The following is a 72,089-nucleotide window of genomic DNA, read 5'->3' on the forward strand; positions in this document are numbered from 1 at the left end:
GAAAGTGAGGCACTTCATTCAGCGATGTTGTTAGCGAGACCACCGCGTTAAGCACGAATTAAAAAGAGGACGACGAGAGTAAACTTAATGAAGATTTTATACGAAGCAGGCTGTAAATGTGTCATGCTTATCGGAATGTTATTGAGCTATTCAATTAAGTCGCGTTTAAAGCACAAGGTATACCTGAAGAGGTTTGAACGAATAATGAATGTGGAGAAGAATGAATGATATTACCAATAAATAAATTGATATCATAATAAAGTGTGTAATTTGCATCATTATACAATTTAAATTTTATAACTTAAAGTAATTCTTTGTTATTTTATAAAATTTTGATATCATTTGAACTCAAAATATTTACTTAGCACTTAACATTAATTTACAGAAAATTTACACAAACATAGTATTCTAGCTTTTATTTTATTTTTATATTATTGTTACACTATAATATTTATTTTTATACTAAAATTATTATATATACCTATTAAATTTCTATTTTTATATTATTTTATCTTTTACGCTAAATAAATGCTTCTCTTATTGCTATAACTAAAATAATGTCAGCACGATGCATCTATAGTTAAATGCAAAAAAAAGAGAAAGGTAATGTCAACGTAGGTTGAATATACGACGGATTTCGATGGGCGCAGATAGGAGAAATGGCGGTAAAGTCGGATTTAATAGAGAGTCCTCGTGCGAGCTTATACCGTGTCGGTGCTGCGTGTAACCCCGAGACCTGACGTCGGCATATTGCATTATCGCCCGACTTATGGGATTCCATATTCAATATGGATAGTAAGACCGGGAGGTCGGAGGGAGGGTCGAACGATCCCGGAACGATCCTCCGAAGGAGGAGCGTATTTCAAACTCGACGGTTCCTTACGACTCGGAAAGGACCAGGCGGCGGGTCTACTTGCGAGAAGTATACTATACTATATTACATCGAGCGATATGACCCATACGTCAGTTCAGGGACCCGGTGAACTTTCAAAGTGAGAGCTTATGCTACCGTCGACGCACCCTACGAGCGCCTTTTCTATTTTATAATGTCGAACAGACTGCTATGTGATTTGAAAACCAACAGCAGAGGTGGCTGTTAACAATAAATAACGTATTTCATATTTTAATTTATATTTTACATACGCGGAATATTACACACCGTGATTTATTTTTTTGTCATTGAACATCATTAAGCATTGTAATCTAATTATAAATCAAGAATCAAGATGCTTAAAAATGAAGTGCATGAAACTATATGAAAATGTAGGAACTCTATTTATATTTCTATAAAACACCCATTATTTTTTTATGTTAATACGAAATTTATTGCTAACATAAACGATAAATCAAGTTAGAAAAGACACAGCTGCAAAAAAATACTCTAAATGAATAGTATATAATGAATAATGTTCGCGATGTCAAAAAATAAAACAAATTGGATCGATGTAGAACGATATATTATAAAGGGAAAGAAAAATGACGTAAATCTCGTGAGGCTTGAAGGGACAGAAATGCTCTCCGACTTATAGCCGACGCCTGTAGCAAACCACTTCGACAGCTTCATGCACTGCGGTTTGCCTGCACGTAGGAGCATCCTTTCAGTATATAGGGTGTCTTAACAAAACTACAAATAAACAGTATCGCGTTGTATATTTTCAATGAAATCCGCAATGAATTTTTGCCTTTGTCAAAATTTCTTGCCATTTTTATCCTATTTCTATTTCCTTTTCATCTATTATTACAAGCACATTTATTAAAATTTTTTGTTACAAAAAATTATATCAGTGAAATAAAGGTCCGCATTATTTTATTTGAATATTAACAATTTGTCAAAAATTATTTCATGTTTGGAGGAATATAATTCTATATCCTTTATGATAACTTTATTAAATAATAAGACCTAAATAAACTACGAAATATGGAACATGTTCTATTATAGCAATAACCCATTATGTGAATTTATTATCCGACCCACGAATACAACCATTTCGTCATCTTTTAAATAATTCACCTGTAAGGGGCCTATTTTGCCACTCGTAATCGGACGCTTATCGCGGCCTATGCGTTTACTCTAATGCCACCGTCTGCCGGCACAGATAAATAATACCGACGACGGGAAGAAACAGATGCAAGTTAGGGAGGAAACAGAGTCGGCGGATAGTTTGCAGTATCGAACCGGCTTACTTTCGTACCCTTAGTACATAACTTTCGATTTCTCCACGTTTTTCGGTATCACGTGTACCTATGTAGAATCTTACAATCAATATAGGTATGTCAAAATTACTTATGTATTTAAATTAATATCCAATTGATTTTATGTGCAGGTAAAATCTTCAAGAATCATCTTGTCTGACGAGATCTATAAAAGAAGTGTAAATTTGTCACACAGTATAACAAGTAATTTTATATTTGATCACTAAATTCTTTTTGATTTTACTTATTTCTAATCTTTATAGACTCGCTTTTCGTTCTTAAAAAAATTCTTAGAGATTATTTAAAGACATTTAAATCATCACGTCAGTTGAATACTCGCCGGAATTATATGAGAAACGTGCGTACGGTTCTGAAAGGACGTCGATGAAGGCATGCGGTGCGGAGAAGGTGGACGAGGGTGGGGCATCGTGGGGTTCCCACCGTGCGTTATGGTCAACGCGCTCGCTATAATAAAACTATTCCTGTCGTAGCTTACGCAACGGGGGTGGCGGCGGGCAGAGAGGGTCCGAATCCCGTAGGATATAAATGCCGCTCGGGGTGTTTTCTTCACTGGACGGACCGTGGTCCGGTTCAGTCCGCCACCTCCTACACCTCCGCGTAGATTCAATCACGACCCCTCCGACTATACCGACGAAACTCGCGTCTCGAATACCAAGCGGACCTTCTCTTCTCAGAGTAGTCCCCTCCTGCTGCCCGCCCCTGGCATTAGAGCGTCCCGTCTTTTTTGATCGTGACGAGAATCGTGCTTCCCGCCCGGGAATTCACCTTGCGCTCGTTCGCCAGCCCACGATCTTGACAACGACGACGATGACGACGGCGATGGACGAATTTTCTCGCTCGTTTTTGTCGGATCCGGTTAAACGTCGGAAAGAGACCGCTTTAGAAATTGTGTGCCTCGAAGGTCGAGCGTTGAAAGAGCTTTCTTACGTCGAGTATAATGGATACGTGAAACGTAGTGTATAATTTAAAAGATCACGCTGTCAAAGAAGCAATCGATCAATTTGAATGAAATCAAATTAAATTAGCTTTCTAATCTTAGTTTTTTTTTTACTAAACTTTCCGTTGAGAGTCTAGACACTTAATCAAAATCAAGTTTTTTTTTGTAATTAGGAAAAACATCTCGAAATATCTTTAGAACAGTCACTCTTTGAGTGACGAATGTGTTGGGAATTAACACTTACTTAGTACTTAAATTTAAATATTCCGTGATAATTTTAAAATACGAGGTGTGATGTATAATCTTTACTGCACTTTTCTATCTTATTAATTCGTGCACTATATCTTCGCGAGATATGTTTTATCAGGACAATTAACATAAATTATACTTGAGACACAGTCTACCTGGGATTATTAAACTAAAGTCCAAGCAGGCTCATGCGGGAGAAAAGCGGCGTTGAAAACCATCGTGGCGCTTCTACTTATCTAGGGGGAACAAAACCACTCGTTTGCACGCACACGCGTTCATGCTCGCACACAAATGCACGCGCGCACCCACGCACAAAGAAAGAGCAGTGCCGATCGATTTTGCGCTTCGCTTTATCTTCTCTCTACCTCGGTCGGTCCTCATATTGTTCCTGCGGCTTCTTCGCCACGACTTAGCGGAGCCGTAGATCCAATAAGACGTTTTTCCCGCGAAGTTTTGGCTCGCGGCCGCTCAAGTTTCGATGGGAGTCTATCGTCTGAATACCAAGTACCTGGTCTCTCATGCTCGAGGGAAGCGAGACAAGGGGATCAGAGCGATATCAGCGAGTCCCCGGAGACGCCCGTTAGAAGAGAAAGCGATCGTCCGCACACGCAATTTTGACAGCTTCGGAAATTTTTATTGATAGCAAACTTTGGCATTCGGTTTGTGAGTCCAATGATAACGTATCTACAAACATACGTTAGGTACATACTACTTTGCGAAATGTACAGTCAAATTTTCACAATGTGCCACAAATTCTTAAATTCTCAAATTCTCATTGAAATTCTCAAGAACAGTATATGAAAATGTTGAATTAAGTAATTAAAATGCCAAACTAAACCATTTATACTGATAGAAAAAAATGGTTGCAATAACCATAATTTAACTATAATCTATAGTTATTTTTGGCCAACTATACAAAGTAATTGTATCCAACTTAAAGTTATCATTACTACCATTATAGTAATAATAGCTATAGAAATAAGAGTTCCTAATCATAATTATTTTACCATCAATTATAGTCACAAATACCGAATACTTTTTCTCGTGTACGATGCACATTCTTGAATTTTATTTTACACATTTACTGATAATTATGGAACTTCAAAAGCTAAACATATGACAAGATAAAATGATTTGATATGATATTCCTTGAACTACTGTATCACAATTTGCAATCGAAAATGACAAGAAATTCTTGGGATAAGTCGCGAGTTCTACATCTTGCGAAGCGATCGAGAGGATTAAACGCGAAGCGGCGTGAGATAATAGCTCGTTTTGACTTCATCTAAAGTTAAATTAAGATGGATTATCGAAATAATGGCGAGGACCGAGAGCCGAACGAAGCGGCAGGGTACGCGGTAACGAAGGGTCTGTGTGCAAACGAGTTAATACGCATTATTCTCAACCGTGAGAGAACGCAAAATCTACGAACGCGCGCGAACGGGACATTAGTTTGCCGCGCGGAGGATTACCGGTAGCTGTGTCGTGTCCTTAATCCTGATTTAGGGATTCCGAAGCGCATCTCCTCAGGCAAGAAGCCTGTAAACGTATCGGTACAGTCGCACCAGTAGGAGACGTCTTAAATTATCACCGAGGACGTTCCAAAGGAGAATTTCACATCTTTGTTTGATTTGCGAGATAATTAAGGAGATTCATAAGCAGCTGCACGCTCCGTACGTGCGTGTAATGCTACTTAACTTGTATATTTAAAGATTTAACAAACGATTTGGATATGTAGGTATACCGATATGTAAATGTTTCCATTTGAGAACGCATTGATTTGTGTATGCGTACGCAAATGTGAGCGGCGAGCGGCGACGTGCACGAACTTGTAGATACGAATGTATCTTGTATCCTTGGATACACAGGCAGTTTGAGCACACGGATTTGCTTATCTGTGAACATCTAGATTTCCAAGAGCGTGCTTATCTCGAATTTATAGACGTAGAACTTTGTAGGGTGCCGAGCGTCTTTAAGGATACGTAAGCGATGAGCGTGAGTGCGTGCGTCACGTATATATCTCTGCGTATCGCCGCATAAATGCAAGGAAGCAGATTTATGAACCTGTATTTACGCTATACATCCTTTTTGCGATAATGTAGATAAATAATTATTAGCGGAATTAAAGAGAGAGAGAGAGAGAGAGGGGTAGAGAGCTTGTGGAGAAGTACAAGTTTCAAGTGGCTCCGACTTGGCAGTTGCAAGGGCCAATTAAGATGGATCGGGTACTCCGCGTTACCTTTGAGGGCACGATAACCGGTGTCAGAATCGATGTTGGTAAGGATCGCGTAGCACAGGAGAAGAACGGGATCGATGTCACCTTTATGGATGTCACCTTTATGGAATTTCGAAGTCGCGTTAATATCTGATGCTTTAGTTAGAACTTTCACGCAATTCACGATTTATGAAAGATGTATCACATGTGCCCTGCAATAATGCCTGAAATTCCGAACTACGCGCGAGTTTAGGGTCGTTTGACGTATAAACGATTGACGTATAAACGAGCGTCTACTGACGAAAACGCTTTGGGACGACAAACAGTGCAAGGGCGTAACTATTGCAGGGATAAGTGTTCGAATTTAATGTCGAATTCGGGGATGTGCTAGTCCATATTCAGCAAAAAAAAAATACATATCAATATAAAAAGTATACAAAATACAACTTACAATTAGCTACGATTCTATTAAATATCTGTATAATAATTTTATTTGATTTATGTAATTTGTTCTCAATATTCATATTAATCGATATATTTATCTTAAAGAATCTTACATAGGAATTCAAATACAAATCGAACTGAATTGAAATAAGTAAGATTCGAAAAGGTTTGCTTACTTTTGAGAATTTGTTTTAAAGAATACTGCAGCACATATATTCTTCTGCGCTTTAACACATCTACTTACATGTATTATATAAACATATCTATAAATTTTGGTATGACTAAATATTTATTAGTTTATATTAATTTAAAAGCAAATACATTTTTCATGTTGGCTGATAAGATTTCTCAGAAATTATTGATGTTACGAATTTTAATTTTTGTCTGTTGTATGTTTGTTTATGTCTTTAACTATCACATCAGCCAACTCGAATTATATATTTTTAAATTTATGTAGCATAAGAATTAATAAACATTTAGCCATACTAAAATTTATAAAATATATTTGCTAAATATGTATAGATGTGTAAAATATGTGCAGCAGTTTTATTTTAAAAAATTCTCCAAAATAATTAAATCTTTTTGAAACTCTAAATTAGATTATATTTCCTTAACCCTCGTATCTTGTTATTGTCATTAAAAAAATGTTTTTGAATGATTTTACTAAATATATCTTACAAGTGAAGAAACTGTTAATATATTTTTGATATATATATTTTTTATTTTGATTTTTTCAATGCCTACCTTTTTGATATATATTAGTAATTAATACTACGTACACTTCCATTTTCAGTTTTTAAGTGTAATTAAATTGCATAGATCCCGAATATTCTAATACATTTTTATATGCATAGAAAGTGAATGTCGCAAATGTGTAACACTGGCCGCTAGAGGGTTAATGGGAGGGTTTCGGTATTGATCATCAGGATGAATCAACATCTACGAGCGTTCTACCGTAAGCTGAGGGAACATAAAAAAGTCACGAGCGCGTCGTCGTAGAATTCAAGTCGAAAGTATACGTTACAACGGCGATACGTATTCATAGGAGGTTTATTCGTCGCGGGGACAGAAATTCAAAGTCGTATCCAGCATCGATAGAAGAGAAGAGAGACGTTGTTTCGCATGAGTTAGACGGCATTGATTTCGCGGGAGATTTACCTCACGTTCGCGAATCCGATGCGAGAGCGCTGCACGTTCGTCATCCGCCATCGCAGTTGCTCGCCGACGGTGTAGTAGGGTCTTTGTGAGAAGCGACGCATCCTTTTCGCGCACCGGGTCCTCTTCCTTCCGATACCTCGTAGCGTCCGATCGAAGCCTCAGAGTAACCAACGTGAGCGACGACGCAAGGGTGACGCGCGCCATGATCCAAGGGCTGCAACCCCCGCGGCGGCGCCCACCCTCCGACTGCGCGTCCGCGTCACGGCGACACTTCCACGCGAACCAATATTATTGTTGTCGGGTGATATAGGTGCGTCAGGAAGCACTCGGCGCACATTGCGCGTTGCTGGTGGCAGGAGCACGCGATCACCTATGACGTGTGCGGATTTGCGGACGCCTGAATCGTAAATGCACAGATTTATGGATACGCAGATCGCAGACGCGTAAATTTATCGCCGCGCGTCTGTGCATCGTAGAGATGCGAGCGCATCGATCGTAAGATTTATTGTATTTGCGATTGCGTAAGTCGTCGAGTTCGCGTGAATTTGTGAATGGATTCGCGATTCGCGAATATGCAAATTGATCCCGGTGGCAGTCTGACGTTATTTGTCGTCATTTTCACGTCAAAATGACGACGAATAACGTCAGCTTGCTACGTGGGGAGCTTGTTTAAGACACCCCAGGAAACACCAAGTTATAAAGTATACAAATAAATCTTTATTATAATTTCCCACTCAACAATGTAACTATTATATAACGACTGTTGAATGAGTAACACACTCGTTATATAACAGTTACATTATTGAGTGGGAAATTATAACATTTATATAACTGTAATTGCTTGGTGTTTGTTCACTGAGAGAAATATTTGGTGAGATAGGCCAAACGTTTAGTTAAATAGCGATCAAGCGAATCTTATAGTTATAATTACTAAAAATGTAGTTCTTTTTACTAAACTTCTGTAGTCTTAACCAAACAATTGTTTTTATATACAACTCTAACGAAATGGTTCATTAAGTTTTTGGTACGAGTAACTGCAACATTCATTTAATCACTATTTAACTAAACGTTTGGTCGATATTTCTCTCAGTATTGGGACGGTTTATGTGCTTGCTTGTGGACGTACGAATTTGAAACACAACGCGTGAGTTTCTAATCGGAGGAATGGAGAGTGAACGGGAAGGGTGCGCGGATTAGTCGATGTGCAAATTTGCCGATATACGCGTTGATACGTACGAGACGATACATAGAGGTAAACGCGCGTGCCACGTTCGAACGACACCGCACGCGAATTTCTCGCGCGCGGCCGAGAATCGCACAGACAAGATTACACCTCCATGTGTTTACGTGTGTTATTTTTCTTTGTTTTTCGTTTCTGTCCGAGACGCACGGCCACCGAGGCGAACGGGTAAGCGTCGAGCGAAATACTAGCGTCGGCCGATATTGGGGGTGCAGTCGTAAGGGCGCGCCCCTCGTTACAAGCCCCCTGCAAGCCTAGAGCCCGCTCTCGTTCTCTGTCGCGCGCGCGTGTATATGCACGCGCGTGTATACGTACTCGATACCGTGTCCGCGAAGGGCTCTCCCCCGACCTGCCGTTGCCTGTGTTACGGCCACAGCTCGTCCTCCCTTGCCGCGGCTATGACTAATAAGAACTAGAAGACCGTGTCACACGACACGGACGTATCGCACGTTAAACGTTGCGAGAGGGAGCGCGTTATCCTAATCTCTCGGCCGGGGTGGCCAAAGACAGTTCTCTAAAACTTTCTAAAAGCCAGTTGTAAATTAAATACCTCTCTGAAACTAGATTTCTAGTTTATTTACGGCAAACTCTTAACTCTCGAATAAAATTATTCAGTCGAAAGAAAACTTTGAATGAATCGCAAAAAATTAACTTTGCATTATAGTGAGCAAACAAACTTGAAAAATAATGAATTAAAAAATAGTTTAAAAGATAATCTCTAGCTGTTCTTGATTCTTATGTCCAATTATTTATTATCAACATTAATATCACTTGCGTCGATGACATAAATTAAAAAAATATTAACACACTGTATTTTGTTTAATTTCTACAAATGCATGAATGATGCAACCGATTAATAGATTTTGTAAATTCTCTATATATTTCTAAAACCTTAATATAATACATCCTAAATTTCATATTTTTTATTGAATATTCTTCAAGTTACTAATCTTTCTTTAAAATCGAGATTTTATTGTTTTACGATATTTACAAATTAATCCAGCTTTGATAAAAATAATGCTGACTTTACTAATAATGATTAAATGTTAATTGTTTATAACGAAACATTTAATTGAAATTATTTCAGCAAAGCTTGTTAAGATTATTATTACCAAACTCTTTTTTCCGTGTATATAAAATGAATGTATATTAACGGATATCAAATCAACTCCACGAAACATAAATCTGTTTTCATTTAATTTCTCACGGCTTCACATACAACGAAGAGCCTCCGTGTTAAAACACGCGATATCGCAATCGGCCTTGCAGCAACCTCAACAGCGACATCGGGCACAGCCCCACCGACTTTCACCCTTTATCCCTTTCTACGCCGCTTAGATGGGCCATCTCGCATCGCCCTAGTATTTTCCTCTCGCAGGCGTGCGAGCGACATCATCGTGCGCGCGTAGCGTTTTTATCGCGCGCACCATATGCACGATATATATATTCTAACCCCCGGAACGGTTAGTACATCAAATTTTCTCCTACAGGAGAAGAGAACCCCATGTGTCGCGCGATCGTCGTGGAACGTTCGGATGTGTGTAAAACGCGAATCGAGATTCGCGTCGCGTCCCACGACGCTCGCGAACGATTCTCCGGAGGAAAAAGTGTCGCGGGTGAAACCGGTGTGTTGCGTTCGATCCCACCGAGATTGCCTCTCGTTCCGCGAAAACGACGGGGAGAAGCTACATGCTATAATTTGCATTTTCAAAGAACAAGCTCCGCATTTTTCGTGTTACGTTATTCGTAGAATATTTAATTTCTTTTTGATATATTATTCGTGGAATATGTAACAATGCGCTATGAGACGAAAACGATTACTTTAAATCTTCGCGCTTGATCTGTTTTCTTCTTATTTCCTTAATAATAATAATTGTGTGACAGTAAGAACTAGTAAAAATTAATGTCAAGTCAAATTTGAAAAATCTTAAATAAATTTGCAAGACATCCATTATAAAAATAGCTCGTTTATTTTGTCTGGATTAGAAATTTTAATTCATGTTTACGTCTAACTTGATAAATAGAAAAAACGGAACGTTCTCTGAAAATTTCAGGTATCCTGGTTTTCCCAGTAGTAAACAGCCTGTATTAAACGACACGTGTTTTATTAATCCTTAACGCGCCAGTGTGGAAAAGAATGTGTTAATTATGATTTATAAAGGCTTGCTTCATACTTCAGATTTACTTCCTCGCCCACGTGTATTAAAGTTAGCTACAGGAACTTTGCATTTTACGGCAATTACGTACATTACAGTACGTGCGTGTCGCGTAATTCCTCCGCCATGTAATTCCGAAGGTCCGAGCGTCGCGCTCTCCCCTCGTGAAGTTTCGGCGACGTTATTTTTTTTTTTCGCCAAACATCAAAAGTGTCAGCGAAACGTCCGAACGCAATGAATCGCGGGGAAAACGGATGACGTGGACAATGCGATAAGCGTGAAAAAGCGCGAGTCGACCAACGGGAACGTCGATTTGTAAATGGTGCTGCAGGTGGATCTCTCCTCGTCGCATTTTCCGGAATTAGCAGTTGCGATCGCAGAGAGAAAGGGAGAGACGAGCTGGACAGATCGATGACTATTTCATCCGAACGAGAACTCTCTGGGAAACTCGCGATTGAAAGCGAAAGTGCAGAGGGGAAGAGAACGAAACAACTATGAATAGAATAAAAATTAAATAAATAAATCAATTATTACATTGTATCATAATTTCATGGTGGAAAATGTCAATAAACGAGATGATTGATAATATGGAAAAAAGAGGAATTCTTCTACAGAGATGCACACAAGTGAAGGAAACACGAGATGACGTCGCGAATAAGTCAGAAAAGAGACAACAACTGTAAAAAAACGATACGCATCAGAAGGTGATAAGAAATGAAAAGGAGGTAATAAGTAACGCGACAAGGGACGGGGAGTAAACATTCCGCTGGATTGTGGAAACAAGACAGGGACCGGACTCGTGGAAAATGAGGTAACGAGAAGAGGAAATTCGCCGGGCGAAGGTCCGAGGAGAAGATCTGACGAAGGGTCGAGCGAAAGGGCAGAGGGCTGGAAGAAAAATCACGTCAAATATTTGTTCCCGCGCGCGTTGCCGGGCCGGTGTCGTCGAGAAAAATCGGCGAATCAAGAGAAACTCTCGCCCGGTGACAGCGAGAGAATCTTATTCGAGACGAACGCGATGAGGGGGACGTTCTCGTTCAATCTTATGATTTCGTTATTTGCCGCAGAGCCCCTTGCGCCCTCAGCGACATACGAAATGGGGTATCTCTTGATGCCGCGTGCTGGCGATCAAACCTGTCACGGATTCACGGACTCGTGCACTCACAAATTTAAGCGTTTGCCAAACTCAAACATTGTCGACTGGGGATTAAAACCGACCGGATAGTCGCTCAAGGCGTTATCGAGTCAATCCTCTGTATTGTGTGACTTTTACTTCAACGTGATTCGCCCCGGAAACAAATTTTTTGGTAAAAATTATTAGAAATATTTCTGAATTTTATATACAGAATGTATCAGGGTATATTATTTGTACCACCCCTTTTTCTCAACAATGGGGCATCGTTAAATAGATCTTTTAAAAACTTTTTTTGCTTAAACTTTTTTTAGTTTTATTATTTGTATTTAATAAATAAAACTATTGAGGATTTCAATCAAAATGTAACGTTTTGCCTAGTTACTGAGCACAAAAGATGCGCAAAATCTGATTCTATTTACTGTATAAAAACAGGACAATTTAATGGTCTGTTCAATTAATTAAGCAAGCTAGAAAATCTATTCATTAATATTAGACAATAACTAGACAGGTATCTACGCATATTTTTATCAGAAAACTTCAGTCACTGAATAAAACTCTATCAAGTTTTTGTTCATTTTCTATGCAATATTGTTATAACGAATGAAAATACAGTAATATCAGACAGTAACTGGATGGTTATCTAGGAAAATTGCATACACTTCTATCATGGGATTTTCGAGAAAAATAAGGAAATCATATTACGAGTGAAATTAGATGAAAATTACAAAATTCGTAAAATCATGCAATCGCGAACACATGTGCTTGCGAATTCATATACTTGCAGATTTATGTTTGTAAATGAAAATTTTCTGTGGAAATATAGAGCTATCTAGTTATCTAGAGATCTACATGCATGACCTGTTAGAGTATACCGTTCCGTACTCGTCACAGTTAATCCAGGATGTCAAGATAATTTCTCTCTCTCTATACCGTAATTGACTAAATTTGACGGAGCATGCAGTGCGTAAAGTCCATTACAGTATCCATTATATCCTTCTCTTTCAATAGAAAAAGAGAGAGAGAGAGAGAAATAGCATCTCTTTCAAAATTCTTTAAAATAAACAATTAAAATCGTGTTTTGCTGTGAAACTCTGTAAAAAAAAATACTAATTGCTTTTTAATGGTGAAATTGTCATCAAATAAATTTTTTCCGCAACTGAAGTTAACCGTTTGGGATATCTATTACGCATTTAATTTAAACATAATATAATTTTGCAATAAATTCTTTTTTAGAAATGCAACGAGATTTAGTAGAAATATTATAAAAGAATTAAAAATTTTATTCTACGTAAACACGTAGAAGGAGAATTTCTCTTATTACTTCTCGCTCGCAAAGGGTGTTCTGCATCCTGGTGAAAGGGCACCGGAAGGAGACCCCGTCGCAGTCTCTCGCGTATTGCGGTGGCGCAGCTCTATTTTTGGGAGACCGCATCGCGCGCCGTCGTTCGTTCCAACGTCGGATATTTTTAAGGTTTCCGTTTCGCGATATGCGTCGCAAATCCGCGCCGTTTCGGGAAGGAATCTCCTCGCGCGGTAGATCTGCGCGTGGTAAAAGCCGACAGACGACGCGTCGCGATATGTCGGGGCGCAATATTTTTGCGACCGTCTTGCCGTCGCTTCTCGAGACTTCCTTTCATCATCGTGACTTACGGACGCGCAATGCCGCCGTCGGCTCACACTGGGAAACGGACGATTCCTCCTATTCACGTTTTTACGACGAGGGGATACGATGTGGAGCTTTAATTGAACCATGGCGTATCCTGTGCCTGCGAGTCATTCCAGGCTCGTTATTACGCTTGCATATTAATCCTAGGCACCACGATAGGCAACTACGTGCAGCTGCCAGAGGAAGTATCTCGGCTCGATGTCGATCGTAGATTTAATCTTGAAGTCATTCCGAAGTGACTTTTTGCCATATGTAAAGATAATTCAAACTCGTTAGGTCGTTTGATAGCCTCAACAAATTACACGTCTGATTAGTATTAATAGTGTGTGACAAGATGAATTATTGTCAAGTAAACTTGTCTAAGTCAAACTCTTACCCATTTTATTTTGCAACTAATTTTTTGTAGTTTAATTAATAATATACAAATCATTATAACGATTAGCTCATGGTTGCTGCATGAAAAGTTTGCATATCTCGTATGTATTTTCATTCAACATTTACAATTACAAAAGAGTTCTAGAGTATAGTGTATGTAAGTAAAAATACAGTTCTTTAAACTAAAATAGCAGACTAAAAATTTTTTACTTATATTAAATTTATATTACAATTTATACAAACTTCAAGATTAGGACTCCTGTATAAATTTAAATATTTTTTTAATAATAAGATAACTTGTAAAGACCGAAACGTCACCTGTTATTCATTAAATTGTAATATTGCGATAATTCTCTGTCTCTCTGTCTCTCTCTCTCTCTCTCTCTCTCTCTCTCTCTCTCTCTAATTTTTAGTTCTTGTTAGAGCGTAATAACCCTCAACATATTTCTGTGGTGTATGCTTTTTACAATTTATACAGACCAACACAGACATATGGGACCTACAGTTTAAACGCCGGTTCCGAACAACTTAATTTAGAGGGGTTTTAATGGCAAGATACTCTCAGTGGTTTGCCATTGCCTTCCGAGAGGTAACGATCGAATAAAATCAGATGTTTCTGATCAGTGAGATTTAAACTCGGATCTTCGGCACTGTAGAGAGCAGATTCTCTGTATCACGATAACTACAACATGATAATTACAATCATTACTCGTTATTCAATTGTTTATTTATATTCTGGCATTACGCTAACCGGTCTGGCTCGCTTAGCTCTGTTAAATATTAAGTACAATTCTTTTCTCTCAACGTATTCTCTCAGTGTCATTTTGTTTCTTAGTTTTGTCGTAAATGGATGTGTCACTGATGAAAACTCTGTAAAGCGAAAAGCACGCCTGCCGTCGCGTTCAGTTAAAACAGTTTGTGAAAACGGCAATAAAGTTTAACTCATCGTCGAGCTCTTTACGATCTCGCATGAAAAACGCAACAACATTGAATCAAGTTTTATCTGAAACGATCGTGGCAAGTGCCGCGCGAGCTAAATTCGTGCTCGTTCCTCTGCGCGCGTAAACGCAAATGAAACTCGCTCCGCGCGTATCCGCGTGCTCTCGATAAGTATCCGCGCACGATAATCGCCAAAGCGTTCCCACCCTTCCACAAAGTGCGTGCGCGCAAACGAGATTATCCTCACTTTTAGTACCGAGCACTATTGTTCTTGCACGTTACACTCTTCAACCGCTTATCTCGAGTTACGCTAAACGTAACACAATATATTTGTTACAATTTTCTATATAAATTACAAATGTAGAGAAATGTTTCCTAAATGCTTCCTAGATATGCAATCCGAAACATTCAGAGAAACTGTTGTATTTTACTGTTTCTGAAAACAACTCTTTTGTTTATTAAATATGTACATCATTTTTTTTTTCTCTTACGTGCACGCTTTGCGCATATGTAATTTTCCTGTTTTTAACATTTTGTTTTTTGTGGCTTTAAAACATCTTTAAGGATGCATGGGTCATATCTTAAAACATTACTAAAAATTTATTATAGAATATTCTAATATTAAGTTTGAGTATTGTGTAAAGAGCACACGATTCACTCATCGATTTAAAAGTTATTTAATTTTTGTTTGCTCTTAATTTTTATGTAAAATTACGTTTTACAGTACTTATTACAAATTTGATGAGGAAATAGCATTACCAATATACTAATATATTGGTAATGCTATTTAATAAATATTTATGCAAAAATTTATTTAGACCCATTTACTCGGTTATTTATTTAAAAGTTATTTATTTAAAACTGCAGCAAGATATAGTAATTTTCACTGCAAAAATTATTATATAAATTAAATTTTTCATTGTTTTCTTCTTTCCAGCTAGTTTCATTAAAATTTCTTGTTGATTAGGAAAAAAAAAAGAATAAATTTAAAGAAGCCTACAGTTTTTAAATTTTGATAACTTTTAGCTCGTATTGCATAGCCCAGACATCCTTAACATTTAGCTTTATATTTTAATATTTTGTTTGTAATTTCTACGATTTTTATACGTCTATTTATATATTTTATATTACATCTGCTTAATGTACTTTCCGCATAAATTAAGTCAGCAATAAACATGTCAAAATGGAAATCGTCCGTGAGTAACTCGTTTGAGTCTATAGAGACGGACACGTAACTAACATCCGGCTATAAATTTCCGTGAAACCGCAACTGTTTTAGAAGCATGGTAAAGAAAGGACTTGGTTGTGCGTAAATGGATCAAAACGACGATACTCACTTTCACTCGCTCGTCAACAAAGCATGTAACGAAATCTGCGCGATATTCTATGCGACCGTGATATCGCATGCATCGGTACTAAAAAAAAAAAGAAGAGAAAGAGTTAAAATCTAAGCCGCGCCTTCCCATGCGCGGGGGCGTTAAATAATCCTTTATCTCTCGCGTGCGTGCGAGCGATGGTTGCCGGCACGCGTCATGACGAGACATAAACCGTGAGTCAAAGTTCGAGAGCGTGGGGGGAACGTGTGCAGTGTTTATTGACCCCTTCGAAACAGATATGCACTATATATAGTACCATCGTGCATTAGCACTTTTCGGAGAAGCTTCCGCCGCCGTCACTCTCCTATTTTTAAAAATTACACATGAAAGACAGTCGAGATATATGTCGCAACTTCGTTTTCCCTTCATGCTTTCTTTTCGCACGACAACAATGACTAATAATCTAGCTGTATTACGAGTTTGTTTCTGAAAGTAGCAGTAAGCTCGACAAAGCCATTTCGTCTGGAAATATATTTGGACAAACAGAGAATCAGAAGCTGCTACACGCGGGCTTTCTTGGGATGGAAGACTATTTTCAGTCTCAATTTGCATCGATATTCTGTGCGAGTAGACAAAACGATCAGCGTGTGCATTTTCTTCAGAATTCTATATCGAGCCAATTTTACTCGGAACACGTACAATGATTTATTAAAGTGGATCTTGGAGCTTAATAATACTTTCATATCAGCTATTAAATATGTCTTTCAGTTCTGTAAACTGCGTGTCGACATGTTTGTCAGAACTTAAAATACAACCGTAAACCGAAGCTAAAAATAGCTCAATATCAAATTAATTTTATCGCCAATAAAAAATATATTTTACTTACCCCGATTTTCTGCTTTCTAAATGTATCCCAAAAGAAATTGTATATCTAAAAAAGGAGGTAGAAATCCGAGAAAAAAATTTATTATATGTATATAATCATATACATATAATTATATATAATTATATATAATTTGTATAATTATATGTGGATATATATATGACCCAAGAAAAAATTTTTATTTATGTATAACTATATATAATTATATAACAAATTTTTTCCCGAGAATAGAGAAAGGTTTTCAATTTTCTCTCGCATTTATGAACACTAATACCGCCAAATTTTTGGCTACGCTAAATTGATATGCACTAAACTTCATGTACTTTTGCGTTCCAAGTTTACTTTGCCAAGTTAAGAGCATCTCTAGATCCAATGTATCAAGAATCCTAATAAAGCCGAAAGGTGATCCGAGGCGACACGCGGCGTTGCGTATCTCGCTTGGCGAAGTGTATTCGCCGTTGAGGGAATTAGCGGCTCGACAGCAGACGAAGGGCTGCAGCTAATGGGGTCTGACGTTGACGAATCTCCAGGTTACGAAGTCGTCAACCGCGACTGGCCTCTCGCACCGCCGGGAAAGTTCGCATCGGTCGGGTTCGCGCCTGGCGGTTTATCGGGATAATCCGCCACTAATTTTCAGTGAACGAGATAGCTTAAAAGTTAAGGCACTCATTATCTCGTCTCGCGGTAACCCTTCCGGCGCTCCCCTTTCGCTCGATAATACGGGATATCAGTTTGAAGAAATTCTGCTGCATTATAGGACTGGACAATTTTGCGTGACTGTTAAACTATTTAATTAGTAAAATAATCGAAATAAAATTTGGGACAAGCGAAATTCTAAAGTTCAAAAATTTATATTCCACGATTTGCGAGTTTTCCTTCAATGATCTAATAATCTTCTGTATTAAAAATATACAACCTCGTTAATAAAAACGAATATAAATAAAAATTTGTTAAAAGCCATAGTGAGAAATTCAACGCTTAATTCAATATTAATTTGAATATTAATTATAGTCAAAGTTTTATTTTTACCTTCGACTTCAATTAAACTTTTTGAATTCCTACCTTAAGCTTCAAAATGATAGTTATCGGAAAATTTCTCACTTGTAAATTAAAAAAAAATTTCTTAAAATCTCTCTTTAAATTCGCTACGGAGATTTTTATTATAATCGATTGGTTCAAAAAAAGTCTATTGGAGTGTTTAAAGTATCAAAATAGGGGTAAAAGATCTAAAGTAGAAGTAATGTCGAAAGTAAAAGTAAAATTTCGACTCGGGCATCCTCGCTGAATTGTAGCCTTTATCGAATTTTTGTTAATTTTCTACATCTTGTACTTATTGTCAGCATAAATTATTCTTTTATTATTATTTCGTTGAATACAATTTTAACGGATTTGCGACTTCAGTGGTATCGAACCTCTCGGAATACGATCGACGACATAGATTCGTCACATCGCAATTTTATAGACAGTTCCCTCCTTTTTCCCAGCTAATTCTCAACGCTCAGATCCATCGGGGAATCGGACAATGTCCGGAGTCCATCGATCTACGATCAGCTCCGTAACATTCTCCTCGTCGCGACGGGTGTTTTGCCGCTGCTGCAACAGCTTTCACGATAGCCGGCGGTTCACAGAGAGTCCTCGTCGCTCAGTCGTGTCCGTAGAAGACAAATTCCAGTCCAGCTTCCGAAAAGAGGGATCCTTATCAGCGACCTCATCTGGAGGAGCCTCATCCAGACTCGCCACGGACATGCGATTCGGAGATCTCCTCGAATCTCCTCGCTGGACCGAGTGCCTTTATCTCTTCCCGCCGCTTACCCGAAAGGGATTACTTTCCCATTAGGATCTTGTCTTTCAGGGACAAATAGCCGAAATTCAAGGCGGCTGCTACCGGCGGAACGGCAATTTTTCCCTGGTAAAAGTTCTTATCAGTGGTTTGGTAGAAACGCCACATCGTTCCCTCCGCGACTATTAATCTGGATCTCACCGCTTCTCGGCATGCATCGAACGCTTTTTCCACCCACGCGAGCATTTTTATCGCCGCTTTTTAAGTTGGTACTTGTTTCAAAAAAAAACTTTGTAATGATAATACAGTAGCATGATAAAAAGAAGCAAGAGAGATATAGCGTATACTGTGAAAAATCCAATGGAAAAGTAATTGAAAGGTGTAATTGGTAATATCAATGGAATGAATGGAATTCATCTTATTCGATCAACTATAACACACGTTAGAAACGTAAGTTAAAGATTAATAAGGGATAAAGGAATATTGTATAATTTGCTAATAAAAATAGTGCACCTAACGATTGCTCTCTTTATTTTCCCTTCCACCGTTTCCCGGATTTTGCAACTTAGACTTAATAACATCAAATCCCTCGATTACTTTGAAACCGTGTTACACCAGCTACGTGTTTACGGATGTAATTAAAGGCCGCCTATTGTTATCGGACAAGTAAATTAATCGATGGGTAAAAATGATGGTCTGATCCCTGAGAATCTTCGTCGTAACGGCGAAAGTACGCTACTATCTCGCTGCGGCGAAAGTGGAGTCTAATTAAAACTCGCGATGCGCTCAAAAGGGCACGTAATCGTAAGGTATCGCGAGCGCGCTTCTTCGAGCAGATGCACTCCGGTTACATCCAAAGGGATGTAGCGAAAAGAAGAAACCCAACTGCTAATTGGCGCTTCTCGAAAGAGAACTGCCGCTCCCGATGGATTTTCTCTCCGAGTTGCTTTGCTTTCCCTCCTTGCTGGGCGAGCGATCTAAGCGAGTCTCTCCACCGCAGCGCAAATAACGGATTTCGTAACCCTTTCAATATCCGTGCGGCATACATCGCGCGGATTATCTTTGAATAATTCATATGCTTGAATTATGCATCGTTGTTGTGCGTGCGAAAGACAATCGACGAGTACTTAAAATAATACAAAGCTACATTCCTAAACACATCAATATTCAAATTAAAATTAAGTTGTTTTGAAAAATTATTTTTAAAATTTATGTTTGAAAAATTTCAATCATTAAATATTTTAATAAATTTAACAAATTTTGACAAGTAAAATGATATAAAGCTACTCATTTCTAAACACAACAATATTAAAATCAAAATTGAGTTATTTTGAAAAATCATTTTTTAAATTTATGATAAAAAATTTTAACCATTAAACATTAAACATTAACATTAAACATTTAAATAAATTTTATAAATTTTAACGAGTAGAATAATACAAAGCTGTATTTCTAAGCACACCAATATTAAAATTATTTTAGTTGTTCTGAAAAATCATTTTTAAAATTTATGTTTATAAAATTTTAATCATCAAAATATTTAAATTTTATATATATAATAAAGGAAAGTGTTTGGTGATACGTGATTAATATAATCTAAAAGATCAAATGGATTAAATAAGTCGTACGAAAAGCGTTTCGGACATCTATCTCGATTAACGCATGCGGAACTAAAAGGGTAAATCCGGACAGATCGTGATACCTACAATTAAGTTACCTTTCACTCCATGTAATTCCGCCAAATCATCGACTTCCGTCGTTCACTTTCGTCGACACGCACGCAAACTTTGCATTACTCACGTTACGTGAAAGTCGAACGTTGCACTTTGAAAAGTGAATCGATCGCGATTTAACGAGTTCGCACGAGTGTCAGGTGTCACTGTTCGTCCAAGTACTCCGGAGTGACAGGTTCGAATCGGACTTACTACTCGCGGAGTGCCGCGGGTAGGAGATGCGCCGCCGGTACGCGACGCGACGGTACGTGGCACGCGCCCACGACTGGCGCGAGACATTCCGACGGTGGGTCCGCGCACGAAATCTCGAGCTCGGTCGCGCTCGGTGCCGCTCGCGAGTGTTCGACTGCGAAGCACGTGGCCGCTCCACGCCGTCAAGCTGCTCGCCTTCTCTCCACCCCCGTGTCCGTCCGCACCTGTCGCCACCCCCGCGCGGACTCTCGGCCCATGTAAATGTCAATTGCGGTGAACGTCGTGGAGATCAGAAAGATCGTAAAGTCAGAAGAGGAAAGAAAAGTAGCGGGAGAGAAATACCATACATTACGCCGAGATTTGGAGATATCTTTACACGGGAGAGGAAAAAAGAAATAAAATTCCTTAAACGCACGTGGATATTTTAATAGGACATAGCGCGTATTTAAATGAGAATCATCGATCATTCGTACGAAGATACAAGGCACGAGATACGAGATACGAGATGCTATCTCGAATATGGATTGTCCCGAATTTTATCGTATATATATATATTCTTTCTTCTTGCGTCGATACCGAGACGTTGAGAAAGGGAGGTACAAAATCTTGTTGACCTAACTGCAAGACTGTAATTTCATTTCGGGAGAGAGGGGAGAGGGAAGACGCATTTGGCGTATTGACATTGATGTATGGAATTAATACTTTTATCTTCGTAATCGTCATATGTTCGAGTACCGGCGGGTCCATGGAATACATCGGAGACATGTTTGCTTTATAAACTTCTGCCTGACGATGACGCGACGGATCCTGTTACATATGTGTATTGCACTCGACAAAAGTACTCCGAACGGTTCGAACAGTCGTAAAGCATCGGGCTCGCAGCGCGACAGACGGTGAGCTTTTTTTCAGATTAGCTAGGCGCATACATCAATGTCAAATGGAAACGGACACGTCGCGGGGTAACGACGTAATCCTGAGACGGATCGTCGGGCATCCGTTATTTCGGAATAACGGAACGGGTTCTCGAAGAATGATAAATCGCGCAGAAACACGAGTTCGGATCGATTTCACCGCGCGGCGAAATCCGTCGCGAGATAGAGTCACGAATATTGTCGTCGTATACGTTTCACAAATAATCCTAGTTGCTTCAGCAACGATTTTATCGCTATAAAAATAGTGAAGCACGGTATTGGCGGATACGCACCTTTCCTCAACGTTTATTTTCTACTGAATTGAAGGTGTGGTTAATTGTTGAGCAACAAACTGCCCTATTGTTGGTATTCATTAGCCAATCTTCTCATTGTCAGACACGAGTGTCTATAAGAGATATCTGAAAAACGTAAAGTCTTATGTCTTTTAGACACGCGTTGTTATCGGAGCAATCTCGGATAACGTTAGTCCGCAAAATAAAACGGTTTCCCCTTTGCATGAATTTTTCCTTCGAAATTGCGCGATTGTATAGAAGGCTATATTTTAGGTTTTATTTTCTATAATAAAAGTTACTCGAACTTCTCATTAAACTCGCATGCTTTGGTAGCAAATGAAGCGAATTGAACCGCGTTCCTCGATTATTCAAGGCAGACGTTACCGTATAACGGCTATTGAACGTTATACAAAGGCTAAGAGGGTAGTTTGGCTTATGGATATCGGTACAGACGTTTGCGGGACGCCACCCTAGAAACTCGCCGCATTAGTATTCGCCGCGGATACACGTTCGCCTGATGAGCTCACCCTGTCGTATCATCCCTTGTTCTAGCAACGACGAAGACTGCCATGTCTTCTTGAGATACGATGCCGGTTGAAATAAGAAAAGCTATAAAAAAAAATTCCTGACGTTCTTCAAAAACGTTCTCTACATATATAAAAAGTAGATAAAGTATTTTTTGGCTCAACTGTAATTGTACCTAAGTTAGATCTCTATGATCATAAATACTATTCGCCATTCATTATTTCATTAAGTTAATATAGTCATTTAATATCCAATAATCTATGATAGGAAAACTAGATTAAACTGGATCTGATTAAAATTGGTATATTTATGTGTGAATTATTTTAGATCTCTCGACTCACAAGCGAGACAAAAAGCGTTTTTCCATATATGAATAGTACAAGAATTATAATTATATTACTATTAAGCACTAAGATCTGCTTTCGATCGATATAGCATTAATTTTAATTAAAAATTATAATTCTCATTATAATAATTATAGTTTTAAAAATATTCTATATCGATATGTATAAAATTAAATAACGTGTTAAGATAAACAATTTTAATGTAAAAGAGTAATCTTTCAGGCATTAAAAGTCTAATAAAGTGATTAGTGATATTTTTAATCAAATTTTCAGGATAATTAAAGTCATTTAAGCAAAACAATTTATTCTATTAAAAGTTGAACATATAGCATATTATTTTCATAGTATGAAAGTTTATAAGCACAAGGACTTGAACGATACAGAAGCATATTTTACAAAAAAAAGTTGAAATTGAAGATAACACAAGAAATGACCATGATTAGGCATAATTAATATTCTGATGAGCAATTGAGTGATAGACACTAGATCAATATTAAGTGAACAATAAGTAATAATAATTATAAAATGAGATACAAAAATACAAATAGAAGACATGTAGTTTACAAATTTTATATTTACTAAAAAAAAAAAAGCGACCGTAGTGACCCATTTTGGACGACAGGGACTTTTTAGTGACGTGCAAAAGAAAAGGGTGACAAAAAGTAAGTTAATTGACTCGATGATGTATTACTATTATTTTAAATAAATAAATATTTAGATAATGTTATCCATTTGCATAATTATATAAAATAAATTAAAATACGAACAAAAACTATTTTTAGAAACATTGTTTTTTTACACCGTAAACATTTGCATTAACGTCTCCACATTGACCAATTCCATTAAATAAAAACTCAATCTAAATGGAGCTTTGCATAGCAAATCTCATGGCGGATATCCATTAAAGTTCAACCTGCGGACCGCACGCAGTTCAATGAAATCACCGTGAAAAAGTCGATCGGTCTGTTAGCGACTCGCAGGGGAAAATCGGAAGGTAGACAAGAGGGGAAGGGCTGGGGAGTAGGGGTTGCAAGACGAGACGCGACGGATCGCCAGGCTTTGCATAAATTTCCGCCCGGTCTACCCGCGCAAATCTAGAGTTTATCTGGCGGAGAGCTCCTCCCCGATGAGCGATTCCCATGTAAACGACATCCGGTATACTGCCCTTTGGCGACCGGTCGTAAAAGCGAGGGTAGCACCTGCTGCAAGCCCTTCCTCTTCCCCAGCTTTCTCGGACGCAGTCGGACCGTTCCTTCTCTTTCTCAGAGATTTCGCCAGCAACGACGCTGAACCGCCGCGCCGCTTCCCTTTTCCGTTTCTCTCCCCCAGAACCCACGTCGACGATTTCCGTCGAGCGCGCGCGCACGATTTTGCAGGCGGGATCGAACGCGGGTATCAGGGTATGAGAACGACCGCAAATTCTATTTGCCCTGATGGAGAGAGCGTATGCTTCTGTCGAGGGGGTCGCCCAGAGCAACTGCGACCCGCGCTGCCCCTGCGAGCACAGCAACTGTGCGTACGATCGCGTGCAACGCGCTGCCGCTTACATGGGGATACGTTACTACCTTTATGCTCAAACCTTCATCCGTTCTCGGAGTAGTTGATTGAACCCAATTGCTGTAAGAGATACGTTTTCCTATTCTCAATTTAATTTAATAAATCTCTAATCATAGTCTTCATGATCTTTCTGAAAGAATAATTTTATAACGCGCTTGTATAGATTATCCAAAATATTTTTAGCCTACAGTAATGTGATACGTTAATTTGATATGCAAAGACCGCAAAGATTGTATATAAGATTATCTTGCGTGTTTGTTATTATTCCGCCAATTTTATAATTTTTCTACCAAATATTTTCAGACTTAAATAAAAATAAAACGACAGAATAGAATCAGCGTTTCATTTGCAATTTTATTTAAATTGGGTTTTCACTTCCAATCGATTCTTTTCTAAAAAATTATAAATTATATTTGGTAAAGTGTCATGAAATAATCTCAATATGGACTTTAAAAAAAGAATTATTTCAAAAATGTTACATATTAAATAAGAAAACAACGGGAACAACTAAAATAAAGATACGGAACTTCTCGATAATTCATGCTTCGATCTGCTTAGCTACATGAGATATCGAAAACGTCAAGTGTTTATAGGTACATATTTTTTCCGAATATTAGCTGATACTTTGTTGCTCTTATCGTCTGTTCGATATTCGTTACTTTCAAACGCGACCGATAAATTCATAGGAAAAATATTACATCTGCTACGATTAAAATCGACGTTATCGATTGTTCATCATTGAAACACGTGATATTGCTAATTAGGTAACTTCAGATTCGATTGTGAGTTTTTATAAAAATTACCTATTGTTTTTACTTGTGATTCGGTTTTATTATCAGATTGTATTTTTACTGAGCAGTTTCAAGCATACGTTTATGAATTTTATCATTTTGACCACGTTCCGTTCAGAATGCATCTTTAAAATTGGAGATTCGATGAATGTTATTAAGAGAAGGGAGATATTTTCAAAACTTTCTCGCCCACCAACAGGGACTTACTTGAGAATACTAGAGATACGCTACCTTAAATCTCTTACTAATGATAATGCTTACTAAGATTCTTTACTCAATATGATCTGTTATTGTTTTCCGTATAAATACCGAATGATTTTCTTTATCTTGCAGATGTTAGCTGTGTTTATATTTTTTTTCCTTTAAATTTATATTAGCATGTACAATGAGGTGCATTAATGAAGTCCTTTTTCGGTGTAGCTAGTGCAAAAGTCACAGCGATCTTAATCAATCAGACAAACTCATAAAGCCAATGGCAACGCATGATTGGTTAAACTGCTGGAGTTCCTACACTGAAAAATGATCTCATTGCACATGTTTATATCAATAATAGATCTTTATATTTATATTCCCCATTTTTTTATGCTTGTAGAAACAAATTTTCATAATGCGATACAGAATAATTTGACGTCAGATTTTGATCACAATAAACTTGTTCGATTTTTATAGGACACTCTTCATTTTTGTTTTATAACTGCATTATCCGACGAGAATAAAGATCGAAGAAAAACTTGATTCGTACGAGAAGAAAATATTTAACTTGACAATTTAACTGAAGATTATTTTATATTAATATCAATATAACATCATAATTTATATAATAGTAAGTAAAAAAGGTATTTTTTCTCATTGTGTACGATAGGCGCCCCTATGCCATACTTGATACGCGTTACGCCGCCCCTGATTACCGGATACCCTGTATACATATATATATGTATATACAGGTATATATACAGGTACGAGGATAGTTTACTAGTACAGTTGATCAGTAGCTTCGGTACTCAACGGAACGAAGATATGGTAGAAGTGGAAAGAAAATCGCGTATTGTCATCGTCGGGGGTGGTTTGGTACGTGAAATATTTTTATTTTTTGGTGCAAAATTTTGATGTAAGAGGACAGAGGAAAAAAGTCATTGCCCTCGTTGCAGGTTGGAGGATTAGCCGCGTGTTTTTTTGCTAAGAGAGGTCATCGAGTGATGATCTATGAATATCGATCAGGTAAGGAATGTTGAAAAATTGCATTTGAGTCGTGACATTTTATTTGTTAATTTTATAACTTTTTATTTTTAAGAATTCATATGCTATTCTTTGTAATAAAATACATAAATAATTAGATGCGTAAATTAATCGATGTCTTTTTACAAAGTTTAAATTTTATTTAAATTTTAAAGTTTAAATTTTATTTAAACTTTGAGTCAAGTAATTATAAACTTAATAATTAAAATAATCTGTATTATTTTTCTTAATTTTCGTTAGTATACTTTTCGACCATCTACCGAACTCCATTACAAAAAATATTGCATTTTTAATTCGATGAATCCATCGATGCACTTGTTATGTTTTTGATAATTTTAAAGTCTCAATCAGATCTCGATAAGTAACGTTGCAGAGACCGAAATAAGTGTAACAAAACTCTTTTGAAGACAAGTCTGGAGGAAACGTCATATGTGTGATAAAACTTTCTCTAATCAAAACTAGAAATTACTTTCTTTGTTATCTTTGCGGTGTAACATCGAGAGTTATTATGGAACAAAATTTTCACTATCCGTGTTTCTTTTTTTATACACGGTTTTTTGTATTCCAACTCATTTAAAATAATGAGTTATTATTTATAATAATTATTTTAATAGTGCTTATTTTAACTTTTTATCAGGAACATTTTTCTTTAACTTAAATGCAACAAATGTTTAATATGCGTCTTGTTAGTAGGCATCGAAAATACAATTGAGTTTTGAAATTATATTTGTTATATTATTAAGCCATGTGAAGTTTTGTCACAGGTGTGACAATAAATTCACAAACTGTTACAAGGCAGGAAAATATTTAAATTATATTTCAATTAAAAAATTGCTAATTTGAAACAAATAAAATTTAAGGCACCAAATTTATTTATACATCTAATATATAATGTAATTTAGTTTTGCTTTACATTTCTCTATCAGTTTGATTTAAGATAAATGATAATTGATAAAGTTGATAAAGATTGATAGAGGTGTTACTTCCTAAATGTTTTAGGAATAATATCTTACGAGGTCAACACAACCGATAATATTTCGGATCTTTACGTTTTTAGACGTACGAAGAGAAAAGTCGCATGGTCAAAGTATCAACCTGGCATTGTCATTTCGTGGTAGAGAGGCTTTAAAGACAATCAATCTCGAAGATACTTTGGTAAAACGTTACGGTACTCGTATGCGCGGTAGAATGCTCCACGATAAAAATGGCAATTTGAAAGAAGTTATTTACGATAAGGTCAAAGAAAATGTACGTTTTTACTATTTTCAATTATTGAAATATTTTTTGTACAATGAGCCATAGAAAAGTTGCAACACTTCATTTTTCGATAGGTTTCGAAACGCAGCCTATTTACCGGTTTTTATATAGATAAGATCTTTTAGATAGATAAGATCTACAGACTTAACCACAGGAATCTAATTACATTAGACCGAGTAAGGTTGTGTTTCAAGACGCATCGAAAAATAAAACGTTGGAACTTTTTTGCGATTCACTGTATATGCACACGAAATTTTGCTCATCGTTCAAACGCTAGATTTTTTATTTTGCAGTGCATTTACTCCATTAATAGACGTTATCTCAACATGGTTTTATTGGACGGTATGTTCTTGTTTCCTTTTTGTATAATTTGATATGAATTACAGATTAATACTTTATTATAATATGAATTCGTTATTGATGACATTAATTTACAAGGAAGTTGATTTTGAAAAAGTAAAGAAAAATATAAATATTAGAGAAATAAAGTATGAACCCCACTTTAAGGAAGAATTGATGATATGATAATTATTTCTGTAATATGATCTCTTGTTTCTACTTTAAAATATAACTTTTTATCATATTGTGTTACAATTTTTTTACAAGTAAATTTAATTGTTCTATATTATTTATATAAAATATTTAACCTTTTATAATCTTGACGATTTTTTATTCATTTTTGAACTATTATTGAGATAAATAAATTATATTGCAATATAGTGAAAGTTAATCTTGAAAAAGTAAAAACATTCTTTATTTTTCAGTTTTCAAAATAATTTTTTTTGAAAGTTAAGGCTTATATAAAAAAAAAGTAAATTCCATATTTTTTATCTGTATTTTTGTGTAAAATTTTTACTTAACTGAATCTTTCCACATATGTAATCAATAATCATCTTGGAAAAATTAATTGATTTTTATAATTTTTTTAAAATGAATATTATATTAATATCATATCAAGTCAAGGGAATACGAGATTCACTGCGGTATATGCCAGTTAAAAAATGCTCTTCCGCTCCTGCATGATACTCGATGACGGCATTGCGAAGCCATAAAAATTCGCATGTATCGCCTTACTCGTATTCTCCATAACGCAAACTTAAGTCGCGATATCGGATAACTAATCTGAAATGAAATCTAATTTAAATTAATGTGTTAAACTCGTTTTGTTGAGTTTATGTTTTATTGATAGCCGCAGAAAAATATCCAGAAGTGGAGCTCAATTTCAATAGAAAGCTTGTGGACGCCGATTTGGAGAAAGGAAAGATGAAATTCTTAAAGTGAGTGAACAAACGATACAGTTATCAAACAAATAAATATTTTGCTTAATTCAGTTAAATTCTTGTCTTTAGTACGAATACGGGAGCGATTGAAGATGTAAAAGCTGATCTAATAATCGGTGCCGACGGCGCTCACTCGAAAGTACGAAAGATTATGGCCAATAGATCGCTCTTTAATTGTTCCCAAACATACATCGAGCACGGCTATGTGGAATTTTCTTTGCCACGTAGAGAAAATGGCGAAGTGAGTCTCGTGAAAGAATATCGTTATATCATTCAATTCTAATCAAGTTTTTCAAAAAATACACTCTGCTCTTTTATCAACAATTTCTTGACCACTTTAAAGTTTGCGATGAGCAGAAACAATCTTCATATCTGGCCGCGTGGTGAATTTATGATGACCAGTCTACCGAATGAGGATGGCACGTTCACTGGTAATCTATTCGCTCCATTTCGCGTGTACGAAAAGCTGAAGACGCGCGAGGCGTTGTTGAATTTTTGCACCGAGCATTTCCCGGATTTTCTGCGATTGATCGGTGAGGAGAATTTGGTGAAACAGTTTTTCGAGAATGAACCGCAAACATTAATATCAATTAAGGTTAATTTTAATTTTACTATATTCCGCGATCGCTAGATTTGTTTGGATAAGTATAATTTAATATCTTTCCATACATCTTGCAGTGTAAACCTTATCACGTTGGAAAAACTGCTGTTATAGTTGGAGACGCTGCCCACGCTATGGTTCCTTTCTATGGTCAAGGAATGAATTGTGTAAGTAACTTCATCGAGTTAATTTGAAGACTAAATTATTTCGATATTTTGGTACTTGCAAAGAAAAATCAACGGAATTATTGCATATAGCAATATTTATGAAAATAATTAATAGAATTCGTTTTTTTTTTATCAGGGCTTTGAAGATATTTTAATACTCGATGAATTAATGGAACGCTATAATTCGGATTTCGCTAAAGTGTTGCCGAAATTTTCGGAATTGCGATGCGACAATGGACACGCAATATGCGATCTAGCGATGTATAATTATCTTGAGGTATACACGTGAATCAATAAATCTACTATCGCTTTCATATAAGTGCTCGTACGTTTGTCATAACTGATTATCAAATTACACTTTACAGATGAGAGATTTAGTTACGAAAAGATCTTTTCTTCTTCGAAAGTTCTTGGATAATATTTTATTCACTCTTTTTCCGAATTTTTGGATACCGCTTTATTTCTCTGTGCAGTTTACTCGCATGAATTATCGTGAATGCATAGCGCGCAAAGAGTGGCAGGATAAGGTATGAGCAAAGTACTAATTGTAAGTAAAATAGTATGTATGTGATGAAACGCACGCATCTCTATAAAAATTTCTTTTGTTACAGGTATTAAAAACGAGTCTTTTATGTATCGGATTTCTGATTTTTGCTATTTTAGCTGTTTATTTTATCCAAAAGGCTATGCGAATTTGATCGCTTGTCAACTATCATTATTAAATTTTAATCTAAATAACATAATTAACAATTAGTTTTTACACGATAAAAAACATAATTAACAATTAGTTTTTACACGATTTTTTATACATTTAATCATATTATATAAACTTTTATAATTTTATATACAGTAATCAATGTTGCGTTTAGATAACTTGTCTGAATAAAGATAAAAGAAATAAATGTAAATGTATCTTAGATAAAATAAAGTTGATTTACGTTTAATTTATCTAGATAGAAGATAAAATTATATATGGTTTTATCAAGATAATTTTTAAATAATATCGCTATTGTTGAACAAAACGATTTACAATATGAGAACAAGTTCGTATTTCTAAATTTTTACTTTTTAAAAATAAAAGTTTTTCAAATAATTTAATCCGACAAAAAATAATTTTTGTTGAATTTGAATCGATAAATAAATGAAAGTTAAAAAGTAGAAGAAACATATAACTCATAGTATATTATAACTGACCCAATTTTTCGTAAGCTTTCAAATTTATAGATCAATTTTTTGGATTTAGATCAATTTTTATATTGCATTACTACTGATCTGTACAATCTGAGTTACGTTTCGATATACATTATCAGTATTAAAAATCTATACGTTACTTATATTATAAAATTTCAGTACTGACAGTGAATTTCAGAATTTTAGAAATATTGTTATCAAAAATATTGTTATTATCTTGAAGAATTTATTGTGAAGATAAATAGTAACTTAAAAATTGAAGCTATATAAGAGCAATTCTTTATTTTTATCATTGTTCACATTATCTTTGATACTTCGAAAAGATATTATTTCTTTTATCTAAGATAAAGCTATTTTTATGTAAATGATTATCTATGTAGATAATTTTATAGAGTAACTCTGATGTACAGCCATTGACAAAATTATTAGGCACACTTGCTTTTTCTAAATTTCTTATAACTGTATCTGCATAAGCTAAAAAATAAGTCATAAAAAATAATGGTGGACCAAGCAAATATTAGTGTATGTGGTTACTTAAGAAATAAATGATAACATTTATAAAGATAATGTTATGTATTTTTTTATAAATTGAAGAAATTGTTAAAATTTTTATAAATTGAAGAAATTGTTAAATAAATAGGGTGCCTAATAATTTTGTCAATGGCTGTATATGCCACACCGATCAAAATCGACTTAATTTATCAATTATTATTTATTACGTTTAAGGAAAATAATTTATACCAATAAAAACTTCATATACTGCATTATATCTTAGTTCTTTTTAAATGTAATAATTATAATGTGTGTGTGTGTGTGTGTGTGTGTGTTTGTTTGTTTGTGTGTACAAAATATATAATTTATTAGATATACTCTATTAATAATATATCCTTGTACGAAATAATAAATGTTATAACACATAAAAAAGATGAATGTAAAGGTACTTTGCAGTACGTGTTTAAGCCAGTTATTTTTTGAAAGAAGAAAACTCGATAAAGCAAATTCGTATAAAATTCACGAATATCGCGTTATATTATAATGCAAATTTCATATAAATATAATATATACCGCCAACCCCTTAAAAAATCCCATCAACGAGCGACATTGCGCACACGCGTGTTCTAATGGATCTCGCGGCATTCTCCCACATGCCGCTGTAAATCCCCGTACGCGAGTGTTCCCCCGATTCCGCGCAAGACATCCTGAAAATAACGTGTATCGAGTCCTTGACAGTAAACAGCGGTGCAACGATAAAAATGGGACCGCGCGCGACCTCCCCTCGGCAAGATAAAAATTGAGTTAAGGCTCGTAACACGATTGATGCATCTTCTTCCCCATTTCCCTTTACGAATGTATTAATCGCCGCTTACGCCAACGTAATCGCGCGGTCGTCATTAACGAGTCAGGCAATTAACGACGACAAAGACTTTATATTCGCCGGAGTAATAGTCCTCTCTTAAGATCTGACAAAAGACGCGGATTAGAAAGGATTCATCCTGCCGTGCGGGAACGCGGTTTACGTCGGATATTCCGCGAGGTAAATTATAAACGCGAAATACGGACGTCCGAGATAACGGTAAGGCTTAAACAATCTTAACTATCGTGTACGTTCGCATGTCGTTTATACGACGACGTAAAATATAAGATTAACAGCAGGCCTATTATATGTAGTCTTACTGGCGTGCACACATTACATAAAATAATACGACGTTCATCATTCGCAGGTGTTTGATATCATGGACGTGACAAGCATTTCGTTTTATTGCTCGACACACTCACACACATACACTTTCTCTCGGTTGTGATTCGAACTTTTTTATGCTTGTAAGTCTCAATAATAAATTTGCACGAATGGAAAGATTTGGAAGATCTTTCAAACGTTTCCCTTTTCGCAAAGATGTTTATTAATAATAAAATTATTGAGTAATCATTTCAACTTTCATTCTTTGCAATGCTATATAATAATTTAGAATAGTACACATTTCGTGTACGCCTCATCCTTTGTGTATTTTGCATTCTTGTGAATACGCAATAAGTATTATTGCTTAATATAATATATTATAACGTTCCTATTATTTCTCTAAGTTTTGTTATTAGGGAACATTCAAATGTGAAATAAAATAAAAAATAGCTTAAGTGATACGCATTTGGCAAATCTTTCCTAATTAAAAAAATGTACGAAGCAATAGCATTCCTTTTAAAAATAAAAAGGGGAATAAAAATCACAATGAGAAAGTATTGATTTTCATTAATAATCCAATTTCGATGGATGACGGAGGAGCATCTTTTCTCGGCGGGGAAGCAATTTCGTCCGATAGAGTTGAAAGCTTGAGCGACGAAAGGCAGTCTCACGCGTCGCGCTAACGCGTGGTGAGAACGCGTTTCTATGGACGGCACGCAGCGAAGGAAGGAAGGAAGGAAGGAAGGAAGGAAGGAAGGAAGGAAGGAAGCAAGGAAGAAAGGGTTAAGGGGACAAGGGTGTGAATACGCAGGATTCATCAGTAGGGATTTGTCTGTGTGTATTGAAGATTACGTGCACCCCGCGGGCTCGGACCGTGCCGTGCCGCGCGTCCTCGTTAAGGAGCAAGGTGCGACGACCATCATTTCTCCGCGTCGTCAGGAGGAGTCCCATAATCACGCGTCCCCTTAACGACACGCATTTTTAACCCCTCAAATTGAACGCCGCAGCGCCGGCCATTCTCATCGCGTCACTGGAGGATCTGCGCCGTCACCTCACGAAATAGTCGGAGGATCGCGGTCCTGGGCAGGCTGGGAGCGTGACAAACGAGAAAACGAGCTGACTTCCGGTACTCAACCGCCCGGTATTTCCGTCGAAAGAAGAAGCGCGTCGCTCTCCATGTTCCTCGGACGGGGGTTTGTCGCACGGTCGTCGCTCATTGCTTTTTATTTACTACCGTCCATTTTACCACGTGATTAACACAGCGGAGCAAAGTCTCGATGTATATTAATCTCGAAAACTGTGAATTTAAAAAATTCCAGGTCGAGAGAGATATTTGACTTCTATATATCACGAGATTTCTTGAGAAGCGAGAATTTCTTCGCGACGGCCGGCCGTAACATCGATACTATATGAAAATCGAATGTCACGATGGAATTTGAACGAACGATTTCCCTTTTTACATGCGAACCGCCTTTTTTACATGTTGAAATAAGACTCGCAGCCGCGAATCGATTCACCAAGGGCGAATTTATTACGCGATTGCAATCCAATGTTATTTGTGAGCGAGATTCGGAAGATCGCCTTTCGTTTGCGGGGGATCAAGATTTCTTTTTCTTTTTTCTTCCTCACCGCGCCCAACGTCCGTCGGATGAAAAGGACCGGAATCATTAGTCGCCGGACTCGCTAGCGGTGCTCATTTACGCGCCGTTTTATTGTATGTCCCGTAAATGGAATTCCTCGATAAAAATGCAAACGCCGGCAATTATACAAGTTGTTCGATATCGGCGCCGCGGCGGACCGGCAAAAGGGCCCGGAGTCGCGCGCAAATCCCGAGGGCCTCCTCGAAAGAACATCGTCGCGTTGTCTCGTAAATTCATGCTCGAAACTGCGGTAGGTTATTCCGGGTTCCCTGGCCCCGCGTTCCATTTTTCTCCTCGCCAACAGGATTGCAAAAAGAAAACACAGTTTGAAATAGTTGATTTATCGTCGCGCACGAATAACAGGAATGAATAACGCCGATCGTAATTTCACATTGGAATATTACAGAGAAAGAGAGAGAGTAGTAACGGAAAATGCTAACAAGCTGCTGATACGATCTCAAGATTTCGTAAACGTGACTGCATCAACAGCTTATAATTTATTTCTTCGCATTTTATTAATTCCTGTATTTATAAATTATGTAACTTAGAGAAAGGTTGCCAAAATCACACCACTTTTGACATAAAAGCTTATAACTAAGAAGTTATGAGAAGGAATATTTTTAATTTTCTCACGTCATAATAAAGTACAACATTTCTCCTTTCATATTTTTTTTTCAGATTTTTATGTATTGTCATAAATTATTAAATAACGATTTTTAAGAAGCCTTTAAATCGCATCACAGGTTAATATTACTCTTCCTGAGGCAAAGCGATACTTTTTCTGCTAAATTCTTTTTTCTCGAGCAAAATTACGTTAGATAAGCATAACTCTGTTAATATCGGAGATAAATTTCGTAAACTAAATATAATTTCCATCGATGTCATCCTTTCGATAACTTGTGAATTTATACGCGAGGTGCGACATCGACAACCTTATCCTATTAATGAGCTAAAATAAATTGCACGTTTATCTTTTTAAGAAAAGGCTGATGGAAAAGTTGGATGAAAGTTTGGCTTGCTTCCTTCCTTATTGCCTTCCCGTGTAGGATATATTCGCCATGCAAGGATCAGCCGGGGTGATGTGAGCCAAGGTTACGGAAAGCGAGAGCAAGGGAATAAAGAAAACAAGCGACTTTCGCCCCCTCGGTGGTACTCGATGGCGTGACGCATCAGTATTCCGGAATCGCGCCGACCGTTCGTCTCGCGGGACAGGAATTCAAACCATTCCGATCGAATTTTCCGCCGGTTCACGAAGCGAGAATTTACGATGACTCGCCCTTCTCCGAAAACCCGTGCGAGAACCACCTCGACCTTCGTCCCTCGCCTTGCGACACCGCTTAATTGCCACCGAAACAATAAGGAGTCGCGAAAACTTCCTGGCCGATGTTCAATTTGGCAAACGGGGACGATCGCGGTTTCGCCAAATCGTACGTAGGGAGACTTGGCACAAAATTTAATTGTGCGATAAATTTAAAATACTAAAGAAGAAGGTGGTAATGCGCACCCCTCTCTCTTTCATCCTATTTACATTTTGTAATAATAACTTTGTTAAAAATTAATATTTTCAAGTTGAAAACCTTACGATTGCACTCTTCAATGTGTCGTTCAATCGCGAGTCGAGACTCAAAATTGTGAAATATTTATTTATAGGACGTTATTTATCAAATTGTGGCGACACTGCGTAAAGAGTCGAAGAGAAACAGGAGTGATAATGCGCCCTCCACCCTACAAAATAAATTTAAAGAATTGATTTAAAAAAAATATATAAAATTTTGTTATAATATTATATATTAATTCAGAGAAACTGTTGCAAAATATATGTATACTGAGCTATAATAATAATGTAAATTATAGATTAGTGATAGAACTATAATAAACTTTGAATATTAAAAAAGGTGAGCTACTAAAGAAATGATTCTATAAGTGATCACTAGAATTCGTCACCTAATAATAGAAATGTTATTAATGGCCTAATGTCTACAAGGGCCGTAATATTATCTTCTGCTTTATCAATAGATGTCAATATGTTAAAGAATAAATAAAATAACATTGTTCTATATAAATACTTTTATCTAATAATTGCGTAATTGCTAAGATATTATTAGGATCTGAAAAAAAGAGAGAGAAAGAAAAAAATCGGAAGTTTAGAATTAGTAGGTACATTAATAATCAATTATATCGCAATGATGAAAATTAATGCTGATAATTGTACAACAATTACTGCAACCGAAAAAACAGACCAAGTTTACGATCTTTAAATCTCATCACGTCGAATGCAACTCGATTTAAAACGTAAATTCATTGCCACTTGAAAAACGTTAAAAGCACGTTCACTCAACACGTCATTCCGCCGTTCGCGCAGCCGGTTGCTTATCGTCATAAACGTTAAACGTCAATGATAAATCTAACCGTCCATTTACACATTTGCTTATCTATCCATCAGCGTGACTGTCTTTTTTCCCCTCAACGAGCCACCCTGCCCTTCCCCCACTTCACTGGTATATTACTTTTAATTGAATTCCCGCGATGAAATTTCATCCCCGACACTACTCACTTTCTCTCTTTTTCTCTCTCCCTTTTTCCCTCGTTGTATTAAGTCGAGAGACCATTTTGCAGCCATCCTTTCTCGTCGACTTTCTCTCGACTCATCCCCTGCGTCCCTTTTTGCCTACGCCTGTATCAGTCAGCTTCTTCTCAAACAATTGTACCTTCGAGTACACACGCCGGCCTTTTTGAATAAAACGCAGTCGGGTGAAGTCACGGTGAAGAAACGCGACACGGCGTTTTCGAAACGGATCAGATATGCGCAACAACCTTCATTTTACTTGGAAACTCGTCTACGTGCATGGAATGCAGCCGCGCTGCAAGCTGAAGAACACACCCCTAACGCCGATTGTTTGCGTCTCAACGTCGCGTCACGCGCAACAAGCGCAATTCATATAGTGAGACGACGAGACATCGCACCTTGCTTTTACGCGGATTTGTACACTGAAAAAATTCTATTCTCAACTTAAGAATTCTCTCTCTTTTATTTTTATAGTAAGTAATCTCTTCTACTAAAATAGGCACCAAGAGGATTTTCTTTACTTTAGAGGGAATTCTTCTAAAAGAATAGTAGCGGCTATTCTTAACTTTCATAAGGATATATAAGATGAAATTTTTTTAAAGGATTTATTCTAGGACTTTTTCCACAAATATAAAAGAAAATGTTATTTAAAAATATTGAACCTTATTAAAACATTATTTACAATGTGAAATGTCAATTGTGAAATATAAAACCAATTAATAAAAATTATATACGATAATAAGGGTTACTTAAATGCGGATGTTATTGCGCATCGTCGATCTAAGATCCAGTTCTGCAACCGTTAGTTCTTCCGACCTCCACACTTTCCTATCGCGTATTACGCAAGTGCGGGCACTTGAGTGAGGAAAGGTAGGCGGAGAGACGGGACGTATTTCGAAATTAATTTAATTAGCGGTCGATTTAGTCCCAAACTCACGTCAAACGCTCGTTAATCGCACCTGTCGTTATTATCGTCGTCGACGTCATTCGCTGCAGCCGTAACAATTACTTATTGCCTCGCTTGATTAGTTTAAGCCACTTCTAATTTTCAACCGGGTAACAACAAGGCAAGATAATCGGATTTACTGCATTCGGATGCATCTGAATCTTTCAAGAAGAAATAATGTACTTTAATAAGAAATTTAGTCGTAAAAGTGAAGATATTTTGTCTCTGACTCCTCCTTCCATAATTTTTTAAATATTTTTTATTGTTCATGGTAAAATATTTTCTATATATAAAGTTTTGGAGGAAAATGTATTTTATCACTGATGCTTTCTTTCCGTACAAATATAATGAAATAAATCCAAATTTTGTTTGCATATCAAACTAAACACTAAAAATTAAAATGATCTCACTCATCTCTCGACTTTAGAGTTTAGTTAAGAAAGAGGGGATAGGCTGTTGACACCGTGGTACTCATGAAGTATACTGGCGGTCAGTCATTCGAGGAGAAGAAGAATTTCCTCCACCCTCGCCGATGATGAGATCGAGGAAATTGGCCACGTAGGCCGACGAGATCTTCCTGGACCTGGCCCGCCGCCTTTCAATTAACGCCTTTCCCGTTTCCTGCGCGATACGCTTCTCCCTTTCTTTGTTCCCGATGAATTCTTCGTGGGGGACGAGGGAAAGGGGATGGCGGGAGAAAGAAGAAGGGATACCCGGGGAAAAGAGAAAAGTCTTTATCGCGACGAGTAAGAGCGTCTTGACTTCACCGGGGAAACGGTGACGGTGAAGAAGCGGTAAAGAGAGGGTGCAGGTGGGTGGCGTGACGAAGAGGGGGCGGGTGGTGGGTGAGTAGGATCGGCTGGAGGATGGCGTGTTATGGGGTTTTCACGGGTGGTGCTCGCGGGAATTTGCATACAGAGCATCTGTCACCAGCCCCTTAGCCCGGCTCCGGCCATTCTCGACTTGGAATATCTCCCGGCGCGGATCTACGGGATAATGGGGACCATTCTTATGGTAAATCGTACGCGGAGGAGGAGAGGAAAGGGAGGATCGTGCCTGTGATTCGGCGCCGTGCGAGCGAGCTGCTTTAAGAAACTGCCACCTCTAGTGCGCGCGAAATAGCGATGTACCGTCCGGATTTCAAGAACGATCGTCGACATACGATCTTCTCGACTGTCACCGCTATCATTGAGGATTTACGATTAAACAAGCAGTTTTCTTATAAGAGAAAATTTTTTCATAAAATTTACCCTGAAAATACCATGATATAAATAAACGTTGTATATCACATTTAACAATAGCAGAAATAGCGTAAGATAGACTCATGATTCGGAGTCCCAAGTTCAAACTCTATTATATATTTTTTACATATCAGTTACATAAAGTACATATATTACATAGCAGTTAAGCAAAGAATGTGTCCTCTAGATCTCCTCTGGATTTTTTAAAATTTAACTCTCTTTTAAACGATTTATAAACTGCTAGAAAAATTAATTTTGGCTAAAAATTTTTAACATATGTAGATTAAATTTTATTTTATAAAGAACATGTTCTTTGAGATGCTGTTACGAAATAATGCGTTGCAAAATTTTAGCAATTATCGTACGACAATTCTATTGTATCAATTTTAAGACAAGCACAATGCAAATGGTACTATTAAACCGTCTGATAAACTTGTAGTTATTTACCATATCGAATAAATTTAAATTTGTGTATAGTTGACATTTTATTCGTGGGGAAATGTTTACTCGAAAGAAAGACGACAAGAAAGGTAACGTTACTGTTGAGTACGTCCCGCTTGAATTAATCGACATCAACGCCGCGGTAATTAGATACCGCTATTAGCCGCGACTCTCACCCCTCCATAACGCAATGCCTCCAGCCACTGTTCTCTTTACAACCACCTCGCATCAACCATCGTCCATGTTAATGCACGTAATAAATGCCGGAGTAAATTTAAACACCACGCACACGAATATATCTAGTTAAATCCCCGCCGCGCCGTCTCCCTCCCTCCCTGCCTCCCTCTTCCTTCAAATTTTATTACAAATATGCAACGTAAAAAATGTGATTTGCATACTATGAATTTTCATCGCGTACAACCTAAAATTATATCAATATTGTATTATCATATTTATCTTTCTAAAAATATATTAATCAATATTTATGAAAACGTACGAGCCATGGTAATAAGTTAAATAGTGACAGATGCGTTTAATTGCATGTAACGTTGACAGTAATTTCTACAATATCAGCCACAGATTTTGTTCGTATAATTCTTAGCTATAAATAAACCAAAGAATTATGCCAAAATCAAATATTATAATATAAAAACAATTTTGGTAATCGCCACATTACGCTTGACAGCTATTTTTGTCCATCTCTTTCACTATATTCAATTAGATAATTCGTTTATTTTTTAATTATATTGCAAATTGTTGTGAAGAATGAAATAAATTTCACCTAGCAGTGAGTGAGAGAAGAAGCAATTAGAACAGACAGAGAATAAAGAGTACTCGCGCAACGACTAGCTCCGTGAATTTCTGCCATCTCGTCGAGCTCGTCGTCGACCTCGATCCCTGCGTCGACCCCCATCGTCCCGTTCCACGGGCCCCCGAAAATGGCTTTCCGAGCACGAATCGCGCAACACATTGAAATTCACCGCGAATCTCGCTTTCCATCTCTATCGCCGTCAGTCGAGAACAGAGCCACGCGCTTTGATCCGCGGAATCACCCCTCGCTTTTCCTCTCACCTACTCCACGCGGAGAGTCAGCCACCTATCTCAACCTCTCTTCCTCCTCCCTCTTGCCCCCTCGTTCCGTTCTGTTTTACTCTCGAGGCACATCCGCCTTCGCGTCCGCCGCGACGCCCTTTAATTTAGCACCGGGTCCCATCCCTCTGTGTCCCTATCTCATCCGTCTGTCTCGCGAGCGATCGATTCGCACGCACGTGTTTTTCCCGTTCCTCTCTCTCCCCCCCCCCTCTCTCCTTCTCGCCCTCTGGATCGTTGCGCGTGTTTTTGCATTTCACGAAATACCGGTATTTATGGGAGGCCACACGCCGGGGTTTCAATCACTCTTGCACTTGTTATCGCCAAGTTCCGCCCCCTCCATCTTTATCCCGTCTGCTTGTCTCGGACATGATCGATTTACACGCGCGTCCACTTTCCTTTCTCTTTTTCCGTCTCTATCTTGTACGCAGAGTAGCTGGACTAGAGAATGATCGATCACTAATGAATAAATGCCTATTAATTAGTATACAAGATGTTCTAGACCGATCGGATAATATTTTAATAATAGATTTGTCAGCTTGTAATCTAAACATCTTTTCTCAGTAAAATTGATTGAACACGTGTAATGTAATGCATAATATACTTGTCCATGTGGATTGATTTATAAAGTATCAATCTTATCTTATCTTGTTAAAAAATAAATTCTTAATTTAATGCTTAGTTCTCTGTCATTTTCTCTCTCTCTCTCTCTCTCTCTCTCGCTTTCGCTTTCTAGATAACTTAGAAACATCTTATTCAAAATAAATTTTGTTTTAAGTTTAAATATATTATGAAGTATCTCAAAAAAAAATATATCATAATTAAAACAATTGTATTGTTTCTTAAATAAATTAATTTACTGAATTTTAATTGCAGTGTTCATGATTTTGAACAAATTTGAAGTGAAAAATAATGAGTTCTTCATATAATTAATATTTCATCATTTTCCTTTTTCTTATAAAAACATTAATTTTTTTTATTGTTAATATTAAATAAAGCGTTTTTTGCATATAATTGATAGTATTCAATACTAATGTTTCTTCTTCTCTTTGTACATTCTCCGAAAGAATTTAAGCTCTAAAGTATGATTAATTTTTCTTTCATCCTCGAATATTTATCGAGATTTTGCACTTTGCGTGCGGCATCAACATTTACAAAGGTTTGCCAAATTTCGATGGTTTCCCATTCGACGGTTGTGCCGAACAAAGGATTCCATTGTGAAGACCCAGACAAAGAACGGAATTTCGTCACGTTGAAACTATATTAACCCTTTACTTTGAGTAAAGTGGACCGGCAATATAAGCCTTTTATTTAACGAGACACTATTGTATTTTTCCTGCTTCACGTTAGTTTATGTCTGGCTGGTGCAAAGATTACAGAGTACAATTAAAAATTGAAACAATTATTTGATAACTATTTTAATCAAAGAAGAATCAAAATTGAAAAAAAACGTTGTAATACGCGAAAGTACAGGGCTAAAAAAATTTCTTTTACCGTTTAAATATCTTATAAAATATTTCGTGAAAAAAAAATATCACGATTAAAACAATTTATATTGTTTCTCGAATAAACTGATTTGCGGAATTTTAATTGCAGTGTTCACAATTTTGAACAAATTTGAAGTGAAAAATAATAAGTTCTTTTTATAAATAAGAAATAAATGTGAATTTTTTTATCTTTGTGAAACAACATTTTTCGTACGGTCCATAATAGTCTAGAAAGACGAAGGAAACGCTTTGAAACGCGCTTTGAATTTTATCAAGGCCCTCTAAACCATTAAATATGAACGTCGAGAGGGCACGCCGACATTTCCACAAAGGTTTTAAGTCGGCTTCGATTCCATTAACGTCTCCATTTCCCGATATCGCTTTCTTCCGATGAAAAGATTCAAACTCGATGATTGCAACATTTATTTTCTCAACAGAAAAGAATCCAAATAGATACTGGCAGTAAAACGTTCAAGTATAGCTTTAAAATTCAATAAAAATTGAATAAAAGGAATATACATCTAAAAACTTTTGTCGCTAGAATTAAAACACTTCACAATTGAAAATCAATTTTCTCCCAAAAAATTTGAAATTTCACTTTATTGTAGTCTTGTACACTAATTACAGAGCTACATATATCTAAAATTTAAAGCCTGAAAAACTATGTCATCTAACTGATAATTGAAATAAAACTTTATTGCAAATATGTAATTATATTTATATATCACAGACTTTTAAACATTTTTATTTATAAATATTTTCGCATAATTGCCAGGAGAAAGTATTAAATTATTTTAAAAAATTTCTAATTTTACATAAAATTCGCCTTCCCTTTGTTTTCTTGTTTTAGAGAGGATTAAATTCGCTCACACTACTTTGTATATATTTTAGCAATTATTTACACACGGCGCGGCGGCGTGAACAAACGACCGTCCAATCTCCGCCCCGAAGAATAGCGAAAAGTTCTCAGCCGATCGAAGCGAATCCGGCGTTATTATCGAATTATCACGGCTAAAGTCATAATCGTTGCCGTGTGGAACGTGGAGCGTTGCCATAATACACGGGGACGAGTTTAACGCGAGTTTGACGGGAAAAGTCGGATCGACCCTTCCTTCGGTCCGTGAGAAGAGGGACCCCCTCCTGCTCTCTCTCTCGAGAGAGAGGAGGAGATCCCGAACCCTCGAAAGCACAAGAACGCGCTAGGGGCCTTCTCTTGTGGAGAAGGGTGAAAAATTACAGCGACTTATTAAACGGAAAACTTGGCCGCCCCCGGGACGGCACGGGACGAGACAGCGGGACCCAACCGTGTGCCCCGCCATGATATATGTATGCCCATCGGGTAAGAAAGTTTTGACGAGCGCGAGCGACTGCCGGCTGCGTTATTATTGGCGATAAATTGTCGAAGCGCACCGTTCTCTCGGCTGGTCGACACGAAAAAATGAATGAACGAATCCGCGAGGTCGCATCGAACAGCAAAAACATGCGCCGGATGAATGAACAATGTGAACAACGTCGCTTGCTGCGATAAAGTACTAAAGTACTGCTAATTAACGGTGCTATTGATACAACCTTCAAAAACAGTGAAAACAATGTTGCTCGAGAAGTAGCATCTCAAGCACCTTTTTACATTTCAACTGAAGAAAAATGTCGGCGAAGCTAGAAAATGATTTTTAAGGCAGTAGGGAAAGATGCTGTGTCCTATACCAAATGTAAAAAGTGGTTTCAGAGATTCCGGAAATTTCCAATACCAATTTTCATTAAATATTTGCACGAGATAATTTAGAGAATCGACACAGCATCAAAGCGTGTCTGGTGCCCAACTCCTCATGATCTTGCGATTTTTGGGGTGTATGCAATAGACCGTCTTGATTGCGCTCTTTTTGATTTGCGGCTTTTTGATCGCGCCGTTCTGCGCCGATTTACGGAAGCGTTCGCGGATGACGTAACGGTATATACTTGTATATACCCACATATTTTTGTAATATCTAGCTAACTCTCTAGATATTTAAAAATATACATACATACATATATACAAATATTCATATATATTGATAAAAAAGAAGAAAACTAACATCAAAATGTATCTGATGGAATATATTTAGATGTAGTTATCTTTTTTCGCATGTATTTGCATAAATGTGTAAAGATTACAAAAATAATTTTTCTAGAATATTTAAAATGGTTTTATTTTTATTTTTTATATATGTATATTCAAAAAATATTTTTTAACATGTTTTAGAATATTTTAATGTTCTCAATAAACATTCAAGATAAATTTGCATAGAATGTATCCAGAATGTGTTTGTGTTATTTCGACGATTTTCTTAGTACTTTTTATTCTACTTTTCATTACTTTTCCTTTTTGTATCCCAATCTAAAATAGCGTCTGTTAAAGTTTGCCTAATTCATGTTTTTAAAAATTTAATAGCCACGCCATTTTTTAATAAATCATAATTTTTAAACAAAATTTAAGTATCAAATAGAAAAAGTATATAGTCTTTAATGGAATAAATACGACTTTATTATCTCTTTTCCACAAAAAAATTCGCAAAATTAGGCTTGATCCAAGAATATATGCCTTCTTAACGCCTATATATGACTTTACGATGTATTCTTTTACAAGTTTTGAAGAGGAATTATTATCAAATATAGTAATTAGCTGATAATAAACATGTTTGGAATTGTATTTGCATAACGCATTAATATATATTCCATTGTTTTTACATCAGATACATTAATATTAGTCTCCCACTTTTCACGTTGATTATATTATATTCTTTGTACAAAACGAAATTGATAAAAAGTCAGTTCAAAGAAACAAGATCGTGTATGCGCAACAGTAAATAAACAAATCTATATACAAACCATTTAAGGAGTTTTACGGAAAACCATTATAAGTATAATATATTAATACTATTCTAGTTATCGCGAGGCAATGAACTAATCTCGATCAATAATCCAAATTTTATTTTATACAAGCCACATATTCGAATAACATGTTCTATGACAAAGAAGATCAAAGATGGCTCAACGAAGTGATGTCGAAGATCGCCGAGAATCTCGGACCAAACGTGGATAAAACTCGATACGATCTATCCAAATCTATTATTTTGTTCATGACCAACATATATTATGTACGCTTGCAGTTTAAGAATAAGACAAATAGTCAGAACGAGGAATTGTCTATTGTACTGAAAAGACCCTTACTTGATGTGTGCGAGCTTCGCATTGAGAGTCAGTTTCACAACGAGATGCTGTTCTACGAAATGTACGTCGAACCAGACGAGAATCATCCGAGATGTTTGTACATCAATGACCAGTTGCCTACCGATTCGGTGATCGCCCTGGAGAACGTTAACGGGCGAGGCTATTATGCCTGTCCGAAACAATACGACCCCCCTTTGGAGTACACATTGGCGGCGATGCGCGAATTAGGACGATTTCACGGGAAAGCGTATATCATGAAGGAGCAGCGACGAAAAAAATTTTTCAACATTGTGGAGCGACTTCAAAATGTTAGATACATAAAGGCGAAAAACTGCTATAAGATCGCAGTGAATACTTGCGGTACACGAGGAGTGGAGTATCTTCGCAAACATGGCCACGATGCAATTTTCTGCGATAAGATGGAAGCTTTGCTGTCAAATGGGTATGACGAAGTGATGCTGAAGTTGGAGTCGTTGGAACCTTTGTCTACGCTGTGCCACGGCGATTTTACATTGTCTAACGTTCTCTTTAAGACAGAAGAGGACGGACAGTATCACGCGATGCTAATTGATTTCGCGCTTATTACGTATTCGACTCCTGTCGTCGATCTTTCCACATATCTCTGCCTTTGTTGCTCTAATGAAGAGAGAAGAGTGAAATTTTCTGACATCATGCGAGCCTATCATGACGCGCTGCTTGAATATTTGCTAAACGCTGGCGTACAAGACGTTGGGAAATACTCGTACAACGCTCTGTTGGACGATTTTAAGAGAGGAGCTTTATTCGGTTTCATTATTGCATCCATGTTTTTACCACATTTATTGGAAAACACCAATGTTACCGAACTACGAAAAGAGTATGAGAGATTAATGCAAATACCAAAAAGTGTATTTAAATACAAATATTGCGGCGGAGACAAAGTATGTAAAATGCTAGCTGATGCATTGTTGCATCTTAGAGATCTTGGCTGCTTAGAACATTTTTTATAGTCGTGTGAGATATACATATAATTCGGATTGACAAAATATTATCTATATTGACCATAAATATGAAACGGCCTACATTAAAAATATTAAAGAATCAAATTTAAATCAATTCCTTGAATTTAATAGCATTTTGTTATTTTTTTCATTTCGATATGTGTCGAAATTTATTATTTTATGTAACAGTATATAATGACGCACTGATATTTCGTAAGCTGTATGTATGCATTATAAATCGTATGTAAGTCGTTGTTCAGTTGATCAAATTTATGACTTTACTATCCCCTTAAGTGATAACGTTCATAGATTTCTAATTAGAAGCACAAAAAATTTATTTTATAAATATTATATTATTTTCCAAATATTATATGTTCTATTGTTTTTATTAAATATAGTTATACAATAATCTTATTACAAAAACGAAATTTAGGTGTAATTAGACGCAAAGTATGATAAACCTTTAAAATTATACATTATTGTTAAGAACTTTAATATTATATGTCAATAATGTTGTTCGAAAAAAGTAATGCAAACGCAAGAAATAAGAAAAACATTAATTATAAATGTATATTTTAATTTAATAATAATTAAAATTCATTATTAAGATTATCTTGAATATAAGGTACGGTATAAATTTAATTCTTACTCGAAAAGAGATTTAATTCGATTTCGAATATGTTATCAAAGTTTTGATTTGATTCGATTCAACAAATGCTTGATTCGCATACTTTCGTTGTCAAGATGCTTAATGTTACTAAATAAAAATGTATGCTAAATAAAATTCTAATTTAATTAAACGTATTTAGTAATACTATTCTTTTTGTTAAAATACACCATAAAATATCACTTTCTATAATAAATTTCTAATTATAAATGACTTTTTAAACGGCAGCTGGTTTTTTACAGTTCGAGAGCGCGGGTAATCTATCGATTGTATCTCACAATTTTACCGAAAAAGTGTCGTAAAAGTCGATCGTTAAAAAAGAATTTGAAACCGCATCACTGCTTGAAAATTGTCTACCGAATAGCCTTCTTGATGTGAAACGACCTGTCGACCTCACAACGACAATGTTTCGTATCTAAGCCGACATCTTTCTACGGATGAGTAGCTCTCGTTTCCGTTCCTCGCGACTGCGATCCGGTATCTGTATTAAGTTTAAGGGATATATTGGCATGAGAATAATTTTAAAAACATTGGCATCAGATTAGACGGTTTTAGTCGTGTTTGTGCATAGACGACATATTTATGCGGCATTTTATTAGGATACAGGTAACGATCAGTCTGTTAACGTTGAATGAAAATTGATATGATCTTCATGCATTTTTACGATTGCCATCCTTTACGCAATTTATAGTATGGCGCATAATTAAACGACGACAGTGTGTTCGACGAATCATGTTCCCTCGATTAGTCAAACATTTTATTGACGGAACACGCGTCGTGTGTACGTAAACGAAAAGTAAAAATAAAAATACGAAACGCCTTTTCGTATTTAATATGCCAGGTAATCTTTTAGCGCTATAGATACAATAAAATTCAATATCTATGGCTCCGAGAATTGATCAAGACATCTTCACATGCCGATACTAATTAAGGACCATCGAATTATGTAATCGCTACTCAAATTTAATGCTTTATTTTTAGAAATGTTTGAAAATTAGAAATGAAAATTCTATATATGCGCCTAAAATAGGAAGATGGTCTTTATACGCGTTAATTGCAAGCTTTTATTGCCATAGTTATTTTTATATGCAGCATAGAAATTACAACTTACAAATTATAATAAGTTATAATAAATTATATTTATCTCCTATTCTTATCTTCTTTTTTTCGAATATGTGTTATTAAAATACTGCATAATCAATACATTTATATTTATTATAACGACTCATTGCGATGATTCATTGAACGATTGTCTCATGATTAATAATAGCGACTTTGAAAATATTGTCATAAATGGTCTGTACGACACAGCTCTTTTGTAACCCGGTTACTGATGGACCATAGTCATGGAACATATGGAAAATCTTTTGACATCTTATATATATATACGTTTCTTATCTTCAAACGAAAAATGGACAATTTATGATTTGAAATTTGGATTTGATCAATATTGGACCAATTTATCGAACGACAATTAACGATAATACTTCAAAAACCAACATATACCGACACACGTCTAATCGTTGCAATTTTCTATTAGTATTTTTATTTAGATTTTTTTATTTTTATTATAGTTGACATAGATTGCAAAGATGACAAAGTTTAAACGTTCTTATATATTTTTTTAAACATTTCTAATAAAATATAATTTTTTAACAGCTCGTTGACCTACTTTCCATATGATTCTATTGTTTGAATAAATGATTGTCCTATTAATTTATATTTTTAAAAATACAATTATAGATTTCCATACAATAATATTTAAGTAAAAGTAAAACGTCATGTTAACAACACTGATCACAACCCCTTAATGTTATAATATCACAGTTTATAATTTTCCTCTATAATCATCGAGTATATTAGCTTCTTTCAGTCAATTTGTCGACGCCTTCAAGCAACTTACGATCGGGCCGATCAATCCCCAGGTTTCAATCCGCGGATAGATCGGTCCCTAGACGATTCGACGTCGTCCCGTCGAGAATGTCGTCCTATATCGTAACCGGCATCTCTCTCCGCGGGTTATAACCGCTTCTCGGCAATGTTCTCTTGTTCTTCCCTACGTTCCTGCTGAGGTGCGCGCGCGGCTTTTCGGATAATTCGAAGCGATAAGCCCGTCGCCAATGAGAGGGTTTATCGTTAGGGGGTTTTCCCCAAACCGACGACAGGGTGCGACAACTAACCCCCTCGAGTTCTTTTCGCCTTCTCTCTCTCTCTCTCTCTCCCCTCTTTATTTCCTTCTCCTCCACGATTTCTCTCCGTAACAGAGATTCAAAACGGAAAGCGGAGGGTCGGGCCTAAGTAAGAAGCTACCTGAAAGAGGAGGATCAGCGCGACGAGATTTAAGCCGGTGACTCGTAAATCGCAGCAGTCCGTATCCTCGCTCGCTCGCTCGCTCGCTCCTCCTCGTCGAGAGTCGATTGCCTCGGACGATCGATTGACTACGAGGAGTCCAAGGGAATGAAAACGGACGTGAACGGGAGGGAATGGCCGTTTAAGAGGGGGAGACGTAGACAATTCCGAGTGCGTTTATTTACCGCGTGGGCATAAGCGCGAGCTATAAGAACATATGAGCCGGACAGTTATTGGCCGCATCAGGCTATCACGCGGCTCGCAGGGAGAAATTCAAATCAAGCGTGGCGGCAAATTTACGAGCCGTTTGCGCGTTTTTCCGACGCGATGGAACGATCCTTCCAGAAGAAACTGCACGATCCGTAAATAGATGCGTGCCGGAACTTCGCCGAAGGCCATGGCTGAGTATATGGTCCTTGGCCAACTTTTCGCGCGTACATACAATCGCGAAAGCGCGTGGTGAGTGACGGCACTTAAAATTCGACAGCGATTCGACAGCGTCCTGATAAAGCATTTTGCTGCCGCGACTCGCGTCCCCGATTTCGACCATATTTTACACAGAATTATGTTAACATATTTATTTATCGTGTCATTTGCATTGAAACGAACCATGCACATTTTAGCAGTAACCTTTAAGCTGTAACTTTCGAAAAAATCACACTATTGATAAACGGTCTAACAGATCGTTATCATGTCCCAGCTAATTTTCAAAGCTCCTTGTAATAAAAAATTTATATTTTCAATGATTCTAATTTTTTGTAAATAACAGAGAAAGATGGAGAAAGATGTTTCAGTGTAAAGATTAGCAAAAAAAATCTCATATACTGTCTCTAAAATCTGTAGAACTTTACCCGTTATATTTCGGAAACGGTTGAAAATTATAAAAAAATCACAAAATATATGTTTGATCATTTCAAGAGGCTACTCTTTTAAGAAGATTGTGAAGATTGTGAAAGGAATGCTCTTGAGGGGGACCTCAACCCATATATTTCAAATAGAATAGAACCCTCCATATTGTAATATATCATTTGAGAGAACATAAAAGAGATAATTGTTGGTACAAAGCGAAGGTTGATACATTAATTCGTGCGGGAGTTATTTACGGTCAAAGTCAATCCGAAAAAATTATTATTCCCATTCGAAAAAAGTTAAAAATCTGAAAAGATCTTAAGAAAGTTGAACGATAAAATGTTTTCTTAACATTAAAATATAACATTACACCAATGAATAAATAAATAAAAATCAAAAAGTGTAAATAAGACGTAGATGAAGAAATACATAAATGCTCAGTACTGCGATAAAATATTGCAAACGATAAATCCCGATCTAAGGGACCGCTACAATTTTTCAACCGTCCCATATTACACGTTTCCAGCGAATAACAACGGGACACTGCAGTGTTTGGCGGGGGACAGATGGCATACGACGGTATTATGAGTTTAAAGGACTTCTCGTGGACGTCAAGAAAGTTATTGACAAGTAAAGTTTCAACAGCAGTCTATAAGATCGACATAACAGTTTAAAGGTTAATGCCATACGAAGAAAATCTGCTATCTGCTATGATTAATATTCATTTTAACTCTTTTCTTGTCTTACAAGGACATGCTTTTTCTTAAAAAGAGCACAAAAAAATTGGTATAACTTTCGATCTAAATTATACGATAATGATTTGAATTATTTTAGATTTATTTAGTGATTTTTTAAGAAATTGTTGCTCATCGACCACGGCATTGAAATTGATTTAACGCTTATTTCCTGGACACGACGTTCCTGGGAATCGGAATTCTTAAAGTCGTGCGATCTCAGGAGCGAAGTTGTTCCAGGCCGATGCCGGCGCAGGGCTGGTCGCTTGACCGGCCACGTTTTTTGCCTGACGAGTCGCCGTCCCTGCAGACGGCTGTATCGAGAAAAGAAAAGGAGAGGAGGAAAAGGGGAGGAACAGAGAAAGAGAGAGAGAGAGAGAAAAAGAGCCGTTTCAGCAAGAAGGTAAGATGCGAGTAATCCAAGTGTCGATTCATGCCGTTGCATTGATCGATGCCATCGCGTGTCGATCGAGAGCTAAATTTTCCTTCGAGCGCACCTAAATTAATTCGTTTGGCTTACCCGTCATAGAAGAAAGACAAAAAAATAGATATACGCTTTCGTTTCGCTGGGACGAAAGTGTATATATAAGGGAAATTAATTCGTTTACGGTTAAGATAAATGAGATGCTAATGAGTCAAATTCCACCTAACCGGATTTACTTTTAAATTTAGATCTTAGAAAAAGATACGGTTGGTGTCACTGAAGGTTTACTTCATTTAAATGTTCGATTCAAATGTATTCTGTCATTAAAATTGAAAGGAAAAATAAATTCTCTACAAGATAACACAAATCTATACACGATCAAAAACACACACACAATATATGCTTCAGACCATCGATTTATCACATTAAAGACCTTAAGGAGTTAAAAATTTGTTAGAATAAAGAAGTGTAGAAAGTACACCGTAAAAAATTCAGTAAATTTACATAAATAATAAAAATTACTTGATTAATCCTGTAAATATAAAAAATCATGTAATTTTATAAAAATTATCTAATTCCATAAAAAAATGTAAATTTGCTTCTTTTCTTATTAAATTCTGTCACTTATTGTTAGTATCCGTGTGTGGGTTGTAAATATTTTATAGTTTACATGCATCATAGATAATATTGATAGATAATAAATGTATAATAATACAATTGCAAAAAAGTATTGTTACATTGCTATTTCTATAATTTTTCATATACATATTGAAAATTTACTTTTGGAATCTGCTTAATTATTAATTAAAAAATTAATTTTACCCTTGTATATTGCAAACTTACAAACGTGTTAAAATTGAACAACCATTATGGTGGGTCTCAAAATTATCCGTTATAATAACTGTAATTTTACACAAAAATTTTTTACAGAGTATAAGATTCAGGTTTTTGCACATAAAATGAGCCTGACATGAGCATAAACAACAACAAGTAGACGAACACCAGTCATGGTTAATATAGTGATTAACAAATCGAAATTAACATCTATATGCCTGACACGTTGAAGATCGCATTAATTATACCCCATTACTCCACACCGCGTCCTTCACGCGCAACGAAGAAGAAGCGAAGGGCTCGTAAATTTTCGAAATTAAACGGCCGTCGAAGCGCTGGAAATTAGACGACAGACGGTCGAGAAGAGAAGCGCGGAGTCCGGGGCCGAGGTCTTGCGAAGTTACGAAGGACCCTCCGTCCTTCGGGAGTGTCTTGGAGAAGAAGACAGCGGCGGGTAGTCCCTAACGAACTTATCCCGAAGGCTGAGTACCGCCTCCGGTGTGCCTAGAGACGTACACGTGCGTTTCCGCTTCATAGGCGTACTTTATTTTCGATATCTTTAAATATACTCCGATAAGCACATTGTACAAATATTACGCAATAATGAATTAATGGCATCACGAATTAACCAAAATTTTGTGATAATTGCGTTAAAATGATACTTCATAACGCAACAGTTTTGTCGAAATAAAATTTCTAAATAATATTTATAAAAAATTAGACAAATCTCAGTTTGAGGTATAAATATTTTATAATTGTTTCAAAAACCGTTTGATTCTTTTTATTTAAAATATTATACTGAATATGTAATATTTTCAGAATATGCATTTTGGTGAACGTAAAATATTAATTAATTATATTTCTAAATGTTTTATATATAATGCTTCATACATAATGTAGCTAAAATATTTTTCTCTATTATTAAGTAATTTCTTTTTTATTTTGTAAATATATCATTAAGATTCGCCATATCGTTATACTTTTGCCGTTAATACACTGTTTCAAAATTAATTGTGCAGTTTAATTAAAATTTTATAAAAAAATAATACTTTTACATGTGTTTTTGTAAATATACCTACATAATCCAAATTATAATTTTTATGCAAGATTTTGTCATATAATACAACAAATGTCGGGATATATGTTCAAAATAAATAAATAAATAAATGAATTACATTTATATAAATTTAATATAAATTTATATAAATTAGACTCATTTATATAAATTTATACATTATAACATTTATATAAAGTTATATAAATAAATTTTATAAATTTAAATTATAAATATAAATAAAGGTATATATAGATAAAGATATATATAGAAAGAAGCACATGTAAATATGTGTAACTGTGATGTACATACAGGTCTTAAACATAGTAAGACATTAGATATAGTTAATAAGATAGTGATGAATTGATGAAAAATAGCTTATAAAATAAAATATTATTTTAGGTCTTGCTGTAAAAAAAAAATAATCTTTACAGATAACTACGAAAAGAAATACGACCACTAAGATACATAGAATCGAGTGCAAAGTTTCGGTGAAACATGCTGCGCCTATGGGTTACTTTCGCACGGCGCGTGGAGGAGAAAGAAAAAAAGGGTAGCCGAGAAACGTGGACTCCCGTGAAAAGAAACTCACTTTCCGCTTCGAATCAGTCGAACCCGCCGTCCCTTTGCCCACGTACACTCTCTTCTCCCCCTCGAGTCGGAGTCGAAGAAAAAACCAATGGGAATTCTGAAATGCGCTGAGATGCGAAAAGGCAGGAAAGGGTGTCGCAGGATGAAATAAAGAGGAGGCGTATTCGCGTAGAAGAGCGAGAGCGAAAGCGGAAAGAGACAGTATCCGAGAATGGCGGATAAAAGTTAACGATCGATGAAGATCCGCGGGTGAGCGCGGACGATAGCGCGAGATTCGCGCACGCGACCGATCGCATCGTCTTCGAGCGAAGATATATTCTCGTAGGAAGGACGAGGCATAACATCGAGAAACGATTTCGCGCATCGGAGGCGTAGATTACGATTCATCTTATCCTCCCACTACTCGCTCGATCGCGCGAGCCAAGAGTGAGCGTTCATGGATAAATCGCTGGGACGGCCGCTTCATTCTTATCCGAATTAATGCGAATTTATCGATGAATGCGTATGCACTGTACATACGGAATACGAGTCTGCGTACCGTTTTATTTCGCCGTATAACTCTTGATCCTCCGGAATTATCTTCCTCGTAAGGACGCGCGATTATTATTCGTCATATTTTTGGAAAAGGATTGAACTTTGATGTAAATCTGCATGCATACGTGTCTGTAGAATGTCGTTAGATACCTATGACCTGTGACATTGGTGACGTATTTCGTTGAGAGAAAAAATTTTGTTAATTCAACAAATACCAGTATAAATGTGATTTATTGTTACTGTAGCTACAAATATTTGTTACAGGTACTGATATTTGTAATAACAATTTAATATTATAAAATATGCTTTTTACATTGATCAGATTGAAACAATTGAGAACGCAAGTTTCTGAACCACAGGAAAAATTTAAACCAGGACAATTCAAATCACACAGTAGTTAAAAGTTATACGTTAAATTATAATCGTATTGTTTGATTGGGATAATGTGGAAATATTGGATTTTGAACGAGATATAACAAATTGACTGAGATATCGGAAATCTAAATCCACATAAAATCCACAAATAGTATTAATGCTAACAACACAAAATTTTGAAACAATATTTATTTTAATTTACTGGATAAAATTTCAAGTAATAATTTCAGGATATAGAGACAATCCAATTAAAAATAAACAGTATTATCTTGCTCTGACCTATGGAAGCAGCGCGGTTTATAATGTTCGCTCATTCTGACGCTAACTACTAAAAATGACACATCGTACGATAAACAAGAACAGTTGAATATTGGATTTATGTAAGTATTTTTATCTTCTTAAATTATTGTGTAATAGTTTTTGGAACAGTCAATTAACACAAATATTTGCAACATAATTTACTTAGCTTAAACAAAAACACAATGAGATTGAACTATAAATTGTAAAATTTGGACTTTGTATTATAAAATAAATAAAATTTCTGGAAATTAACAGTTATGGATTTTATATCGATTTTATATCATTCGGACGATTAACAGTGAAACGATTACGTAATATACGTATCGGAAGTTTAAGAATACCGTGTTAACAATTAATTGCTAAAAATTACATATTGAATTCGAATCGCTTACTCTCCGCATGACTCGAAAAAGTAACTTTTGATCGTAACAATATGCACATTTTTTGTTAGTAATTATTATGTATAAGCGTGTTCAATTATATTGCTAAAGCGATTGACAAAGACAAAGTTAGGTAGAAATTAGCAACGATTATTTGAGTAAAAGATATATTAGAAGGATAATAATTATTTACGTCTTTGGTTTGCTCGTACCTGACCTTAGATATTTAAATTATTGTATTACAATTACGAGCAGGTGCTAAATATTTAACAAAATCTTTCCTCTCAGTGCTCATTAATTTTTACAGTGGAAAAAAGTCAATCAGCGCGGATGATATTTTTCCTCCTTTTTTCTTAGAGACCGTAAAATTAACGCGACGTATATGAACGATCGCGCGGCCTTTTTAAGAGCAACTAATAAAACGCGATACATTATCGTGCCGGAGGAATGTCGTTATCGCTCAATCTTAACAAACGTGCGCGTGCGAATACATCGGCTAAATCGTCGCCTCTGGTTTCTGCCGGCTTAATCGCCGCCTTACGTCGCTCATAATTAATACGACACAATAACACACATCGACGCCGTTCGTAGCTCTGACGCGCCGCCTCCTGCTCCCTGAGCCTCATCCTCCTCTACCACCACCTTCTCTCCTTTCTCACCTGTTCCTCCTCTCGACAAATGACTAGCCTCTCTTTGATCGTCCCATTCATCTAGCCCGACGAGACCGTTCGTTCGTATCGCGTGCGTTCTTTCGCGAAATGACACGGTAATGGGCAACGGTAATGGTAACTTCAATTTTACTGCGGAAAAAAAAGTAAGCATGATTTCCGTGCTAAATGCTCACGCGAATGAATTTGTCTGCATTCCACCAATGCCGAGAACGCGTCCCGCGTGTTCCCTATAAAACAGTTCGGCATGTAAAGTCGGTGTGCGGGTCGCACGGGGATGAAAGAGACCGACTTCCGAGGAAAGCCACTCTACTTTGTAAGTCGGAGCATTTACCGCGCTGGAGGAAGTAGAGTCCGCATTTTAATACGTGCAAAACGTGGCTCGCGGGTGAGAGTAACACCGGGATTGTTGTAATGACCAGGATCAAGGTAATTTGCCGTAAAAAGTGGCCTTTTCCGGTGATTCACTGGTAAGATTTTAGAGTACGATATCTCTCCTGCTAATTTCGGGTAAATTATCAAAATATGTACGGCGCGGAAAAAGTATCATTATTATTTAAAAATTCCCCTTATTTTTTCATATAAAAAATAAGTAAAAATACGAATAATTTATATTTAAAGAAAATATTTAATACGTACGAAAAATAAATATTAAAAAATTAGTATCAAATCAATAATTTATTGTTTCCTATATAAGCAAGAATATAAAGTTTTCTTGAAAGAATTTGATAATCTTAAATAGACCTAATTTGCTAACATGAAGAAATTTCGTTTTAAATTTTATAAAATCGTGATAAATAAGGAAATTGAAATAAATTTACAATGATTATCTATCGTGTATACAAATTTTTAAATAGTTCATAAGATTTAAAAATGATAAAAAAGTTTTGGCAATTGATAAACGATCAGCACGAAAATGATGTACACTGATACAAGATTAGTCGTGCAGAAGGTATAAATGAAACAATCGAAATAAACGATTGATTCGGAATTGAATCAATAATTTGAAATTTTCGAATTATTTGATTTAAGTCGAAAATAAATCGAATGCATTATGATTTAATTTGAACATCTCTAACAAATATATAAAAATAAACAAAAAAATGTGTGAAATAAACAAATAAATAAATATGTATTCGCGACAATGAGGCGTCGATAGAACTTTTGCGACTTTCGGTGAGTGAAACAAGAGGTGGCTACCGAAGCGAAACGGAAAACGCGAGGAGCGCGAAAAGTAACGCGACTGAAATGGAATCGCGATGCCACTATCCTTCTTCCAGACTTTTCCCTTGTGATGGTCACGGCTCGGTCGCCACCCTCAAAATTATTCCACGTAAAAAACGAGCTTGGATAAGACCAGGAGCAAATGCGATCGAAGGGCAAGTTGTCAGAACTTTCCTAAATCTCTGGGCGCAGCGTCTTTAAACATAAAATGAGTCTTTAAATTAAACGTTTTTTTTTTCGTGGTTTCGCTACAGATTTCATTCACTTCTGCATTGAACCTTTCTAGAGCAAAAAGAAGAAGTGACACGTGATGATATTACTATTATCAAAGGGTTACTCATTCACGAAATCAGTCAAGCATCCATCATTGAAATTAATTTGAAATCAATTGAAATCATACGAAATCGTTTAAATTAATTTGAAATCAATTGAAATCATACGAAATCGTTTAAAATCATTTCAAATTTACAAAAAATTAAAATCACTTAAAAATTACATTGAAATCGCATAAAATCCTTAGAAATCGGAAATCAATCAAACACCCTCTTCGTGAGTAATACTTTGCTTATTATTATTGTCATTATTATTTATGGAGATGTAGACTGATATTAGGAAAGCAACAATGGTGAACAAACTAAAATTATCACATTCGTAAAGATTTGACGACATGAGACAAACTGAATACCGAACGAAATCGGCTTCCAACCGGATGTGCAGCGGTTTTTTCATCGATTGATAATTTTCATAGCGTATCGCGGCGCGCCTTTCTTCGCAAACGTATGCCTGCGGAATGCATAAGAAGAATGGGTATAGACGAAGCGACCGTCGAGCTCTCTATCCAGCACACATTCATCGGTATAAGGCCGCGATGCGCATCCAGCGTCCGAGCTGCAGCCCCATAAAAATGTACAACGAAGCCAAGGGCAGACTCGTTCTTCAGACTATCTCGCAGTATCCTGCACTCGCCACTATTGTAACACACGTCCGATATAATCTCATTATAATAAATTCTATAAGACTTGCAAAATTTAATTTAGACTTATATCTTGCAACTTTTGAATAAAATCATAATTTTAATTGTCAATTTATAGTGCAATGTTTTACGTTTTATTATATATCAAATAATTTTCGTATGTATTTAATTTATATGCGCGTAATATATAATTCTGAATTTATTTGTAATAAAAATTTTATTAAATTTTTTGTTTTGTTACTTTTGATATTGACTTTATAATAATTTATAGATGAAAGGAGGGCGTTATGGAATACTATTTTGTTTTTTGACTAATTCACTAAATATTAACACGACACAAGTCTAACCAACGTTAATTAATCACAGCTATACAATTCTATTAATCATTCTATAGATACAAGTTCATCGAGTATATAGAACGATTAACGAACGTAATTTACAATTTACTGAAGAAAGAAGAAAAGATGAGTTTACGCAATAACTGGGGGACCATGAAACAAACGCCATGAAAGGCATTTTTATTTATAAAAAAATATAAAGCAATGATTTTTCATAGATTTACAAATAATTGCCACAAAACAAAGTTTTATGAATATTTCATAAAATATATTTGATTAAAAAAACCTTTTTTTAATAATTTTTTTAATTTAAAAAATTGTTTAAGTAAAACTTTTTAAAATAATTTCTTTGCTTCTAATAAACATTATACAACGTCTGCAATGGATTGTAAAGTTGCAAAAAAGATGTACATGGCAGACGACCATATTCCACAGCCAACATGTAACATAACTTTATTTGCCGAATTCATACACACGTTACGACACATATTAAATTCAATAATATTATTTGAAATTCACATTCAAGGCCTTCAAGTAAATGTAAACTGTAACAAAGTAATTTTGACGGTTGCTATTAGAATTCAACGCGAATTATACGAGATATCATGATATTCCATCAGCCCAGATATATTCCACAACCGCCGTCCTTCCTCTATACATACACGTAAATATAAATGATCTTTCGCACATATACGGTTCTAGTCACTAATCGAATCTCATATTGCATACGATTTTCTGAGGAGTTGAATATTGGATCGCGTCTATCGAGGGAATAGACGGCCGCGACTTTCGATTTTCTCTCTGCTTTCTCGAGGAAGTTCAATAAGTCCGCTCGCGTAGCGGCCGGATATGAAGCTTGTTACCGGCGATGAAGATCCATCCGCTCCTTCGTAAATCCGTCTCCGATCATCCTTGCGGTACGCACGCATAATACGAGACGCACGCTCCCGGGCCAATCTTGCAACGCGAGCGAATCCTCCGTGCGTGACCGACGTATAGAGTTACGCGCGGCGCGGCGCGCCGGCGCGACGCGGCGCGGCGCAGTCCCGCATTCCTAGGTACACACATGAAATTCGATATCGTTTGCGCGAAGATCGAGGACCTCGCGCGGGCGAGGTACAGCGCGAGACGAGACGAAAGGAACGACGAGAGGGTATAAGGCCGTCGCGATCGATCGTTATCGCTTACCACGTACGGCCGCACTTGTCGATCCTTCGTGTCTTCGTACGCATTCGTACGCGGCAAAAGAACCAGAGCAAAATACCGCGCGCTGCCTTCGTCTTCTCTCTCATCCTCCTCATCCTCCTGCTTCGAACGGCATCCGATCTCGCAGCCGATTTTGTTTCGCGATGCACGCTCTTCGATTCCCGTTCTACCTTTTTCTCCTCTGCTCACTTAGCGCGTCGCGTTCCATCTTGTCCGAATTTTTATCGCGTCCCGTGATGCAGAAAAGAGACATCGGATTATGCAACAAAGTAACATAACTAACGCATACGCAGGTCATATGCCCGTGGAAAACATCATATATATCACTTTATTCTGAAGAACGGTCAAATATCTAAAATTGTGTAAATATAACGGTAGAATATCTGAAGAGAAAATTTATGTAGTTACATTAATTTTCTTAAAAAAAAAAATGCAATTTTTATTTTCATGAATTTGAGCATTTATTTTATATCGTTGCTCATGCAAAACAGCAAAATAAACTTTATCTTATTCTATTTTATCCACATTTATTGTGCGTAGAAAAATAGAATTCTTGTTTTGAAAATACATTTTTTAAATGTATAAATATTGAAGTGAGATTACATAACGTTAAATATATTTTTATTATTAATATTCAATAATAAATTGTCATAAATTAACCCTTGAAAAAAAACTAACAGTGTTTCAATAAACTGATTACTATATCAGTAACGGATATTATTTCAGTCAACTGATAAAATATCAGTTATTGATATAGTAATCAGTTTATTCAAACATTTCTTAAGAGAAAGAAATAAATATCAGATAGAAAAATAACATTATTTTCAAACAAAAAAGTTAGAACATTTTAATTTATGCTCTTATGATTATCAATCAAAACTTATTGCATTTCTTAGATGATTGTTATAATCTATATTGAAATAAAAATATAACATTTTACTGAAATTCAAGATTATCGAATTTATTAGAAGATTTTATAGAATTTATAGAAGATATTCTTGCTTATATTCAAAACAAAGATTATTCAATAGAATATATTAGTTTTAATTTTATATTAATTCCTTTTTTGTATATGTAAAATATATTATTATTTGTTTTATTAAGACACATTACATTTCGAAATTATATGAAAATTTATTTGTTTTCAAGATTTGTAATAAACAATGAAATGTATGTGAGAAATTTATCTAACGATAAAATTACAAAAGAAAAGAGGCATAAGTTTATGTAATAACACAGAGCACGCAAGATGAAACGTGAGAAGTAAAAAATGGAAACTAAAAACATTAAATTAAAGTGACCAAAGAGAGAAGGTTTTGCAAGAGTGACGAAGAGGACATACGCAGAATTGCTAGTGCCGAGAATCGAGGCTACTCGAGAGAAATCGTGCGAATCTTTTTTTCATGCGAGACACCATTTTTCCATGATTACGGTAAATTAGATTGCGTTAATGAAAAGCCAGAAGGTTAAGCGGCCGCGGGAAGGAATTCAGCCAATTGATCTCCGCTTTTTTTCCCACGAGAATAACAACATCCGCGTGTTTTATTGCGATGACGCGTTCGCACGCAGGATAATCCGCTTAACGTAAACCGTAAGCATTAAAGTGAAAGCCGATCCGATTGCGTCGCGAACGCATGCGGCGAAGTGTATGATCGTGTTCATCGGGATCCCAAAATCGACCGGTTTTTCTGCTAAACGACGACGTTGTTCTTGCCTTCTCCCCCCTCCCCTTCCCCGTGCATGCATTCGCGATGCAGCCAACGGAGCACCGAGTGTTGGCTACTTTCGGCAAAACAGGAGCATAAAGCGTTGCAGCAACCAGCGACAGATCACGGCGCGGCGCGGCGCCCCGTTGCGCTCTACTTTCAGCTTGCCACTCAACTTTCGAGAGAAAAACAAGTAGCTTGAATTTATGTCACGAAACGCAGTTAATGTTTGCGATAATATAACAACCGTAATTTTGTAAATCCAAGAAAGCAGCCACTTAAGTGCATTTCTGTTTGAGTCGCAGAATGTTTATTATTATTACGCAGAAACGAAATGAGCGAGATGTACAATCATCTCGATAGTGAATTTCCAATCCGCAGGAAATGTCAAAGAAAAAGAGTGACAATACTCGAGTAACATATAATGATTTATATACATATATTTTATACAAGCTTTCTAAACATCTAATGTTTTATAATCGTTTAGAAAACGTATAAAATTAGGTGTATTACTACACAGTAAAGAATAAAATGTCCCAGAAAGTCCACTCTAAATTTTAAATTAAAATAACTCAAAAGTTAAATTAAAATAACTCTTATTTTAAGTTATTAAGTTAACTTAACTTTTGAGTTATTTTAATTTAAAACTTTAGAGTGAACTTTCTGGGACATACACAAGTGTTAGCATTTTATTTTTTACTGTGTATAGTTAAATACAAATGAACACTTTCCGTAATATTCATTTATATTTTCTACATTATCTGCAGCAGTATCAACTTAAATGTTATTAAAAAACAATGTCAACAAATCCGTTCTAACTTGACAGTATATAGGCTGTTTTTAACTCATATTATAAGAACTCTACCAAACACGAGCAATGAATCATTGCTCGTTTTTCATTTTTTAACTGTCAACATTTAAGAAAAACTAAAATAAGCGCTGACAGTAGCAAACTTTATGAATCATAGATCATTAGATCATTAAACAGACAGGAGAAAACGAGACACGTTTATTTTCATCAGCTACTCTAGACATACTTAAAAGTCTTCCAGAATTACTGAAAATGATATTCAAATCGCTTGCTTGTTAAGCACGAGCTGGAAACCCGTCAATAACAGCAATCGAATATTTCATCCTGTACGATTGTCGCAACCGCGTCAACCGACGTAGTCATCTCGGATGCTCTTTAGCGTTGAATTTACTGTCAATTGGAAGCATTATTATACATCATTCATGACGCACGGAACGGAGGGGAGAGTTAGAGAATAGCCGCAAAAGGGATAATCCCTTTTCCATTGTGCGGTAGCTTAAACTCACCGACCTTCCGAGCGCGATTCAAAGCGTGGGACGCGTGGGCGCGGAAAATTGCGCGGATACGTATGGCGATGTTAAGCCGCCAATTATACATCGGACTTAATCGCCGCGACTGAGCCAAACGGCCCGCGATTTTTGTATACTCTTTATGCGCCGCCGGCTTGCCGATATCTCCGCAATTGCCGCGGGTCGCGTTCGCCGATATTTTACAATTTTGCGTCCCCCGGGGCGACCGCGCGGCCGCGCGTCGACGAGCGAAACGTGCGTGGGACGCAAGAGTAGTCGGACAGGATGGAGAAGTCCGGTGCGAGCAAATTTTTATCGTCTTCCTTGCTTCGCGAGACTTGTCACTTCATCGAGAAAGATCACAGATTGCACGTGCGTACATAACTGATCCAAAGAGACTCCGGAGAAATTTATGGGGGCGTTTATGCACTTAGCGCTTGTGTTAATAAAAAAAAGATCTGCGATAAGGTGGTAATAAATATATGAAATTAATAAGAAGAAATCATCAATATTAGCATATCGCTTCTTTCTGAATAATATTTCTTAAACAAAAGCTAAAAATAAAACTTAAAAAAACACATGCAAATTAAAAAGTATTTTCTATCAAATGTATATTAATTTTTATAATACTGTTCCGTATTTTGTAATAATTAATATTTTTGCAACATAATTTAGAAAGAGCGTCTGAAAAATTAGATTCCAAAACAGGAACAATAAGCAGTAATAGCAGAATTCAGACACGGAGAGAAGAGTTAACTATTCAAAAAATTGATACTAAGTAATGAAATATATTTTTACGTATTAAACAACAAAGTTTATGAAATTAAAATGCTAGAATTTAACCTGTCCACTTTACGTCTTTTTAATATTTTATTAATGTATATGCGTTTAAAATCGTTTTTAGTTTTTGTCACCTTTGAGATATCAAAAAAATGTGAAAAATTTATAAAACATGTGTCAACACTGAAGTTAAAAATTTCGTAGTTTGTCTATCACGAAGAAGAATATCGGTTAACGCAGCATCACAATTTTATGTTTCAAATCAAACTACGAGAAAATGTGAAAAAAAATATATAGACAAAACAGTTTTAGGAAGTTACAAACATGTAAAATGATCTAATACTATCAAAAATATATTCAATATTATTTAAAACTATTCAATTTGCAAAAGAAGATGGTGCAAATGTTATTTTCTCGTTTTTCAAAAATTTATTTTTAGCAGATTCTGTAATATGTAGGATAGCTATACATACCATGTAAACTATACATTTCTTTAATTAAGTAAATTAGTTATTATTAATATTATTTAAAACAGTGCGTAGTTTCCGAGAAATAAAAAGCCACTTTGAAAAGTTTATGCCAGTAATAGCGACTTTACTGTTTAATAATAATATTAATTAAAGTATTAAACTAAACTACTGATTATAACTATTGATAAACTAAATTGATTCTTTCTTTTAAATTACACATTCTTTCATGCTGAAATATTTCCTGGCAGATAAACGATAATTCAAAGATAAAAGTAATTAAAATTATATTGCTGAATTAATTACCTCTATAAATTTGTTGATTTTTTTTAAATTTCATATTATATATTCTTACAAATTTTTTTAGTATGTGAAAAAATAACTTCAAATATTAAACACAAGAATTACAAAAGTTGCGAAATATAACGGTAACGCACATGGACGCAAACAGATGGACGCGTATAAGAAGACGAAGAAGTAAGAAAAGAAGAAGAAACGAGACATAAAAGCAAAATATGATTATTCGGGTAGGGAATAGACGAGACGGGTAAAGCTCGTTCTAGCACCGTTAAGCCTATAATGTCGGTGTTTTATTAGATTATTCCGCGTTCTCTCGGCGTTGGGACGCACAATGGCCGTTTTCGCGGCTAAGACCGGACGAACGTGCGCGACGGCAATCCGAATGAGACGTCGCTCGTGCAGACAGAAGCGCGGCCGTTCCACGTATCCGTCGTCGTTATTCCACCGTAGAATTCTACTCTCTCTCTCCCTTTCTCTCTCTTGCTCTACGCAACGTATGCCCGGCAGTAACGCGAGGAGGACAAAAGCCACGCGCGCGAAAAAGCCGCAACGCGTGAAAGCCGGTCGCGGCGGGGGGAGGCGCGGAACGGCGGAGATATGATGTACTGCGCTAATAACCGAACCCACCACCGGCTGCGGCGGATCCTAACGATGTTTTAAGCCGTAATTAATTTACTGCCCGACCCCTTACCTAGCTACGCTAGCGATCCGGCCCACCACCAGCCGGCGTGTGGCCCTTAAATCCCCCTACACGCGGACGCGTGGACGGTCAATATCGGCGAGTGGCCGCGATTCTTCCGCCGGCGCGACGCGGCGCAGCGTGCGACACGCGGCACGAAACGCCGCGTCATCGTATATACGCGAATAACGCGACGCTCGACCGGAATGCCCGGCCGCTGTCCGACGGCGTGTATACTTTTAAATTCAGATTTTCCGTCGGTCGGTCGGCTGGCATGCGGCACGCGTTATCACGGTGGAATATCTATGATGTGGCTGACGCACGATGTTAAATTCGCTTAGCCGCGTCGATCAATCTCAATGCGGCCGCGAATCCTTCCGATGCTAAAGAGTAGCGCAGCAGCGCGATGTTTCGTGTTGCGAAATGTTCCGATCAACCTGGCCACGAATGTTCTACCGAAACCTCTGTTTAAATGCTGCTCAACACATGGAATAAGAGACTTGAATTTGCGTCTAAATTTTGCTTTTCTCCATTCCCCCTCCCCCCCCCCACATCTTCTAGTCAATCATAATTTGTAAGTATTGCTAGTAAGTGCAGCTTGATTTTGACTGTAGAAATTTTTATTAAAGATGACGTTAAATAGTTGGCAATACTGTCAGGAGCATCTGTCATTTCGCTCTGAATTATATTCGTTTACACATTATAGTGCAGTATAATATTGCTAGTTTTTTAAGTCAAATTTCAATATGTGATTTTATTACTTGTTTGTGTCTAGATGTGGTACTTAGGTATACTGTTTCTTTGAGATTTTGAAGTGACGATCTCGTTCTGCCATGTGAGAACCGGCTATTACAGTAGAAAGTGGCAAGTTTCTAATTTTACGCCCCTTCGTAGTCACTAATTTTGCCAGGACGATATTTGAAACACATTCTCTTTTTCATGTCTGTGAAAACCATCAAAGTTACTTTTCGCATATTTCAGATGGGTATTTAGATGCTTTAATTGATACCATGAAGTACATTCGCACCTCGCGCAAAAAAATTATTGTATAATTTTTGCATAAATTTTTCCACGACTTTACTTCTAATATTTATATTTTTTGCAGAGATTGGGATGACTATTTTTGGTATTTTCATAAATATTATCTGAACATGTAAAAATTAATTTATCAATTTTTTCAATTTTCTTTTTATTTAAAACTGGAGGAGGAAGGCGAATTTTTAAACATTTTTTTGGAAAATGGAAAAATACAATTGTACTCATACAAAAAACTCTCAAAATTTAAACAACAAGGAAATCCAGTAAAAGTTAATGAGAGCACAGCACTGATACTGATACGCAAAATTGAATTGAAACTAATAATTTCAAAATTTATTTAACATAAATAATATTATATAAAACAAATGTTTTAACTCTTTTTAGAGTTATCCTCGGCGCCCTATATCACAGAATCTCATAATAATCTAACTATCATTAGTCTAACAACGATTAAATTATTAACGGATTGCAAAATCCGAAATGGCATCCTTCAAATGTCGCATGTAATGTCAGAGAAAATGAAATATTCTCCCCGGAGAGACTGATGAAACGTAGTGAAGCTTTGGATATGAATATCTTAAAGTACATTACAACTTTGTATGACGAATTAAATTACAAATAAATTCCGCAGAGACGCGATTATTGCTACTAACTTGCAAATATAAGCCTGAAAATGGGAAAACGGGTTTTCACATTTTATTTTTTTACTTCGTTTGTGTGAATTTTCTTGAAATTTTTATTACAGATCTTTTGAGCTAAAGTGTCAAGATAAATATATGAATTTTTAGTTATTACGTTTATTAATTTTTAAATACGAATATAGCATTAAAAAATACTAGAATCACATTCTTTTTATCTGCATATCTCAAGGTTTAGAGATTGAAACACCCGCTCGGAAATAATAAATTTTTAAAAATTAGATTTTTTTCAAACAAATAAATATACCGTTGTCCAGAATATAAAAAAAAATTATAAAATTTTTGTGTGAAACATTTTTTCATATACCTCATAGTTTACAAGATATTCGCTAAAAACGAAAAAATCCACTATCTCCGAGGGGGTGTTTCAACCAACCTCTAAACCTCGAGACAAGCATCAGATAAAAAAAATACAAGTCTAATATTCTTTAATGTTGTACAACATATCCAAAGCTCATGAAAATCGGTGAGGAACAGCTTCGACCGTTCCCTTCCGACAATGAGATAATATCCGAGCCCGAGTCCATGGTATCGATGCGGCCGCGAATCTTCCGCGAATCGTGCCGCTCGCTGTCGAGCGGCACGAAGCGTACGCCGCGCGATCATCTACGTTGCACGCGGGATATCTAAATGGCAATCGGTTCGCGTACGGTAGGCAGGTATACATTCGCGGTGCGAGAGTCCGCAGCGTGTGGGCGTGAGCCGCGACGGCTTTTTATTTCGTGTCCCTTTACTTATATTGCGGCCGATCTTTTCTCACGGCGCGCTACCACGCTTGCGTACGCCCGATCGCATACGTCGATCCGATGTACAATGTGCTCATGCCGCGGTAGCAATCGTGGAGTCAAATAAGCACCGGGAGATGCATTTTCGTTTCTCCTCGTGGATGCGGAATCGTAACGAGATCGACACCGCGGCGTCGGCTGCTAATGGACGAAATTACTTGCGTGCGGCGGCTGCGGCATTTGCGGCTATGACTGTTGACGCTCGAATGCGCCCCGAGAACGATCGCCGCCACTCGATGCGCACTCGTAGCATTCCTCGGCTTCTTTTTCGCGGTATGTTACTCGATTATTTTTACGTAGGGTAAGTAGGGATAATCGCGACGGCGGAATACTTTTCGATAACAGACTCCGTGATCGTTGCGAAATGATGGCTGCTCGATCCGTAGCAGCAATTTATCTTGTAAAATCCTTATACAATTTCCACTCACTTATTTAAATGGCAGAGATAGCTAACATTAAATTGCAATTTGAGAAATCGTGAAAAAAAATGAAAGCCGTCAATTACGACGTTAGGACGTATCGCGATGTCGCGTACGCTTCGCCGCCACAATTATCTCGACTGACCCCATATCCTGATAATGATGCAAATACCGTTGGGATTAATGATGTTACGACGCAGAGTAATCGTCCGGGAAGAATCCGGGAGAGATAGAGAAAGCTCCTCTGAATGTCATGACTTCTGATCCATCATTATCTCGAAAATGACCTGTCAGCTATTTAAAGCTATTTATCATTTTCTAAAATTCTCATTGCGAATGCCTGTTAGCTATTTAAAGCTATTTATCGTTTTCTAAAATTCTCACTGCAAACTCTGCTCACAACGAGGAGATGGAGAAAGCCATCCGTGGGAAAATGGAAGACGTACTTCCGAGAGAGGATAGGCAGGTAAGCTCGACGCTAGACTACACGATTAGGGTCAACTCTTCTTGATAAGTCAATTTTGAGATATCGATTTTAAAAAATCAGGACACAAACCAAAAAGTTGCGATTTTTTGTTGGTGCATTAGACTAACTTATAAATATATTTTAACATATCAAATTTAAGTAAACTGTTTATTTGTTTATTAGTAAAATCGATTAATAAAATCATGTATAATATTAAGAAATATAGAACAGAAAATATTTTAAAACTTGAAATTATATTTAATGTAATCAATCTCAATTTATAAAATTATGTGAATTATTTTAAAAATTAAAGTTACATACACATAATAAAATTAAATGTCAATGAAATATAAAATATTTTAGATAAAGTATTATGTAAAATTATAATAATGTAATCCTATGTGGAAATTTTTCCTAGGTTGTAATCGGGGCCAACTTTCCTTTAGTTTGAGGCCCAAGTTAGGACGCCCACCTTGGCCCAATTTTGTATTGTCACGCTTTTATATCTAGAACTCACATTGCTCTTCAAACTTGGGCCAGTATAAAAATTTTGGCCTGAGCCTCCTTTAGAACTGTAAGAACTCATATATTTAAAAGAAATTGGATCAAACTCAAATGGTATATTATTGGTCGATTTAACTTTTAATAAGTCTCTAAATTGTGCTAAATAATAATTTCTAAACAATTGATGATTAATTCGAATAATTTTTAAACAATTATAAAAGACTTTATGAGCTATCACCAGAAAATCGTACATTAAGTTATCTTTAGAGAAAAGTCTAAACCAAATTACGCCCTATATGGGCTATAACTAGGCAAACCTAAGCATAACTATCTTGGAAAAAAAGTCGAATCCAAACTAAGCTCTCCACGGGTCGAACTAGCAAACTTAAATTAAACTATACTAGCTAGTAGCTACACCCTAAATAGGCTTGAATTTGACAAACCTTTATTTTGGATGCCTCATTAATGCCCATATGGGGCCGATATTAAATATGAAATGCCCGGATAAATTTCCACGCGGGATAATAAATCAAAAATATATGCAATATTATCAAAAATTACTTTCTTTTAACTTAACTTTATATGATTGGTCCGAATAATATGTATGATTTCACACATTTAAGTATAATCTTATTTTTCATTACAGTCTAAGATCAATGCTCTCGGATCTCCGTGATGAATTGGAACAATAGCGTTCGCCGTTCCGCCCAAGCTTCTTTTAGGACGCCTTTACAAAGAGATCCGAAAATTAAGATGTCACGGGAAATTCGGGACGCGGTATGCCACTCTAGTTACACGTGAACGAAAGACGGTATCGTCGCCAAGACGAAATAGCCATTCCGTAATTGTGGCCTACATCGAGATTGCCTTTTCGCCGGGAATCGGAACACCGTCTCTCTCACCTCGCCAACATTTGGCAGCGGGAGCTCCCTTTTCCTTCGTTCTCATCGTCCCGTTACACAACGGGCCTTTCTTTCTCCACAACGGGACGTACTTGTCCGAAGTGCCTCGAAAATACGTAATAGGTAGGCACCCCCAACCCCTGGCTCGGTTCCCTTTTTCTGCCATTTCGCCCGACAAACACCGCGGTCGTTGTCCCGAGTCTAGGACAGCCGGCGCCCGGCGCCCGGCGTCTGGCGTCTCGGCGCCCGTTTTCCTGTCCGCCCCACCTCCGCACAATTCGGTCCAGCCGTTCTCGAGCCACCTATCAACGGCAACCACCGTACGCGCGCGTAGCATCCGCGGGAAACGCGCGAGAAATGCTCGAGAGAATACCCCGGCGTCGCGACGTCTGGCCAGTGAACGACGAGACATAATGAGAGATATAAGAACGAGATGCGAGGAACGAGAAATAACTACAGGGTGTTCGGCAAATAAATTCGCGCGCAAGTAGCAATCGTCGAAACGGCTGAAACAAAAAAAGAGAAACGCAAACAAAAACGAAACTGGATCGGAAATGGATTATTATCGAGATATTATTGGGATAGAGTTTTATAATTGAGTGATTATTAAATTCGGTAAAGATTCTCAGATGACAGGTTAGCAGAGGCAAAAAAGCTTTATTGCTGTTAATGCGCGCCTTCGCCCGAAAGAGGCACAAGACCTTCGTTGTGAAATCGTACCGGTAATCGTCATCTTATTTTATTCGAAATTCTTTCGTGCGAGACGTACAGCGTCGTGTAAAAAAAAATGTCGACAATTAAAGTTACAATTTTAAGAGGCTGCCGCGAGAGTGAGACCTCAAGCACGAGTGACATCGCAATTTAACACACCGTGCGTTTTAGAGTCAGGTTCCTTATAGTTATGTCGTTATACGGCTAGCAGCAGTCGAAGGCTGAAGTTTAGATGAAGATAAGATAATCCCCATTTCATTTCGCGGGAATTTATGCGTGAGACGTGACAGACAGTCAATTACGCACGCCCGATTTCTGCACGTGCGTCAAGACAGCGAATTGCACTTACGCTGAGAGATCAGAAACACGCACAAGCGCGAGTATATGTATACCTCGAGCACTGGAAGCGTACGCGTCCAGTTCTACGCAAAAAAAAAGAATAAGAAAAGAAAAAACTGGCAATGCTATGTAAACATAGAGAAAAAACGCAATTTCATTGGCATAACGCGGACAGCATTCCTGAAGACTCGTATCGTTACCGGTGGACAAGCATGACTCGAAAGAACGTCGCCCCGCGAGCATTAAGGAAAAGGAATTAACCCTTTTATTCCCACGGAACTTCCGAATAATTTTTTTGCCGACCTCGTCGCTTCTCGTCTCTAACGAGTGCAATTACCTTAATTGCGATCGCGCGCGCGCGCTCGAACTGCCGCGCGATTAACGCACGGAAATTTGCATCGAATCGGACGTTACGCGTTTTAAAATCACCCTCGCTTCTTTCCATTTGCGCGATTTGGGAATGCGAAAAAGAGATGTAAAATAGAGATAAAAGAGAGAGGGGAGAAAGAGAGAAACTCTGACGTATACATATAGAATTGCATTAAGCTCTATCAAAAGTCACGAGCATCGCTAAAACCCGCTCGCCTTTCCCGGCGATATCCGGCAGGTTCCACTGCTCTCCTCTCGATTACCTGCAGCACATTCCGCGCCGTTCTCCCCGCGCCGCCGCGCCGTCGGAACGGCTCGCGATAACCTAACGAGTAGATCGAGTTCACAGCCGACACTTAAAGGGTTAACGGCCACGCGAAGATCGCCGGTTCTTACTCTCCTCTACATCTCGCCGGGAGAAAGAAGAGCGAATACCTCAAGTTTTATATCCGCTCTCTCGGGCCCACGTCCGATCTTAATTCGCTCGTTGTCGAACGCGCCGGAGACCGGCTCCTGTCTCCCCGTTCGCCGTTAAGGTAATGGCGCATAATTAATTATTACCTCTGAAATAACCGGATTCGGTCTTCTTCTATCGGTCTTCTTAGTAGAGCCGGTTTAAAATGTTTAAAGGCGGCGGGACAAAAACAATGGTTATGGGTCCCACGACTTTTAGAAAGCACGTTACTTGGATATCGTTTATCTGGCTATCGGCCAGATAAATCGGACGTGAGTTATAAATTTTGCGAGATTTATGGGGGAGATAGTTATCGGTTTGATGAGAAAACTCTTTTCTGCAGTTAGTTTCTTATTTTAAACAAACGTATTACTGTAGATCTCATTACTGATTATTATTTAACTATTTATCAGGTTTATTACATTTGTGTGCGTGTGTGTGGGTGTGTGTATGAGTGTGCACTTATATGCACATGCATATATATTTCAATATACGGGTTTGTTCATATTGAAAATCTTACGCAAAAATTATCTACTGATTTTTATTAATATATAAACATATATATATATTAAAATAATTTACTTAATTTATT

At 36.8% G+C, this 72,089-nt stretch overlaps 2 protein-coding genes across 2 annotated transcripts; both read left to right on the forward strand.

The window, feature by feature from the left end:
- The first annotated feature begins 24,711 nt into the window (after window positions 1-24,711).
- On the forward strand, window positions 24,712-30,384 carry LOC105198824 (kynurenine 3-monooxygenase). Its single transcript, XM_026136289.2, has 11 exons — window positions 24,712-26,121; window positions 26,202-26,271; window positions 27,347-27,537; window positions 27,840-27,888; window positions 28,736-28,823; window positions 28,896-29,067; window positions 29,170-29,421; window positions 29,505-29,594; window positions 29,731-29,871; window positions 29,960-30,121; window positions 30,206-30,384. The coding sequence occupies exons 1-11, from the start codon at window positions 25,924-25,926 to the stop codon at window positions 30,290-30,292; spliced, it is 1,500 nt and encodes a 499-aa protein (XP_025992074.2). The 5' UTR covers window positions 24,712-25,923; the 3' UTR covers window positions 30,293-30,384.
- A 14,100-nt stretch (window positions 30,385-44,484) lies between these two features.
- Window positions 44,485-46,860, forward strand: LOC105198811. Its single transcript, XM_011165651.3, has one exon. It carries the CDS (start codon window positions 44,870-44,872, stop codon window positions 46,067-46,069), a length of 1,200 nt encoding a protein of 399 aa, XP_011163953.1. The 5' UTR covers window positions 44,485-44,869; the 3' UTR covers window positions 46,070-46,860.
- Window positions 46,861-72,089: the final 25,229 nt, after the last annotated feature.

The sequence above is a fragment of the Solenopsis invicta genome, chromosome 11 (genome assembly GCF_016802725.1).
Source record: "Solenopsis invicta isolate M01_SB chromosome 11, UNIL_Sinv_3.0, whole genome shotgun sequence".
Lineage (NCBI taxonomy): Eukaryota > Metazoa > Arthropoda > Insecta > Hymenoptera > Formicidae > Solenopsis > Solenopsis invicta.

What these genes read in the sequence shown, in the direction of transcription:
- LOC105198824 (XM_026136289.2), top strand. Translation starts at nt 25,924, where the DNA reads ATGCCATACTTGATACGCGTTACGCCGCCCCTGATTACCGGATACCCT. An exon ending in GGAAAGATGAAATTCTTAAA is followed by an intron (nt 28,824 to 28,895) that starts GTGAGTGAACAA and finishes TCTTGTCTTTAG; the next exon opens with TACGAATACGGGAGCGATTG. An exon ending in ATGGTCAAGGAATGAATTGT is followed by an intron (nt 29,595 to 29,730) that starts GTAAGTAACTTC and finishes TTTTTTTATCAG; the next exon opens with GGCTTTGAAGATATTTTAAT.
- LOC105198811 (XM_011165651.3), top strand. Translation starts at nt 44,870, where the DNA reads ATGTTCTATGACAAAGAAGATCAAAGATGGCTCAACGAAGTGATGTCG.